The sequence below is a fragment of the Mangifera indica genome, chromosome 17 (assembly GCF_011075055.1).
Source record: "Mangifera indica cultivar Alphonso chromosome 17, CATAS_Mindica_2.1, whole genome shotgun sequence".
Classification (NCBI taxonomy): Eukaryota; Viridiplantae; Streptophyta; class Magnoliopsida; order Sapindales; family Anacardiaceae; genus Mangifera; species Mangifera indica.
Genome location: NC_058153.1, coordinates 6,928,313 through 7,000,401, shown reverse-complemented (window position 1 = coordinate 7,000,401; position 72,089 = coordinate 6,928,313). Strand labels below are relative to the sequence as shown.

Here is a 72,089-nt window from a genome sequence, read left to right as displayed (position 1 = left end):
ACCTACTTGGTTTTGCAATTTTCTAACAAATTGAACAAATGTATGGAATGCATCAGTTTTATACACAAAAAGCAAAACCTAAGTAAATGTTAAAAAATCATCAACTATCACAAAATAATAATGTTTTTCACTTAGACTTGTTGTTCCATATGATCCACACAAATCCATATATAAAAGTTGAAAGGGTTTTGACGTTGAAACACAATTTTTAGGTTTAAAACAAACTCTTATGTGTTTGCCTTTAACATATGCAGCACACACATAATCCTTTTTTAAAATCAATTTTGGCAAACCTTTTACTAAATTCCTTTTAGAAAGCTTTTGCAAAACATCAATGTTTGAATGTCTTAATCTCTTATGCCATAGTCACATGTCTTCCTCCTTGCTTGACATGAGACATAAGTCTCTAGATGCATGTTATACAAGTCTATAATGTACATATTTGAATGTCTATGCAATTTCATTTGTGCTAGCATCAATAATCTCATAACACAAAGAATGAAAACTAAATTTGAAACTCTTATCACATAATTGACTTATATTAAGTAAATTATGTTTAAAACCTTCAACAGGAAATATATCATTAATAAAAAAAAGAAGAATTACCTATAGAGCCAATGTCATTACCCTTCCTTTGGAATTGTTAACAAAATTAACATTTCCTTTATCTTTAGCCTTCGATGAGGAGAATAGACTTCTATCTCTAGTCTTGTGCCTTAAGCATCCATTATCCAAGTACCACTAGCTAGAACACCATCAAAGAAGATTGAAAGCAAGGCTACAACACAAATTAATTCATTTACTTTTTGGTACCCAAATGGTTTTGGGTTAAAAAAATGTTAGTTTTTCACATCCCTTTAGGAACCCAAATCTTTTTAATTTTAAAAGATTTACCATTCTTATTTAGGTATTATCTAACGGTATGCCCCAAAAAAAGAACAAATTTTGCATTTTATATGCAATGCATATGGTTTCTTTACAGGCATATATGTGTTTATGAAAGGGTGGTTACCCTTATTATCCTAAGTCTTCTTTATTAAGACTATTTTTTTTAGATGCAAGAATCTCATCTAATCTTTTAGTGCTTCTTTTGATTTTTTTCAAACCATTCATCAGAAATAGACATCTTTTTTTTCAAATCTTGAATCTCATTTATAACACTTTTCAATTCTTTCATGCATCTTTCTTTTTCATTGAAAACAATATCATATTTCTTTTTTAATGCATCATGATCATGCAAGAGTTTATCATGCTTCTTTTTTTATGCATACTAATTGTTTCTTTAATGTCTTGTATTTAGCTTGCATGCATTCATACTCATCCATTAAAGATTCAAATACATCTTACAATTCATTTAAGGAGTATAAGTTGAGATCATTTACCTTATCCTCTAAATCACTCTTGGCCATAAAAGATATATTGGCTCTTTCCTTTATCAACTTACTTTCATTACTTGAGTCATCACTTTTGCTCCATGTGGCAACATAAACTTTCTTCTTGAATTCATTTTCCTTCTTGTCATTGTTTTTCTTCCTTAAGGGACAATCTTGACAAATGTACTTTGGTTTCTTGCACTCATAGCATGTGATATCATTATCACTCTTTTCACCATCTTTTTTTCCTCTTTGTTTAACAAGTCCATTTCCTTTATTCCTTTTGTAATCTTGATAGGAATTTGCTAAAATTTTTTGCTAGCAGGCTTACATGGTCTTTATTTATAAAGGAGTTTCCTTCTTCTTCCTTCTCATTAACAATTTTCAAGGCAATATCCTTCTTTGCCTTGACTTCTTCTTTTTTCGGTCTCCTCTCCATCTCATAGGTCAAAAAACTTCTTATGAGCTAATTCATACCTATCTTACTAAGATCCTTAAACTTTTCAATTATCGTTGCTTTCATGGTCCATGAATTTGATAATGATCTTAAAATCTTTTTAACCTATTCAGTTGTTTCAAATCTTTTCAAAAGCCCTTTGAGATCATTTACCAAGTTGAAGAAGTGTTTATACATGTCTGTGATGTTTTCATTAAACTTTATTTCCAATAATTCGTATTCCTAAAAAAGAAGTTCGATCTTGGACTCCTTGACTTGGCTAGTTCTTTTATGTGTGGTTCAGAGCATGGTCCAAACTTCTTTAGTAGACTCAAAAACTAATACCCTATTAAATTTGGTAGCATTAAGAGCACAAGACAAAATGTTTATGGTTTTAGCATTTAAACTCATCATGTTTCATCTTCATCATTAAAGTCCATTTCATGTTTTGCTTCATTGGTTCTAGGGTCTATTGGAACTAATTTACCATGCGCAATGATTTTTCATAATTTAAAATCAATAGACCTAACAAATCTCATTCTAATTATCCATTGAGTATAATTGGTTCCACTAAACAATAATCTAGTGGTGCATTGGCCTTCAATAAAAACGAGTATAGGTGTACTAACCATTTAATAAAATCTTTTGACTCTAAAAATCATTAGATTTTAATAAAATATAGTCCAAGCTTTGATTCCAATCGTAAAACCTTTTTGAATGGCTAATATGAAGGTAAAAAGGGGTGAATAAGTTCTTTAAAAATTTTTAAAGCACAAACAATTAACACAAAATAATCAATAATGAATGACCACTCAAATATAAAGATTAAGGATAAAACGAGATTAGTTTATGGTGGTTCAGAGCTTTCTCTTGCAAGCCTTTATGTCTACTTTTCCAAGCAAACCATCTTGGAGTTCTACTAACATTTCAAAAACCTCTTTACTAGTAGTTTCATTGAGATTTCACTAAATACAATAGCTGAATCATGATTTTACCCAAAAGTGTTTGAAAATATAAGATTTGTGTGTTAAAGTCTCTCAAAGACATATTACACAAGTTTAAGTACAAGGCTTCTCTCAAATATTTGAGTTTGACTTAGTAAGAGAAGGAAATGAAAGAGCAATGAAAAAAAGTAGCTAAGGATTTTCACAATATGTTTTCTAACCCTTCTCTACTTTAAACTTAATTTATAAACTTAATGTGGCTGAAAATGCAATATTTTTTGTTGAAGATGAAAAACTAGCTATTTGTCTTCCAAAAATGGCGTTTTACTCTTGAAACAACTTCAACATAGGCATCTTGTTCAAATGGCACACTTGGGATTGAGTTTTACAACTCAAGGTCAACCTCAATCAAAGTTTCCAATGAATAGCTTTTTATGCTCACACTATAAAAGGAACAAGTGGCACATCTTTCGCATATGTGGTTTCCAGTTCAAATTTTTGTCTTGAAAATTTTCGAAGGCTAGCATGGTGTACATGTTGACATGAAGTATTAAGTGTGTACCATTTTGACTTTTCACATGGCACAAGTGACACTTCTCTAGCATAGTTAGACATGAATTTTGACTTTGACCTTGCCAACTTTCTTGAATTATGAACTTTCTTGGTTCCCTTTCATAGATGATCAAACATAGATAGCTTTCTAAAGAGGCATGGTTGGATAAGAATTTTAGTAATTTTCTAATTTTGCCTTTTCCTTAAATGATTTGACCTTGCTCGGTTCTAGGCTATCTTTATCATGCATGGCTTAGAAGTAGTTTAGCATATATGGTTTCAAGGAGGGCACAATTGGACGGGACCAAGTAATGACTCAACACAAATTCTACAAGTAATGACTTTATTTTCTTCATAAGTTGAGCATGCCTCATGAAGAGCAAGTTGTTTTTTATTTTAACTTTGCAAATTTCACACTTTATCCATTTTGTAATGCTTTAACACATTTTTTGGACATGTTAACACTTTTAACTTATGTTTTTATCATTATCAAAACATCTAGGTGTCCAATAGTATATGGTAAATGAGAGAATACAACTAGCTCCCTGTGTAACCAGGGTATCATAACTAGTTAGCCTAAGAGGCCAGCTAATATATACGTAAGGCATAATAGTTAGTTAACATATGAAATGTTAATTATTTAACAAAGGCATCAACTATGTCAAGTTTTGCTTAGGCTTTAAAAATTTGTGTGACATAGTTTATGTATTTGAGCCATGAGGATGTCGAGAGGAGACAAATAGGCATAGGAAGATGTCGAAAAGCATTTACTTTGACCATATATAGACTTAGTGATGGAATGTCAAGTTCGAGATTTATGTTGTGTGCAAGATGTTGAGAGGTCACTTACTTACCAAGTAATTTTCACTCACATGTCCCATTTTGTGGTTTTGTAAGAAGAAGTGAGTAGCAAGACATGTAGGAGAGTTAGCGGACCAGTTGCACGAAAGTAAAGAGCAAAAAAGTCCATTTTAGATTTATGATATTGATGTATTTATTTTTGTTTGAGACTTTATGAATAATTATGCATTGTTTAAGCATATTTGAGATTTTAGACATTGTTTTATGGATAATCTTTTATTAATAATGATGTTATTCAGTTCTTTTAGTTGCAACTTTATGCACTCATTTAAGTAAGTATTTAACAATATGTTCTTTTATTCCACTATATGACTTAAGAGATCAAGTTGTACATATCTTTTTGGGTCATATTCTATGTAAGGGTATGAATCTAGAGAAGGGTGTTGTATCTCTCTTTTATCATGCACACAAACTGTTTCACCTAAACATATCAAAGGGGTCAAATCGCCAACAACATGGCTCAGCCCCTTCAATTTTGGCATGACCCAGAAAGCCATAAGCCCACAAAATTGTGGATCGTGTCAAGGGCCTTAAGGTTCAACCCCATAAGTTAGCCTAACACAACTCGTAAAAAACAATTAAAATTATAAATAATCAATATATAATGGCATATTCGCCCACTATAGGTGCACATATGTAAAGCCTAAAGGGCCCTGGGTTATGCCCCGAGCCTTGTTATGTTGCGGGCTAGCACAACTTGCAAGACCTATTTTTTGGAGGCCATGGCTTAGCACAACCCATAGGCATGATGAGTCATGTCAAATATAGCATGGCACAACCTACTACCATGTCTACCTTTGCCACAACCACCATCGACGCTTTTTAGTCATCGTGTCTACTCTCATGTCTCAATTGATACTCTCTAGTCGTCATGCCTACACTCATGTTTCAATTGTTTAATATTTTCTATTTACACCTCTTCTTTCAGTTGCATCTTGGCACTTCGCATGTCTAATTTTTTATCAAAGAAATTTATTTACTAGAAAATTAATTAAGATAACTAATTTTATTGGGTCTAAACAATATTAGTTAACACTACATGGATTATACAAATATAGTCAAGATCTCAATCTAATACTCATTTTACCCTTATCTCTAAAAGTAAGAACCCGAGCCACTTAAACACTTTTTTGTCCAAATTTTCATCTAAAATTCTATTAAAACCTATGCTTTTCAGACCTATATCAATTTTTGTTAATTTGACTTATAAGTATGATTGTTATCCTAGTTTACATGATTTACAGTTAGATTTTATGCAAAATATGTAGAGATTTTTAGTATAATAAGGTAAGAGTTGTAGAAGTAACCAATTTTACCTCATTATTTTGTCAATTCCTGTTGTTTTTAATTAATCTTATATTTAAGTTTGATTTATTTACTTCAAATTTATAGTTAGATCAAACCCACAAAATTTAAAAAGATTGCCTTTTAGCCCACACACACTTACCTTGCCTATCATACCTACCCTGCTTATCGCGTCTACTTTACCTATAACACATTTACATTCAATTTTGATTGATTATTTCACAAATTATAACTCAAAATAAAATCTCTTTCATAATAATATAGATTTGAAGTAAATATTTCATTCTTAAATTTAATATTAACTACAAACAACAAGAATTAATGAAATAATGAGGTAGGATTGATTATTACTACCTTAATTCTACCTAGAAGTTCTTAAGGTTAGAGATAAGTGTAAAATAGGCCTTACATTGGGATCTTCAATATATTCATATAATCTTTAAAATGTCAGTTGATATCATTTGGCCTTTATAAAATTAGGGTATTTTAATTAATTTCCCTTATTTACTCATAAGCTAAAACTAGAGTTTGCAAGTGCACATTTTGGTTGACTTTTCCTATATTCAAATAAAAAAAAGCATTCAAATAAGTTTAGGTTATCTTGTGTCAATTTGAATATGATATGATTCAATTTTGGATTGACCCAAACATAGCCCAAACTATATTTCATATGAAAAATAAATCCTAATTCGATTTTTTATCAATTAAAAAATCAAGTAAAAAATCATCAACTTTATTAGTGCCTAGTACAAGGCCATTTCACCGATGGAAAATATTATATTCCCTTTATGAAGTCTCGTAGCTATGTGTAAACCCATTGGTACATTTTAAAGGCAATTTAGTTATTTTACATATATATGTATGTATGTGTATGGCTATAGGTTGAGTTAATGCTACATTAAGTTAAGTACTATGTATTTTAAAGGATATACAACTGTGCACAAATTATGTATGTTAGTGCATCACTTACCATATAAGTTGGATTGGATAAGTGCCACCTCAGAAATCTTAAAATGGCACATGATTATGCATGTTAAATATGCCCACCTATGCATGGTGTTACGTAAAAAGTTTTATATAAGGCACAACTTTGACTATTTTGGGATATTGTACCTCATTCTTTATTACATCCTTATCTCTAGTTAGAGAGAGTTTTAAAACATTAAGGGTCTTTGACAACTTCTAATAAGATTTTCTAGCCAAGTAAAGGGAGATTTCCAACCATTTATACATGTGAAAAGAAAAAAGAGCATTCCCTGCTTCAAATTATCAAGCAACGGTGCCTAAGTAAGTAAGATGACCTTTGTACATTTATTCTCAATGTAGACTAAAATACTACTAATCTTTGTAGTGATTCACCCATGGATATTAATGAAACATGTTTAGTTAAGGTTAATACTATGTTTTAAGTGTAAAGCAAATCGACTGCTTCATGCATGTAATTTATATATACTAGTACATATATGAATGTTGGATTCGGGACCTATTTAGGCATTGATTTGATGGTGGTTGAGAAATTTTAAATAAATGAAACATGATTAGTGTGTATTAAAATTGAAAAGCAATAATAGAGACATCTGAGTAATGTTCTTTGTATACCTATGGTTTTGTTTATAAAATTAGTGTGTTAAAGACTTATTGTAGGCACTATAGAATGTAGAAACATGTTAGGTATGTTTAAAATTAATGGTTTTTGCTTAGAGACCATTTAGGGTGCAAAATTTAGCCTATATTTTTATTCCAAACGTCATGCATAACTTACCAAGAATAGACCCTACTGTGACATGTTTGGAATAAGTTAGTTTTAGGTCATGAACAATCATGCAGTATAGGATGCACATCTATTCATGCAAAATCCAAAAATTGATTAGTGACATTCTAATGATTTGACGACAGTAAGATATTATTAATCGATGATTACCTTACTAGGATGTTAGGTACATCTGTCCGTTAAGAATGAATGACAATACATGAAATTGCCAAAAACTACCCTTAGAAAGTATGTAGGTCAAAATACTTCAGTGTTTAAGTTTAGAGTAAGCCACATGCCTATGCACTTGAATATGCATTTCTATGCGTACCTGTAAGTGTCATGACAAGATATGAATGACGAGAACGATAGTGCATAGAAGAAAAGAGAAGGCATATTCTTACATACAATCATGCATGCTCATGCATAATATGTATAAGAGGCATTTTGCAAATGACTCCCCATGCTTAGAGGAACAGACACATACCCTTAACCCGATAGTGTACACTCGTGCATAATGTTAAAACAAAACAAAGTCTAGGATAAATGTTTATTATGTTATCCCAAAAGATAATACAAACTTTTCAGGTACGTAATAGTGCCCAATATGCCTAAGAAAGAGAATATGTTAAGGCATGAGCTATATGTAAGGTGAAAGCAAAGATTAGCTTTAAATGATTATATAACTCGAGATGTATACATATTAGACATATCTTAGGGCTATTACGATGGGAGATCTTGAGTATATACTCCCTACACCATCCGTAGTAAGACATTGTACCCATAGTTAGGTACTTGCTTATAGTAAAATCTAGTTATAGTTCGACAATCCATAATAATGTAGGCAAATTGACTAAAAAGTGAATACTCACATGGCCTAAATGTCAAATCCTTGTATTAGTCCAACCCGATTGACCTAATATACATCTATAGTTTGAGTTATGAAATGATACGGTTATACTAGTTTGGGATTTATAATGATTCTTTATTGGTTGAATGAGACCTAATTAGTCTTGAGAGATATGTTATATAGTCTAAAAGTTCTTAAGTTTATAAATTTGAGTAATAGGACCCAAGTTATCACAATAAAAGTTTGGGGATAAAATTTGGATGACTAAGTTATAATAGGTTAAACGAAGAGTATTTTAGGAATTATATAAATGTTAGTAAAGTCTTTTACTTATTGAGTGACTTCCACTCCCTAATTTCCATGGTTTATAAGTATAGGTTATTGTAGTTGCTATGGTATAAGTATTGGTCAGTAAGAGTAGAGGCTACATAAGGGTATTTAAGTAATTTATGTAATAATATTTCAGTTCATGTTTTGGTATTGTGTTGTTGTATAAGCTACATACTATGTTATTTTATGGATGATAGTTTTTGTTCAGTTATGACATCCTTTATACATTTTTACAGTTTTTATTAATAAGCTTGTTTTCATATTTTCTCATGTTAGTTAAATGTGAATGAATGGCTTGAGTCTGTGACCATTAACTTTGAACACCTTAAAGGTTGCTAAAATGTGAATTTCTACTACATCATGCGAAAACACATTAGTGACAATAAAAAGTCCAATCTAACAAGATTGCAGTTTACCTAGAAACAACCGAAGTTTTAAATGATAAAGAAGAACTTTTTGGCCAATTGAAAATTCTTTTCTGGAAATTATTTTGTTATAAAATACCTTCGTTTTCTCCTTATAAATTTTCAAGCTTCCGTATGCATCATTGTGAATTTCCTCCAACTCTTACAATTGTAATATCCTATGTTGACCACTCCCATCCAAGTTCATATTACACTACTTAACAACCCAATATGTTTTATGCTCTAATTCAATTAGAAGACGGTAGAGCTTACCGAATACCAGCCTATATGGTGACATACCGATTGGTGTTTTATATGTTGTTTTATATGTCCATAACATATCATCTAAACGCAAACTCTAATATTTTCTAATTGGACCAACAGTTTTCTCAATAATGCATTTAATCTCTGGGTTTGAAACCTCAACTTATCTGTTGGTTTGCATATGGTAAGACGTAACAACCTTGTGTGCTACACTATATTTTTTTAGCAATGACTCCACTGTTTGGTTACAAAAATGCTTCCCTTGATCGCTAATTAAGGCCTTCGGAATGTTGAACCTATTAAATATGTTAGATTTAAGGAAACTTAAAGCAACTTTAGATTCATTGTTTAGGTAGCTTTTGCTTCTACCCATTTTGAGACATAATCAATAGCTAATAAAATGTAAATGTAACCAAAAGAAGTTGGAAAAAGTCCCATGAAATCAATACCCCAAACACCAAAAATTTCACAAACTAAAATTAGAGTTTGAGGTATCTCATTTTTCTGTGAAATATTACTTGTTTTTTGGCAACGTTCATAAGATTTGCAAAAAGAGTATGAGTCTTGAAATAAAGATGGCCAGAAAGACCCATAATCCAGAATTTTTTATGTTGTCCTTTTGGCTCCAAAATGGCCTGCACAAGCATATCAATGGCATAACGTAATAATATAAGCAAATTCAGTTTTTGATATACACCTTCTTATAACTTGATTAGTATAATGCTTCTACAAATATGGGTCATCCCATACATAATACTTTGCATCATTTTTTAGCTTGTCTCTTTGAGCCTTTGATAACCTAGCTGGGAACATTTTAGTAGCTAAATTATTCGCAATGTTCATGTACCAGGGCAACTTGTAGCTTGTAAAAAATAATTGTTCATCAAGGAATTGCTCTTACAAATTTTTCTCGTTTTTTACATAAACCAAACAACTCAAATGATCAGCAACATGATTCTCTACTTCACTTTTATCTTTGATCTCCAAGTCAAATACCTAAGGGTTACATGATTAAAGTAAATAACAACCTTAGTACCCAATAAATAAGAACGAAATTTTTCCAATGCAAAAATAATAGCCAAAAGTTCTTTTTCAAAGGTTGAATAATTTTCTATGAATTATTCAATGTCATTGAGGAATAATATATAGCATGTGGCACCCTTCCAGCTCGCTAGCCCAAAATAGCTCTTGTGGCATGATCACTTGCGTCGTATATTATCTCAAATGGAAGACTCTGATTAGGTGGCTGGATAATTAGAGTCGAGGTCAGCAACTACTCTAACTTGTCAAATGCATTCTTACACCCTTCATCAAATTTGAAAGTCACATCTTTTTATAGCAACTTTCACAACAGCAATGCAATATGGGAAAATCCTTAATAAACCATCGGTAAAAACCTATATGGCCAACGAAAGAACGAACTTCTCGCACACTAGCAGGGTAAGGCAAAGATTGAATAATATCAATTTTAGCTTTATCTACCTCTATACCCCTAGTTGAAACTACATGCCTCAAAACTATACCTTGTTCAACTATAAAATAACATTTTTCAAAATTTAAAATAAGGTTAGTTTCAATGTATCTTTGCAAAACAAGTGTGAGATTATGCAAACAATTATCAAATGAATCCCCATGAATGGTAAAATCATCGATGAAAATTTCTATAATAAGTTCAACATAATCTAAAAATATGCTAAGCATATATCTTTGAAAAGTGGTTGGCGTGTTACAAGGTCTAAATGGCATTCGCCGATATACAAAGGTTCTAAATGGGCATATGAAAGTCATCTTTTTTTAATCTTTCGGAGCAATTGCAATCTAAAAATAACTTGAAAAGCCGTTTAAAAAATAGCAGTAAGCTCGACTAGCTACCCTTTTTAACATCTGATCAATAAACGGTAAAGGAAAATGATCTTTATGAGTTACAACATTTAATTTTCTATAATCTATGCAAATCGGCCACCTATTTTAACTTAGACGGGTACCAATTCATTATTTTGATTTTTTACCACTGTGACATCGGTCTTCTTTGACACAACTTGAACGGGGCCAGCCCATTCACTATCTAAAATTGGATAAATCACTCCAGCTTGAAACAACTTCAGAATATCTTTTATTACTACTTTCATTATAGACAGGTTCAACCTCCTTTATGGTTACCGAATTGGTCTAGCTCCCTCTTCAAGCAAAATCTAATGCATACAGGTAAAGGGGCTGACTCCTTTAATATCAGCAATGATCCAACCTATGGCTGTTTTGTGCCTTTTCAGAACTTGCACAAATTTTTCTTCTTGCTCCTTGTTTAACTTACTTGAAATGATCGTTGGTAAGATCTCCCAATCTCTAAGGTACACGTATTTAAATGTGATTTGGAAGAGGTTCCAATTCTAGCACTAGTGCCTACAATACAGAAGGTACACGTTTTTCGTTAGGCACGGACAACTCAATATAAGACATCTTACTTGAATTTTTCAACTCCATAAACTCATTCATTTCCACCACTATATCTTGAAAATCAAAATTTAATTGTAAGTTCATCACTTTCTTTCAAAAGATACTCATGGTTGGCCACTTCCAGTTCACCTTCGTCACCAAGTTCAAAAACATCTTATGCTAGAGAGTCAATTAAATCAACTAAATAAACAGGAAAATCAACATCAGGATATTTCATCACATCATAAATGTTGAATTAAACAACATCACCATCAAACTTTATGGTAAGTGTACCTTTATAAGTATCAATTTTTGTTTTGGTTGTTTAAAAAAAATGTCTTCTTAACAAAATAGGTGTCGATTAGTCATTATTTTCCATGTCAAAAACATAAAAGTCAGTAGGAAAAATGAGTTTATCATTAACCTGGATAAGAACATCTTCAATTAACCCTTAGGATAGGCATTCGATCTGTCAGCTAGCTGAATCACTATACCAGTTGTTTCCAAAGGTCCAAGATTAAGAGCAGAATATATTGAATATGGCATGTCATTAATAGACACTCCTAAATCTAATGTGGCCCTTTTAATTCTAATACGACCTATTATATAAGAGATGTAAAACATACTTAGGCCCTTACATTTTTCTAGAAGACTTTTCCGATTATAGTTGAAACATTCTCTCCTACCCTTATTTTTTCATACCTTTTTAGCCTTTGCTTTTTTTTGTTGTACATAACTCTTTCAAAAATTTAGCATAACAAGGCATTTGTTTAATTGTATCAAAAAGTAGGACATTGACTTCGCACTTTTGGAAGGTTTCATACAAATTCGTATTGAATTTATACTTCCGATTATCTACTAAAGCTTCGAGAAAAGGAGAAATAGGTTTATATTCACTTGAAGAAGGAGATTTTCTTGTCACTACATTCTTGTCTGGAGAATTATTTTCTGTCACCACTTCATCTCTTTTTTCTTCTTGCTACGTTGGTACAAGTGGTGCCTTAATCAGTATCTCTATTTCTTTTCAATTTCTCAACACTATTGCACTAGTATTCTCTTTTGGGTTTACCATAATTTGGGATGGTAATTTACTCAAATTTTATGCCTCCAACAGACTGATTGCAATAGTTATTTGACTCATTTGATTTTCCAAACTTTGAATGCTAGTTCTCGTCTTTTGTTGAAATTTCACAGTATAGATAGCCAAAGTTTTAACGATGTCTTCAAGAGACATACTTAAACTAGAATTTTGAGTTGGTTATTGCTGACTAAGAATGTAAGGCTGTTGGTATGGCTGAAAATTGCTCAAAGGTTTATTTACATCTGTATTCCTATAATGGAAATTAGGATGGTCCTTCTAACCTAGGTTATAGGTATTCGAATAAGGATTATAATTTCACTGTAGTTGTCTTAAAAATTAACCTACTATATTGGCTTGTTTAAAGGATTCCTCTTAAAGCGTTAAGCACATATTAGTTAGATGCCCTATAACTGAACAAATTCCACAAACCTTTGTTACCTCCATTTTTCCTATGACCATTTGACTTACAAAAGAAGTTAGATCATCAAGTTGTCTTTCAAGAGAAGAGACATTTACCTTATTGACATGCCAAGATTAATAGTTTCATCTAATCTCGAATTGTTATGAATTCAACGCCATGTTTGTAACTAAATTTCAAGCTACCTTAGGTGTTTTGTTAGCCAACGCTCTACCACTAGTTACGTCAATCATATTCCTTTTAGTTGATAGAAGTCCCTTACAGAAGTATTGAATAAAGAGCTAGTCACTAATTTGGTAGTGTAGATAGCTTGCACAAAATTTTTTAAAATGCTCCCAGTAATCATATAGAGATTCTCCACTATGTTGCCTAATGTCACAAATTTCCTTCTTAATGTTAGTGACTTTTAAGGCTGGAAAAAACTTCTCCAAAAATAGCCTCTTCATCTCATGCCAAGTGGTGATGCTTCTAGTGGGCAGGTAATAAACCTAATCTTGTGCTTCATCTTTCAAAGAAAATGGAAATGCTTTTATCTTAATTTGTTCCTTTGTGACTCTATTTGGCTTCATACTTGTGCACACCACATGAAATTCCTCTAAATGTTTATGAGAATCTTCACTTGCAGAGCGACAAAAAATGGGTAAAAGATAGATTAGTTTAGATTTTAATTCAAATCTAGTATTAACATCTAAATAAGGAAAAGTAATGCAATGAGGTTGTTGGTTCAAATCTAGAGCGAATGCTCTCTTAAGGTCCGATGCTCAGTCATGTGTTCTTCTATTTCACGAGCAGATTTATGCACTTGTAGTCTCTTTTTTGCTTCTTTTCTTAACCGTTTTACAGTCTTTTCAATCTCTGGATCAAATTGTAAATCAGTTTGCTTCAAAGATTGCATAACAAACATACAAACTAAAAACTCTCCAACAACGACACCAAAATTTGACAGTGTTGTCGTCTACACCCAAATTAAAATCTTAAATTCCTGCAACAAAAATGTAGTAAAAGAAAGTAGGAATTGTTTCCTTGAAGAGTTTCAATTAGTAAGTTGTTACAAATCACGTAAAACAAGGAAACTGGGGGGTTTTGAATTAAATATGACTTGTAATTAAAACCAGTAAATAAAATTCGATGAAATAATCTAAAATAAATAATCAATTAAACAAACGTTGGTCTACGGTCACATCTACCATTGAAACTACAATTGATCATCGATACCTAGGAGTATCAAATTAATTATTCGAATATTCGTTGTGATTTTAATTACTTGTCTTTTCTTATGATTAGTTAACCAGAAATATGTATTCCAGTTATCCGTTATTGATTAACAACTCAGATACAATCTCAAATTTAATCAAACAATAGCATTAAGATTTAAAAAGACCAACGAAATAAGACAACACAAGCATACGACGTTGCATTTAATCTAATTGAATATTTTCCCTAAAAATTACAGTTCCTGACGCAATAAACAATAAATCATAGTTGCCAATTCAATTAGATGGATTAAACAATTATGAATTCAACATTTAAACTAGCAGTAGATAATATTAATCGATAAACTAATCGTACCCCTTAGTAATCAACCTATACAGTCATAATAAATAATATAGAAAAATAATCAATACTTGAATAATTAAGAAGATGCGTTAAAGAACGAAAATCTCACAATCCTTGTAATTCAATGGGTTCAGATCCCTTCAACTAAGAGAAAAGATTTTAGCCATTGTAAGCCATCTCAAATCTCCAATCATCAAGATAAGATAAAACCAAAAAAAAATTTAATCCTTTCCATAAAGATATATATATATATCCTCCCTACAATGAATTTTGTCTCTTTCGTGTATATCCCCCATCTACCAAAAGTATTCCCTTTTTTTTTAGTTAACAATCACCCCTTTTTAGGAAATAAATTTTGACTTTCCTGGAATATCTCAGCAGATTTGGAATTCAAAATTTAAATTTCAAAATATGTTCTTGTCATTGCACGTGTCCATGCTTAGTCAACATCATAGATTTTATTAACTAGTAAGTCTGCTCTACTCTTAGTCTTTTTAGCCCAAACTTAGCTCCGAAAATATTTAAAGCTTCCTAAGCACAAAAGATTAATAATTCCATTAGATTGAATTAAATTTTCACACAACACCAAGGAATTAAAAATCAACGTGACGACAATTAGCAACGTTATCAAGCACAAATATAGTAGTGGAATGTCAATATGAGATTTTATTATTACTGTAATGCCTCAATCGGTCACCTTACTTACTAAGTGTATTTACATTCACATGTTCCATTTGTATTGTTTGTACGTAGTCAAGATCAGTAGCGAGGCATGTGGAGGATTCAACGTTTCAATCAATCTCAATTGCATGAGAAAGGCTTAGATTATGTTATCAATTTATGTTGCCATATATTTATGTCTTTAGACTTTGTAGGTGGTTTGTTCATGTTCATTTATGCATATGAGGAGATATTTTGATATTATGTTTAATTCATATTTGAGTTTGGATTATTGTGTTAATAAATGATAATATTACATGGTTCGTTTTGGACATATTTTTGCACGTAATTTGAGAAATACGTATTATACTGGTTGTTAATTTTTGTTATGGTTAGAAATAAGTACCTACTTAAAAAAAAGTTTAAATCAACACGTCTATTTGGATTCATATTTTCTCTAAAGGTACGTCTATAAAGAGATATGTTATAATTAAAAAAATCAAACTTTATTCTTTCTATTAGAAAAATTGAACTCTCATATTTTTCAATTAAAGGGATTGGACTATTTGGTTCTCCTATTAAACGAACTAAACTTTTAATTTTTTTTTTTAAAGAAACAAAACTTTCAATATTTCCTATTAAAAGTACTAGACAAACACAATTAGAATTATTTATTTTATTTTATTTTAGAATCAAGGTGATTAATTTGGCATATTCAATAGGAAATAGTGAAAATTTAGTCCTTCAATAACGAAATATGAAAGTTTTGTCTCTTTAATAAAAAAATCTTAAATTCAGTCCCTTCTATAGAGAAAAATAAAATTTGATCCCTTCAATATAAAAAATGTGATAGCTTAATACCTACAAGTATTATTATCTCTTAAATTAATTTACCTACAAAAAACACAATATTCATCAACTAAAACTTCGAAATCCATATCTCAAATGTAAAACAAAATTTTAAACAATAAACATTTAAAAATCACAATCAGACTCTAAATACAACCATTTAACATTTTATACAAACCCTAATCTCATTTAAAAGAAGTTTTAATTTGAATAATAGTGATTTTTTATTTTCGGAAATTTCTTTGTCTTTCTCTTATTTACAGACTGAATATGGTTTATACTTGCCACAAAATCTCTTTTTCATATAGCAGTAAAATTATCAATTCATATTCTAATGACAATATTTATATAGTTCCTGAAGAATATTGTTGAATATAATTGTATTTGCTACAAAATCTCTTGTATATATAGTAGTAAAATTATCAAACCATATTCTAATAAGTATACCCATATAATTCCTAATGAATTAGCTAAAATCTTATAATTATGAAAATGGTTAATTTAATTAAGATTAAAGTAAATTTTACTACCCAAAACTTCTTTTCACTCTTAAATGGCATAAATAACACTCTCACCCGAAATAAAACTTTGATAATGAAAATAAAAAGAATAATATTATATATACGAATAATTGATATAAACTTGTATACAAATATGATAATATATCATCAATTTTGGGTGGGGAAGTTTCTTTAGGGGTAGAAAAATGTTTTTAGAAAAACGTTGCGTGCCAAAAAAATTAGTTATTTGTTAATTTCATTATTTTTTAATATTCATAAAATTTAACTTTGCCTTTCCTGTTCTTTCTTTCTTCTTTCTTACAACAATGGATTCTTTGTTAGCCAACTACGCCTCCTCAGATGGCGAAGAAGAACAACCACAACAACAACAAAGCACCTCCTCTTTTATAACTGCTCTTCCAAAACCTAAAACTTCCTCTCTCTTCTCTTCTCCCCCCCAACCTCAGATAAACCCTATCACTAAAATCCCAATTCAACCTAAACCCACTTCTAATTCCAATAATTCATCCATTTTCTCTTCACTTCCTCTACCCAAATCTCAAAACCCACAACCGCCTGAAAAATTCACCAAAAGGGTTGTCCGAATCATCCCCGTGATTAAATCCAACAACTTCGATGAAGACGACGAAGATGAAGAAGAGGGAAAACAACGAAAGAAGCGGAAAGAATCCCAACACTTGAATCAAGATTGTTCAGTGAAATCGTTTTTGTCGAGCATTCCGGCTCCCAAGAGCTCCGCGACATTGGGGGTTTTTCATTCTAATCAGGGTTCTGGACGAAGATCCATTGTCGAAACAGAGGCTCCTGCATCGAGCTCAAGTGGTTTTGATGCCAAGAACGAATCGAGTTATGAAATGGGTAGTGATCAACAAGCTATAGATTATGCAGTTCAATATCACAATACAGAAAATTATGCGAGTCATGAAGTTGGTAGTGATCAAAATGTTGTAGATTATGCAAATCATTATCAAAATGAAGAAAATTATGCGAGCCCTGGAGTAGATAGTGATAAGAATGTAGGGAATTACGAGAACTATGTTGGTTATGAATCGGGTGTTGACCCATATGTGCATAGTGCTGATGGTTCAAGCTATGTGAATTATGGGAATTATAATGACTATGGAGATTATTGGCAATTTGAGTCGGGGCAGGAGATCGCTGGTTTTAGAGTGTCAAGGAAGAAAGGTAAGAATGAGATTCCAACTGAAGTAGTGGAGGTAAAACAAGATGAGTTAATGAAGGATCGGCCACGTGAGGACCAGGTCAAGTTGACTGGAAAAGCATTTGGACCTTCTTATCAGGTAATCTCCATGATGTCCCTTGTTTTATGCTTAGTCGTGCAGTTAAATCATTTCCTGTTGATTGTTGTTTCTTATTATATTTGTTTGTCTTTGTTGGTGTGAACAAATGCTATTACTCTTCAATTTAACTAATTTCAATGGGAAGGGTTTGAGTTTGTTGAAATTTTTAGCAGGAAAATATTTTCTTGAATTTAGGTCAATGGCATACTCTACTCTCGTTAGATCTATTCGTGTGCAAAAGATTTTCAAGTTTTTGAATGTTAGGCTATTAAATTTTTCAATAGGAATCGTGTAATGAGAAATGAAAACAATGGAAATGGATGATTTGATTTCAAAGAAACTACTATTGGTAGACTAGAATGGCAAATTATTATTGTCTTGATTCATCTAATGAAGTAGATGGAGAGTGCAAAAACATGTAATTGAGAGCTTGTTCATCATTGGTATCGGAGAAATAAATTAGTCATTGTTTAGATTTGGGTGAAAAATAGTCAACTGTCGGTGGTTGTATGGGACTCAATAATGTTGGGTTTCCCATTTAACATGAGAACTTGGTTATGTTGATTAGCGTTCATTCTTAATCCCAAGGGTTGGGATGAGTAGTTAAGGCCTTTGGTTTCATTCAAGAGGTTAGAGACTCAACTCCCAATACACCTATCTGTGCTCAGTTCATGTATTATGGTTCTGAAACTTTATCATGGGAAATTGTTGACTTCATTACCAAGCTTTCAAAAAATTTATATGTAAATGTTGCATCTGCTTTCTTTTTTGAAAACAACTAATATTCTTAGGGTGCAAAGCACACATAAAGTTGAAATGTTTTTCTTTTCTAAAACAATAAATTTATTAATGCACAAAGCGCACATGAAGTTGAAATACTCTTTTATTGATGAAGCTTAGAAACATAGTGCCAATAGGTCAAATAAAATATAGGCCTAGCATATCCGATAACAAAAGAACTACTGCCAAAGATGTTTCAAGAACGTGTGAAAAGAATGGGTCGTGGAAGTTGGTCAATTTTGGTTATGGATCAGATAATTACTTTATTATTGTTTGACTTTTTGAAGCCAATATTTATCTTTTGTGTCCACCATTATATTGCATTCCTGAATAAACTCAATGGATGACAATAGTTTTGGTCTATGATAGAGCTAATTGGAGCTTCTTACATGTAGATAAAGTTAAGCTGATTGCTAATGTTGTAAACTTAGAAGAAAATATGTTACATAACTAAAATCAACTGTCACTACTTGTGATAGGACTTTTTCCCGTTAGGTCTTTGAATTGAAGTAGGAAAAATAGGGTTAGATTCATTTTGAGCTGCTCAAGCTCGAATTCAAGATTGGATTAAATGACTTGAGTTCAAGCTAAAATAAAGATTGGATTCATTTTCATAAAATGAATTGAGTTTAAGCTGATCCAAACATTCGAGTTTGAGTCAATTTAATCGAATCCAAAATAAAAAAAAATTTTCTAGTCAAGTTTGAGCTTTAACATTTGACTATTATAATATGACTTGGATATTGTGAGAAAAACGGATGATTCTAACTAATGAAACTGAATGGGCTCATGGTTGGATATTTTGCACTGAAACATTGAATTCAAGTTGGTATCACCGTTTTAAAAATAAAAATGGAAATAGATAGATAAAACATTCACTAGTTCAAGTGTCCGATAGTTTACGTGTCACTTGGAAATGAATCATCATTTTACAAAGTTGATTTGTGGAGTTTTTTTTCTTTTTTTAGTTGGTAAAGCGCTAAATCTGCGTTTATGTACTACTTTGAAAATTTGATGCGTGCAGGCTGTTTCAACAAAGGGGAAGCCTACAAAGCTTCATAAGAGGAAACATCAAATTAGTTCTTTGTATTTTGATATGAAGCAGAAAGAGATGGAACTAGCTGAGCGCCGAGCAAGGGGCTTACTGACTAAAGCTCAAACACAAGGAAAATATGGATGGTGAAAATTAACATGGCTTCTTTGTCTTTTGTACCAGGAAACACTGCCAAAATCAGTCTTTCTATAACACAAATATTTCTTCTAAACTACAGTTTCCACCGTATCATCATACATGTGATGTGATCAACATGTCAAATTTATAAATTCCATGGTTGCTTTTGTCACATATATGAATTAAGTCTACACAAATTATACAGAGATTTAAAATATCAGAGTCTTCCATGCTCTAACAGCGTATGTTATGCAGGTCATTCTTCAAAAACCCCTTTACCAATAACTGTGAGAACCTATTTTTTCAAATAAAGTTTACAAAATGTCTCAACCTTCACAAGAGCAACTGCAAAATATAAACAAAACTAGCATAAGCAACCCAGCTAGCGTTCTACCAATCCTTGAGCAATTCACCGGCGACATCCTTATAGCTAACTTTCTTTTTCTTAGTAGACCCTATGCCACCATCTGCAGATGGTTTCTCATCTTCAACAATTGGATGAGATGTAGTTTCAGCTCTCTTCACACCTAGGCATGGAATCATGTCCAGTAACATGGCTTGAACCGGATCGACCATAACTTCCAGTGTTTCAGGCTTTTCCCTGTCTTCCCCAGAATAAGTTCTACCCGTTTCAACATTCGAAGCTTTGACACACTCTTGAGCTTCTCTAACATCTTCCATGAACTCTTGCTCACTAGTCTTTCCTTCGTGTGATGGTTCTAAACCTTCTAAAACTTCACTCTTTCTGGTTTCCAAAGTTTCCGTGCCAGCCAATCCATGATTTTCATAATTCTCTTCATTCATTTCATGATCTTCCTCAATTTCTTTTTCAGAAGATGAGTCACTTCTGTCTGATTCATTTTCATATATTTTAGAAGGCCTCTTCCCAACACATGCCCTTATTCTTCGAGCTGGGTTGACAACCATTTTCCCTTTCTTAGTGCTCGCACCAGCAGGTCTTCCTCTTTTTCTTTTGCCATCCGTCTTTGGCAAGGACAGTATTCTAGAGCTTTCTGTTTTGCTTCCTCTCTGATTTGCTTCTCCACTAGGCAAAGATGGCATATTCTGGCTTTCCAAAGTTTCCAATTCAGAAGAGGCTTCTTTCATAACTAGGTCTCGTTGGCTTTAAGAAAAGAGACATCAATGACATAGTTGTCAAAACATATTATTATAATAAAAAAATCATTATTCTTAACTGTGTAAAATGAATGTTAATCACTTAATATTACCCTACACGTAACAAATATTGCCATCTTTGTGGCCCAGACTGGGACGACTGCTAGTGCAGGAGGGTGAAATCAAGGAGCCTAATTGATAAGATTGTCCAAATATGTTTATCTGTTCCTTAAGCAAGCAAAAAAATCTGACATCTTTTAGTTCTCTTGCTTAGAAGCTGCAACTGAACTCTTCTAGTTTTTGCTTTTGGGTCTTGATACTCAGTAGCCATAAATTCTGATCATTAAATTTTTGGAATTTTCAAGTAAACATATAAAAGTATAATTTCTAGGAATCTAGATATTGTGACAATATTTTAGTAGAGCAGTCCAGAAATGAGAAAGGTGGATAAGTGAAAGGCAAGGGACAAAAATAGAACAAAGTGAGCCTAGCTGAGACATAGTAATCTAAAAGATATATTTTCTAAACTATAACACTTCCTAAACTGATTACTAAAAATGAACGTCATGACCATCCATCAATATAACCAAGTATGGCAATAAAAATTATCGATTTTACACATATTTGCACTCACCACAATTCAGAGTATGAATCTTCCATTCCACTGGGCTTCAAGCTATAAGTGTCTTCTTCCAACTTTTGCTCTCTTTCTATGCAGTCCTCCAACCACTGTGATCCAACAACATGCAGATTCTTGTTCCATAAAAGGTGTTTTTCTGTGGTGCTAATGCTGCACAAAGAAGAAGCTAAACTAAAAAAATTGAAGTTCATCTATTATACATTCTTACAAATCCATAATAATACATCATCAGATTAATATGGTTAGAACTATATCTAAAATAATAAAGTTGTAGGAAAACCTTCAGAAAAAAGTTGCAATATTATGTCTTTAGTTTTGAAGAGATTAAATTTCCATTAGGCATGATGTTTTTGCAATTTAAAGTAAACAACGCTAGGCAGTATACATAATGGAACCCTGGCCAAGATGCACAAACAAATGATTGAACTAATTAAAGCCCCATGTTCCAAGACCAACCATTGCACTGCTCTTTATAATTGATCACTGTTTGTTAATGTTGAATCAGCATCTGAATGACACTTTTCTTACTGGCCCATCACAAAGCATATCAGGCTACAATACTGAAGGGACCGATAATTTCACTAAAATAGCTAAATAAATCAAAAACCTAGAGAGGAAGAAGGAGAAAAAACAGACAAAAAAAGCACAGGTAGAGGAATAAGAAAAACTATATGGCTAGATTTTAATGATCTCAAATCAAAATAAACATATAACTTCAATGAATTCCATCAAAGCCTACACAAAGACTAAACAAAACCAAAAGGAAACTGAAAGAAGCAAATAATATCCTAAACAACAGAAACTGAAGAAAATTCCAAAAATAAAATAAGAAATAATTAATACCATTCATAAAGTAATAAATTATACCATGAAACACATGTATTAAGACCTATGATTCCTAGGTTCCACATCTAATTGTAACATAAGTGTATTATCCTCCATGACAATTTCAATCAATATCATTATTGCTGTACTAGTATCATCATCACTTAAAATACAAATGAATGAACAAGTATTTAGTAAAGGTTTTGAATGTCCATTCTGGACATTTCAAGCGGGAATTTGTTTAAAAAGGCTTTAGTTTAGCCACAGGGTATGTATAAAACATATAAGAATATATAAAGACAATTTAATTAACAAATTCATTGGTCAGGTCACATGTCTTGTGCTACTCTAAAGCAAACAAATTATAAAGAAAATTGCTACATTTATTCCTTTTCTCAAGCTTAGAAATCCCTGGGACTTTCTTATGTTTCACTAAATTCTCAACTTACAAGTATAATGACCTTACAACATTGATAGTCAAGATACATGACCTATAATATTCCATTTGGCACCGAGAAGAATTAAATCCCTGACCTCAGGGTTGGAACCAAAAGCCTCAAACCACTCAATCAATTAAATCCCTGACCTCAGGGTTAAAACCAAAAGTCTCAAACCACTCAATCCAACAACTTGAAATTAGAATGAATCAAATGGTAAGGTAGAGCAGCTTCTGTAGTAGTTAATTAAACAACCATAATCAATTTATGGGACCAAATTCCTCAGTATGCAGAAGAACAGATAAAGAACTCTACCTTTTTATAAGAGAATCAAAGTTCACATCAGTTCCTGATGCTGACAAGATCACCAAATGGGTAGCATTCACAAGATTGTTGCAAACTTTGCCACCACCAAATGAAACTTCAAGCTTCATCCGCCTCAGGGCAAGTTCCAACAAGACTTTGCCATCAGGTTTTCTTCAAGTAAAAGTTAATAATAAGAAAAAAATTAACCAAAAAAGGTTCTCAAGACAATAGAAAATTCCAAATACTTATTGGAGTCATTAAGACCAAAGAAAGATAAATGATTTCAAATGATTATGGAAGTAAGATCTTACAAAATATCTGTTAACGAATAGAAGTAAATGCAGCAGCCACGAAAGCAAGCACATTTGTCTGGATAGTATTTTTTCCTGTAATACTCAACAGTTTTGGGGTCTTCAGATCTATGAATGCTGCTTAAGAGCTGAAAAGAATGAAAATTTTTGTCAAAAGCTTGTTGTAGTACTCTTCAGAGTTCTAGTAACAAATACTGTATACGACAACATGAGAGGATAGAGGATTGAAATCTCTTAAAAATGCTTATCTGTCTCCGTTTACTTTTTCTTTTCTTTGATTTTCACCATATGTATACCTGTTTGAGGTCAGAAAGGGCAATATCCCAGTAGAAAGAGTCAGAAAATTCATCAACTTCTTCCTGCAGCTTTGTCTTCGAAGAATCAGAGAGGTTGAGGAAGTACCTAATAAAGAAAATAAGAGTTAAAATAAATTTTACTGTTAAAAAAAATTGTTAAGAAAAGGGCATGCTAAATTAATAAATGGATTAAATGACAAAAACTAACCTTGGCTGTAAATGAAGGAGCTTCTTTTGTGAACAACAATCCAAGACCCAAGAGTTATGAATAATGTCTCTATGAAGCTTTGCTGCCTGGTATTTTATCCCTGAAATTTCAGATTTAGCTTATTTTTCATAAAAGGAACATTTTATCCATTCTCAAGCATCCATGCGTTTGAGACAGGGAAAGAGAGAGAGAGAGTCACCTCTGTTCTCAGCTGCAACACAATGGGTAACAAAGTTATTCAGGTTCATTGAAAAAGTGCCACCATTCTCCACAACCATTTTGTGCAAGGAGTCAAGAGAAAGGGTTGGAGGCACATTAACAAAGTCTTTACATGTCAAGGAGATTGTTTATACCAATAGCAAAACAGGAGAAATATTCAATAATACAGCAGCAGTAACCAAATAGCCAAAAAAAGCCAAAGCCAGTTGCACACAAACGGTGCAACCATAAGTTCATGCAGGTACCAAAGCCTGTGAACCATTTTAGATGGAATAAAAGAATGTAGATATACAGAAGGTTTTTTTTTTTTTTAAAATCAAGATCAAGTGCAAAGCAGCACTGCCAATATCTGTTGGGAATTTCTAGTGTGTAAGGAAGAGAAAAATCTACTTTCAGAAAAATATATATGTGTGTGTGTGTGTGTGTGAATTGAGATCAGGATTCATGGGGATTATAGTTGCAGTTATCTTGTGACAAATGATCAAATGACAAGACTCCTAAGAGAAAGATGTGAAGCAAGACATATTTAAGGGGAAAGAGAGAGAGTAAACAAAAGGACATGATATACAGTTCCAAAAGTACTTTGGGTAAATCAACAGGCTTGGAATTGAAGCTGCGTATCTCAACGAGGCGTGAGTACACAAGGAAAGAGACAAAACAAGTTAGGATTTACATAGACTTCAAGAAATCAGCACAATAAGCCACAGGAATTAAATAACAGAGATAAAATGCAGCTCTTAAAGGATACAAAACACCATATTTGAAAATATCAAGGTTTCCCCCTTAATGTGGGAAACATCAGTCTGAATGAAATGTGAAGGAACAACAGATACGTTCTTTTTCTCTCCCAATCTAGATGACTTGACACGTTTTGATTTATAATCTTGTGGGGCTCCATAATCTTTCCCCTTTTGTGTGGTACCATTACTTGAATGTACAAGTTCCACAAATGCTGCAAAAGTGAATTTTGAAAATTAAGGATATTACATATGAACTCATACAACATTTATAATCAACAGAAGCATTTGAACACATCAGCCTTCGCATCTTACACTGCACATCAAGACATTCATGCCAAGGCTTGTCATATCTCACTCTGTCAATACGTGGAAATCTCAAGCTGTAGGGTGCAGCAAATACCTGAGAAACAAAAGAGAGCTTAAACAAGGAGCAGGTAACAGGAAAAGAGGAAAGAATCAAGCAGCATAATCTCTGAACCACCTAATATTATGTCTTCCACAAAATAAAGCAAAGCACATAAATAGTACTTGTAAAAACATACCTCAGACCTTATAGTACGGATATCACTGGTTATAGAAAGTATAACTGATCTGTAAAAAGAGTTATAAAAAATAAAACAATAAATACATTCGAGTTGAAAAAGGACATAACATTAAACTTCACAAAATTTATTCAAATAAGACTAACTTTTCAGGGCTTTCAATCCAAACATCTGGTCTCTCTTTTGAGTTATTGGTAACTTCATAGAAACTTGGCATTGCCTTCTTTGGATATTCATACTTCCTGCAAAACAGAACAAGGGAAAACATATGTAATGTTTCTCAATAAGGCAAATAAACAACTAGGAGCTTATATCACAGGATAACTTTTCTGTCCAAAGAATGATAGCTTGGAGGCCACAAACATGGGGGATTTCCCTTAGAGGTAATTGACCGGCTATTTTGTCTCTAGATGTGATATATGACATATCGAACAATCTAAATTGATTTTGACTTTAATCTGAGAGTGTAAGACAAGTGACCAAACATAAAAATATTGCTTTTAGAGTTTATTCCACACGACTGCATAGACGAAGGCTATCAATGCAGTTCATTGAGCCTTTACACATTGAACACCAGAAGCAACCACCATCTTACAAAATATAATTACAGTACCTAAAATAAGGCTTCAATTTGGTTACGACTGTATCTAGCTCATCATCTGAAAGACCAGTACCCACTCTGCAAAATGAGATAAATCTGCAATAGGATAACTTCCTTAGTTCATTGAAATATTTGGCAAACAAATCATATAATCAGATATAGCTCATGATAAAGACATAATTAAAATCTGAAAATGTAACTGTTGAAATATTAACGCTTTTTTTCAGAAACCACTTCTGATGACATTACAAGTATGGATTACGTAGCACTAGGGTCCAATCAGGACCATCCAATTCTAATTTGATAGCATCTGTGCCAGTAAATACCATAACCAAACCTATTAACAAGATGGGTTCAGCCAATTTGGAGTAGCTTGCTCATATAATGCATCATACATCATGAGGAACTATCAGATGAACATGTTTCTCATGGATTGTTGATTGCATGTTATTCATCATACTGTTAAGCTATTCGTTAATACTATTCTCAGCCTCAAGAATAAACCTAATTCCACACACATTATGGTTGAAGGACATATTAGATGTTCATGAACATATATCTCCATTCCCACGAATACCATAACAACAGATGTATGATTAAAATTGCAAGTGTGAATGAATTGAAAAACAGAAGATATGATGGCAAGAACTGTCAATTGAGCATTCTCAGGTGTACAGACGAATATAAATAGACATCTTTATCAACATGTAATGCATACAAGTTCGTATGGAAATACACTTCCTTCAAACAAGTTATAATTGGAGAAAAAACATACCGCCTAGGATATGTATTTGGAGCTGCACGCTCAGCCAGGGCCACCAAGAATTGAGCCACCTTCACACAATAATAGTCTGTTAAATCAACATTAGTACACAATTAGCATAACAGAAAATCAAGAAGAAAGCTAGCAAACTAACCTCCCCTCCATGACGTCCAGAGCCATAGTATCCACCTATTACCAGGCATTCAAACGTATAAAGAAGCATCAACTAATACAACAATTTGTTTTTAAGAAAAGGGAAAAAGGCTTAAAATAAAACTTGTGCACCAGGGAAAGAAAAAAGAAGAAGAAGAAAGAGGGACTACCAACCTATGATTAAAACATCTAAGTCAGAACCACTTCTGATGTACTCAGGCTTCAACTTTAACCACTTTCCACTTCGATCACTTGGTTCCCATTTGGAACCAAGGTCTTTTAATACAATTCCTTCATCTCTAAACAAATAAATAGATTTTAACACAAGAAAATAGGTAAGTAAACAAATAATATAATGTTTGCAAGAGAAATTTCTACCCTCTTATTAGACCCAAGCTCCAAAGAGTTTGCTTTGCCTTAAAGGATAGAGGGGAGAGAAGCATACAAGAATGCCCCTACTCAAAATTATACCAATTGTTTATTCACAATAACATGAATGAATCATTGATATCCAGGCAAATTAAAAAATGGAAAGGAACACATTTCAGCATAAAATCATTTGAAGCAAATACAGTATCAAAGTAATAGGATGTTGTTGCAATTGGAGTTTAAGTAAGCATCCACAGAAAACTTTTTCTCAAGGCAAAAGCTTACTTCCCTTGCTTTTGCTGATTTAATTGAGTGATGAGAAAGTAAAAAGATTTCAGGAAATGTATGAGATGGCTGCTGATAGAGCCCTAAGCACTCAAGATTGTCAACCAACAAAGTGTGATATAAAACAGATGAATCAGGAAGATTCCACTAACCAATTAGAGGAACCATGTGGCTGTTTTGGATTGGTGGAGAAAGGAATAGAAAAGGGAGGGGATGGGAAGTATGTGGCAGGCAGAATTCAGATATTAGTGGTGAATTTTGGGAGAGAACTAACACTCTCGAATTTGCCAAAAACTTGGCTTATTTCTTTGCTTCCTTCTGTATTTCTCTTCAATTCTGCTTGGCAGTCAAGCTATTTGCATTTCAGCTAATATTGCATTTCTTTCATTCAATCAATATAAGAATCTGTTTGGATTCGAAATTGGCTAGGACTAACAAATTGGTATTATTATTTCCATTAACTCATGCTCATAGACTGACTTCGATTTACCCCTCGATGTCAAGGCCTGGCTCATAAAGGAAATAGGTCATCCTCCTTGCATTACTACAACCCCAATATCAGTGGCTGAAGCATCTATCTCAACAACAAATGGTTGTGTAAAATCAGGCATCGTAAGTATGGGCACCATAGTCATAGCAAATTTAAGAGTTTGGAATCCGACAGTAGCCTCATCCATTCAATTGAAAGAATTTTTCTTCAACAATTGAGTCAGTAAGGCAGCTATTTTTCCATAATTGTGAACAAATCACCTGTAGTATCCGGTGAGCCCTAAAAATCCCCAAAGCTCACTAATATCTCGAGGCTTAGGCTAATCAACCATACTCTAAATCTTTCGAAGGTCATCTATAACCCTTTGACTTGAAATGATATGTCCCAAGAATTCCAGTTGAGTGACAACAAATGAGCATTTCTTCTTATTCAGTATCAATTCATGCTGAGAGAGTAAACTAAGAGTGATCTCCAAATGTCCCAGATGATCTGTCAAATCTCTACTATAAATAAGAATATCATCAAAAAATACCAATATAAACCAACATAGATAGTCTCTAAAGACCTCATTCATTAAGGCCTAGAATGTGACCAAGGCGTTGGACAACCTAAACGGCATCACAAAGAACTCATAATGGTCGTTATGTGTCCGAAAGGCTGTCTTTTTGATATCATGTTCGACAATCCGAATTTGGTGATATACAGATTTCAAATCCAATTTACTAAATACAAAAACACCAGCAAGTTCATCTAGCAATTCATTAATAGCTAGGATAGGAAACTTACTTGGAATTGTGAGTTTGTTCAATGCACGGTAGTCCACACAAAAACGTCATCCACCATCTTTTTTTTGTACCAACAGAACTGGACTGGAGAAGGGCTAACACTCGATCTGATAATCCTTGCCTGTTGCATCTCTTTGACTTGTTTTTCCATCTCATTTTTCTAATAATGAGGGTACCTATATGGCCTAATATTTGGCGGCATAATGCCCTCGACAAAATGAATGGCGTGATCATGTACTCAAGGCAGTGGGAGACCGAAAGGTTGCACAAATAATTTTTGAAATTTCTCCAATAACTCTAATATGGTAGGGTGCTCTGCTAAAGAGTCCTGTGCTTCGATGGCTGCTAATTGAATTAAGTATGTTGTGCTACTAGATTTCAAAGATTTCCAAATCCCGTGCAGTAACGTTTCCATTATCATTATAAAGGGTGATTTTCTTTCCCTTCCACTCAAACCACATTGTTAAAGACTGTCAATCATTGTGAATAATCCCCAAAGAAGATAACTAGTCAACCCCCAAAATTACATTAACATTCCTCAGTTTAAACACAAAATAATCTTGTGTGAATTTAAACTCTTCCAACTGTAAGGGCATTGCTCAACAAATTCCACCACCCTATATGTGTTGTGCATTGTCAATGGTCACCTGAAAATTTTTCTAGAATACAAGAATGTCTACCCTGTTAACAAGTGCGTGCGACAAAAAGCTATAGGTCACAACTGAATCAACCAAGACAATCACTTCTTCACTGCAAATGGTCCCGTGGAGCTTCAATGTCTTTGACGTATTGATTCCAGTAAGTGAATGACAAGAAAGTTCAATGGCTTCGCTCTTTGACAGTTGGTGATCGTCTTCCTCGTCAGCGATAATTTCTTCCACTAGCACATCGTCTTCACAAAGCATGAGGTGGAGCTGCTTGTACTTGCATTGGTGATTAGAACTAAATTTCTCTCCACATTTAAAACAAAGGCCTTGTGTGATCCTTACCTTAATTTTTGGTTGTGGGAGTCGACAATTTCCATTAGAGAAAGAAAAGGGACGTCACACTAAAGAAGAGCCATTCAATAGAGTGTACTGTGTTTGGCGACTGACGTTGGAGGGTTGCCGATTGGTCCAAACGTGGTTGTGTTGGGAAAGTGTTGTTGTTAGTGGTTGTTTGAAGCGGTTGGGAGGGTGTGTTCGTTGTTTGTGTTAGGTGGAAGGTGGGTGAGTTCTATGATGGTTGTGTATTAAGGAAGCAGTTTGGGTGTGGTAATGGATAAATGGGTTGGCTCTGGGTCAGGTCATCTGGATGGGTGTGGGCTAGATATGCTTGGGTTGGAAAATTAATTTGATTATGGTTTGGGTTATTTGCTAGATAGGAAAATCGGCCACGGGTAGTGGGATTAAACGCTGGTTCATGGGTTGAAATTTTGGCCAAGAGATTAGGGATGTTTTGAAGGTTGTGAGTGTAGGGAAATGGTGGTTGGGTAGCATTAATTTAGTTTGTGGATTGTGTTAAATTAGGTGGATGATTTGGGATTATTTGTTGTGGTGAGAAAGGAGTTGGGTAGCTTAAAGTTTGGGTTGCTTTAGCTAGATTTGGAGTGTACAGTGACCTAATGATGGCCTAATCCCTTTGTTCTATACCCATTGCCAGTTGCATTAAAGAACGCAAATCTAGTGGCAACAAAAGTCTAATTTTCGCTTGAATTCGATTCGACAACCTCGCCAAAAATGCGCCACTCAACCAATCCATGGACACTATTGGAAGCATCGCCACCAGCTGCTCAAATCTTGCTTTGTATTCTGCCACTGTTTCCATTTGTTGATAGAGGATAATCTGCTCATAAGGCGTCCGATGTTGAGTCGACCCGAAACGAAGGAGCAACTCTTCCTTCATTTCTCTCCATTCCTGAAAGGGTTGCCAAAGCTCCCAAAACTACAGCCAACTCAATGCCTCTCCTTCAAAGCATAGAATCACCATTGGTAATCTCTCTCATTCATCAATCCCATTCATCTAAATAAATCATTCTGCCTTCGCTATCCAACCCCAAGGATTATCGCCATTAAAAATAGGCAATTCCAACCGGCGTGGATATGTGTCACGCCGCCAACCTATCTCAGGGTAGTGATACCTTGGTGGTGGTGGCTGCATTCTAGATGTTTCACTATATCTCACTCCTATTCCATTGATTATTGCTGGTGATGGAATTTGGTGGTCAATGGTTGGAAATGAAGGCTAAAAATTTTCTTCGATGACCCTTCTAGTTTCATGTGGAAACGAAGGACGTTCTTGAATTATGGAGGGTGACTACGCATTATGTTCCACCTCTTTTCCTTTTATTTCCTGCGATAAGAGTTGCCTGATTTCATGTAAGTTCCCATTGATTGAGTTGAATTAAGTAGTTGTGTTTGCTTCCGATTTAGTGAATTTGTCAGCAATAACAGCCACTCGTTAAACCGAATTGCGGTAGTTCTTCTCAATCTCCTCTACTTGTGATTCCATTCTTGTCGATGTCATACCCGTTATCATCGACTCTGATACCAAGTTTGATACATACCTATTAATGGTAGCAAGCTACCTCCAACCTGATGGTCACAACATGCTCAATAACTCCTTCAGAATGGTCCCAAGCTAGCTCTTCCATAGTCTAAGTGCACCTCAAGCACTCAACACTATTTCCACAAACAATTTACCATGAGACAGTAAGTAATTTAGGTGAAATAGTGCAAGCAAAACACAATGAGTTGATGAAAACTAAAGGCAGAATGTGTATTCCTCTATCAATCAAAAGAAATTAACATAACAGTCATAGTCCTTTCTCCTCCCTCTCAAAGGAATTTACATAAAACATCGTAATTATTTAATTAACAAATCACAATATGTTCTCAATCAATGCTAATATTCTCTCAATCAATTATATGATTTTCTGGATCATAAATCATATTTTCTGCTTCCATAATCTTCTTGCTTTCCAATTACTCTGCTTCCCAATTATATGATGGATTCTACATTAATAGTCTTCAAACTCAGATTTCCTGAGCTGCCCTTCTGCCTTTGGCTTTCATTTCCAACACTTGCAAGCTCCTTTGGGTTATTCACCATTTTATTTTTGGACCTGTGAACATATACTTTCGTGATAAGGTCTCCATCACACTCAAACTGTATTCATTTTTACAACCGGAGCAAATGTCTCAACGTAGTGAATCCCATAGGCCTTTGCATAATCCTTTGCTACTAACCTCGCCTTATACCTTTCAAGTGATCTATTAGTTGTATATTTGACTATGAAGACCTATCTACAACCAACTAAAGTCTTCCCTCTCGACAATTCTACCAAATCTTATGTTCCATTCTTCTTAAGGGCAACCATTTCAACTTTCATAGTTTCCCTCCATTTCTCATGACCAAGTGCCTCAAATAATGATTTGGGTATACACAAGCTATTTAGATGAGTGAGAAAGGCTTTATGGGTAGTAGACAATTTATTATGGCACATGAATAGGTATAAAGGGTGTTTGGTGGTGTATGTCCTAGTTCCTTTTCGAAAAGCTATAGGTATATCAAAGTCATTTTCATGAGGTATGACAATTTGTGGTGATTTAAGTTTAGAAGTTGCAAGAGGAGAGATGGGACGAGTAATTACCTCATCACCTGAACCTAGTTCAGATTCTTGAATGTGAATAGGTTGAATGATGGCTCCTTGAGTAAACCTATAGTACCATGAGCAAAAAACTGAAAAACTTCTTCACTTTGATCATAAACATAATACATTAATATAGTACAAGGTCAATGTCCTATTTAAGGAAAAAACTAATTCCTAATAATCAGACATAAATTAATTAAATCTGTCTAAATTAAAATCACTGCTGTTAGCTAAATTAGGAAGATTATAATCAGCCTAAATTATAGTTATTAGTTGTCAATTAGCTATTTACAACCATATACAATCTCCTAAACAAAGAATCCAAGATTCTCCAACACTCCCCCTCAAGCTGGAGAATAAATGTTTTCCATTCCCAGCTTGTTAGTAATATTTCGAAAGGTTGAGCTGCCCAATCCTTTTGTGAACACATCAGCCATCTGACCATTTGTAGGAACATAAGGAGTGCAGATCAGTCCACTTTCAATCTTTTCCTTGATGAAGTGTCGATCCACTTCAACATGTTTTGTTCTATCATGTTGAACCGGATTGTGGGCAATGCTTATAGCAGACTTGTTGTCACAATACAGCTTCATAGGTCCATGCCATTTAACTTGTAGATCTTCTAAGATTTTCTTTATCCACAAGAGCTCGCAAATTCCTTGAGCCATAGCACGTAGCTCAGATTCTGCACTTGATCTAGACACTACTGATTGTTTCTTACTCCTCCAAGTTACTAAATTTCCTCCAATTAGAGTACAATAACCTGTGGTTGAGCGTCGATCTGTGAGGGAGCCAGCATAGTCTGCATCTGTGTAAGCTTCTATAGTCATCTCTATTCCTTTCCTAAACATAATTCCTCTCCCAAGAGTAGCTTTTAAGTACCGAATCACCCTATATACAGCTTGAAGGTGAACATTCTTGGGGTCATGCATGAACTGACTTACCATGCTTACGGCATATGCGATATCCGGACGTGTGTGAGATAGGTAAATCAGTTTTCCTACCAACTTTTGGTACCTTCCTCTATCAACAGCTTCATCATCTTTTGCTTCACTCAACCGGTGGTTTTGTTCAATTGGCGTATCAATAGGCTTGCATCCCATCATTCCCGTCTCTCGTAGGAGATCAAGAATATACTTTTGCTGGCAAACAAAAATACCTTCTTTAGACCGAGCTACTTCGATCCCTAAAAAATATTTAAGCTTGCCAAGTTCTTTAATCTCAAATTCTTTTGCAAGTCTAGCCTTAAGCCTCTGAATTTCCTCATCATCATCACCTGTTACAATGATATCATCGACATATACAATCAAGACTGTGAGTTTCCCTGCTGTCGAGTGTTTGAAGAAAAGGGTATGATCTCCTTGACTTTGTTTGAAGCCAATTAGAAGCATTACATTAGTAAACTTTCCAAACCAAGCTCGAGGTGATTGCTTCAGCCCGTAAAGTGCCTTTCTTAACCTGCACACTTGATTATTTTTGAAATATTTCTCAAAACCTGGTGGAGGTTCCATATACACCTCTTCTTCAAGATCACCATGTAAAAATGCATTCTTGACATCAAATTGCTGCAAACACCAATTGAAATTAGCAGCCAAAGATAAAAGAATGCGGATAGTATTCATCTTAGCTACCGGAGCAAAAGTCTCTTGATAATCTACCCCATGTGTTTGAGTGTACCCCTTGGCTACTAACCTAGCCTTATACCTTTCTAAAGACCCATCTGCATTAAACTTGATTGTATACACCCATTTACATCCTACAAGTTTCTTGTCTTTTGGATGATCAACAATCTCCCATGTACAATTTTTATTAAGTGCACTCATTTCCTCATTCATGGCAAGTTTCCAATTCTTGTCCCTAAGTGCCTCATTGATAGTTTGGGGAATAGGAATGGTATCTAATTTAGTGAGGAAACAACGGTGTTTATGTGAGATTCTATCCAAAGAAACAAAGTGAGAAATAGGATGTTGTGTACAATTTCGAACTCCTTTCCTAACTGCTATAGGAACATCTAAATCATCAATCAATGGAGAGGGTAATTGTATCTGCATACCTGGTTCTGGAGTTGAATCCTGAACTTGCAATTGGGTAGAAACAGGCTCACTTCTCCTTGAGTAGACTAGGATAGGTTTTTCAGCAACTAGAGGTATATTTGGAGTTGATTTTGATGAGTCAGTAGGCTGGTCATGTGGCTGATCAAGGGAAGATTCAAGTGCAGGTTCGTTTTGATCAAGGGGCTGCTCCAATATAGTAGGCAAAGGCTGAATAGTAGGCTGCACTGTGGACTGTAAATCAGGGAAAAACAGCTCAGATTCTTTTATTTCACTCACATTCTCCCCCTGAAGATGAGAACTAGAATAGAAAGGTTGTTTTTCAACAAAGGTAACATCCATTGAAATAAAGAATTTATGAGAAGCAGGATGATAACATTTATACCCTTTTTTAGTGGAAGAATACCCAACAAAGATACATTTTAATGCTCTTGGATCAAGTTTTCCTCGGTTAGTGTCATGAATGTGAACAAAAACCACACATCCAAAAACTCTTGGGGTTAATTTAGAAGCTATTTGTGAATTTGGATAATGCTCATGAAACACACTCATAGGACTCTTGAAACTAAGGACTTTAGAGGGCATTCTATTTATCAAGTGAGCTGCAGTGAGAACTGCTTCCCCCCAATAGAATTTAGGAACATTATTTTGAAATAAGAGTGCTCGTGTGATTTCTAAAAGGTGTTTATTTTTCCGCTCCGCTACCCCATTTTGTTGTGGCGTATTAATGCAAGATGAGTAATGAACAATTCCTTCTTTTTGAAGGAAAAATGAAAGATTTTGATTAAAGTAATCTCTTGCATTATCACTCCGTAAGTTTTTAATCCTCACCCCGAATTGGTTTTTGATCATTTGGAAAAAATTTGGAAAGATTTCACTAACTTCGGATTTGTTTTTCATTAGATAGACCCAAGTTACCCTTGTGCAATCATCTATAAATGAAACAAACCACCTTGCCCCGGTAATGTTCAAAATTCTAGCAGGACCCCATATATCAGAATGGATTAAAGAAAAAGGTGACATAGATCTAGTATTACTTAAAGGATAAGAAGCACGTTTGTGTTTAACAAGTTCACACACATCACAATGTAAACTACTCACTTCAATATTTTTGAATAATAATGGAAACATAGTCTTGAGCAAACTAAATGGTGGATGACCAAGACGATAATGGTGGAGCCAAATGTCCTCTTTATTGGTAGAATAAGTAGATAGATAGGATTTTGAAAGGGAATAGTTACTGCCTTCCTTAGCATCAAGGATATAAAGTCCATTTCTTTCCTTAGCAAGCCCAATCATCTCCCCCGAGACCCGGTCCTGCAATATACAATGTGTAGGATAGAAAATCACTTGACAATTCAAATCACATGTAGTTTGTTTTATGGACAGAAGATTCACAGCTAGTTTAGGAACATGTAGAACATTTTTTAACACAATTTTAGAAGAGAGAGGAATGGTTCCTTGACCTGCAACAGTAATAAAGGTTCCATCGGCAATTTTGATTTTTTTATTGCTAGGATAAGGCTTATATGAGGTAAAAAACTGATGTGAAAAAACCATATGATCAGTAGCACCTGAATCTATGATCCAAGTACTGTTTTGGACAGGAAAAGAGGCACTAAGGGCAAAAGAATTAGAGAACTTACCTGTTTGAGCCAGAGAACATGAGCTGCCAGGATTCCCAACAGAGTTGAGCATGGATTTCAGCTTTTCTATCTCTTCCTTGAGAGTTTCCAGTCCATCTTGGTTTGGTTTTTCATTAGGAACATCCTCAGCATTCGTCATGTGGGCTTGTCCTCGGGGCTGTCCCCCACGATTACCTCCTTTTCCTCCAACATTTGAAGGTTTCCCGTGGAGTTTCCAGCAAGTATCTTTGGTGTGACGCGTCTTCTTGCAGTAAGTACACCAAACCCCTTCACGGTTGGACTGCCTCTCATTCCTATTAGTCTCAACCTTGTGTCCATCCTTTGTAGAATTCATGGCTGATCCTTCATTGACAGAATTGTCAAGCATAACTCCTCTACGACTCTCCTCAGCCCGTATTATTGAGAAAACTCCTTCAAGGGACGGAAGGACTTCTTTCCCAAGAATTTGGACTCGAACTTGATCAAAGTCAATATTGAGGCCTGTAAGAAATTCAAAGATTCTCTCCCTTTCTACAAACTTCTGCAACATAGCAGCATCTTCTCCACATTTCATTTTAAAGTTTTGATAATAATCCAATTCAAGCCAAAAACCTTTCATGGTGCTATAGTATTCAGTGACAGAAAGGTTGCCTTGCTTTGTGGTGTTGATTTTAGTTCGGATCTCATAGATCACTGCAGCATCTTGTATTTTTGAATAGGTTTGGTGAACTGTTTCCCAAACTTCTCTTGCTGTTGTGAGGAACATGCAGGTCCGACTCACTTCGGGTGTCATGGAGTTCCATAACCATGACATGATCATGGAATCTTCTTCATCCCATTTCGCAAACGTGGTGTCCTCAGCAGCAGGTCCAGTTCCCATAAGATGACTCAATTTTCCCTTTCCTTTGAGAAAGGTTTTAACAACTTGAGACCATTGAAGATAATTTTGGCCATTGAGCCGGTAGGATGGCTGAATGTTCTGCAGTTCTCCTTTTGACTCAACTAGCATTTCAACTTTGTTAGCCTCAGTAACAGTAGGTTGATTCTCAGAATACCCCTCTGACATAATGACAGACAGAGAGGAAAAAACTGAAGAAGAATTCGGCAACTAGCACCAAAGATTTAGAAAGATTTTTTTGGTGTAGAATGGCCGTAGAGAGGCTCTGATACCATGAGCAAAAAAACTGAAAAACTTCTTCACTTTGATCATAAACATAATACATTAATATAGTACAAGGTCAATGTCCTATTTAAGGAAAAAACTAATTCCTAATAATCAGACATAAATTAATTAAATCTGTCTAAATTAAAATCACTGCTGTTAGCTAAATTAGGAAGATTATAATCAGCCTAAATTATAGTTATTAGTTGTCAATTAGCTATTTACAACCATATACAATCTCCTAAACAAAGAATCCAAGATTCTCCAACAAAACCTATAGTGGACGAGCAGAATTTTGAGCCTGTGTTTCTTTTGTCATTACTCTTACATCAAAAGATGCATGCGGTTCAGACTCATTTGGAATAAAAGTAGAAGATACTGAAGTAAACAATTCAAACTCATTTACAAGTTTAGAAGTAAAAGGAACAAATATAGGTTCAAACGAAAAGGGAAAATCAAATAAAAAGAAATTATTATCCTTATATTCTACAAGTAATTTCTCCCCCTAGAAATAAAGATCATTGAAATAGTTTTCTTTCTCAACAAAAGCGACATTTGTAGAAATATAAAATTTTCTAATGAGAGGATCATAACACTTGTACCCTTTTTGGGTAGAAGAATATCCCACAAAAACACATTAAAGGGCTCATAGATCTAATTCACTCCTATATTGAGAATGAATGTAACCAAAGATTTTGAGAGTAAGATTATTTGAAGTATTGAAATTGGGAGATAATGTAGATAAGACTTGCATGGGACTTTTAAAGCCAAGCACACGTGATAGTAATCTATTTATTATGTGTAGCAATTAAGGCAACCTCTCCTCAATAACTTTTAGGAACATTTTTCTTTTTTTTAAAGAAAGGTTATTGTGACTACTAACAAATGACCATTTTTCCTTTATACAACCTCGTTTTGTTAAAAGGTGTTAACACAAGATGATTCCTAGATTATTCCCTCAATTTGAAAAAAAGAGGACAAAAATTGATTAAAGTAATCTCTTGCATTATCTAATCGAAATCTCTTTATTCTAACCCCAAATTGATTTTTGACCATGCCAAAAAAGATAGGAAAACTAAACTCACATATGATTTGTCTTTTTAGAAGATAAATCCATGTTACACGAGTACAATTATCAATAAAAGAAACAAACCAACAAGCCTCAGAAATATTTGAGACACTTAAAGGACCCCATATGTCATTATAAATTAAAGAAAAAGGAACTGTAGTTCTTTTATTGTTTATTTGAAAAAAGGCATGCTTGCGTTTTGCTAATTCACAAACAGTACAATGAAAACAATTAACACTTATTTCTTTCAACCAATAAAGGGAACATAAACTTAAAAACACTAAATGAAGGATGACCAAGACGATAATGATAAAAGCAAATCTTGTCTTTATTTGACATGGAAGACTCAGAAAATAATGATAAAGATTTTCTCATTTTGTCCACTTGATTCCTCAAGATAATAAAGTACATCTTTCTCCCTAGCACGTCCAATCCTCTTCCCCATGTATAGATCCTAAAATACAGAATGTGAAGGAAAAAATACTACAAAGCAATTCAAATCTTTTGCAAGTTCATGTATGAAGACAAGGTTTGTGAACAACTTAGGCACTTGTTTAGGTGAAATCCTGATTAACACGAACATCACCTTGGCCAACTATAGTTGTGGAAGTTTTATTGGCGATAATGATTTTTCGATTACTAAGACTCCAAGTATAGGAAATAAATTTCTTGTAGTTATAAGTCAATGTGATTAGTAACCCATGAATCAATGATCTAAGAACCCGGATGGATTTTATCTTAAACACTTAGTGCATGAGATTTGAGTCGAACCTGATAATGCCAAAGAACAAGTACCTATAGTTCCAGATTTCTCTAATGTTCTCAAAAAGTTTCTCAACTTTCTTACTTCCTCCTTGTTTAATTCAACTTGTTCTTGAGAATTGCTTTTACCATCATATTGTGTTTGAGACACGTGAGCCTATCTGTTTGATGTTCCACCTCTCATGGACCAATTTCTATTATTTTGTTGCTATTGTGGCCTTCCATGAAGCTTCTAACACTTTTTTTTAGTATGTCAAGACATTCTACAGTATGTGCACTATAAAGAATCCTTATTAGTGGCTCTGAATAGACTTCATTGACTATTTGCTACTCCAAGTTGATGATTAGATGTCATAATCTTCAGGTTTCCATTTTTTGTTACCAAAGTCGAGCTCTCAGTTATTGGAGTTCCAATCATTACTCCACGTCGACCTTCTGCCCTAATTAGAGCAATAATCTCGTTTAATGAAGGAAGTTCTCCTTTTCCCAATATCTGCACTCAAACAAGATTGAATTTCATATTTAGCCCAACAAGAAAGTCATAGATTCTATCCTTCTCAACAAATCTCTTCAAGACTAATGCATCATCATTGCACTTTATTTGCTTATTTTGATAGAGATTTATTTCCTGCCACAACCCCTTCAAATAATTTGCATACTTTGTGACAATACGAGTACCTTGTTTTGCACCTAACATCTTTGTTTTGATCTCATAAATTTGTGTAGCATCATTTACCTTTGAATAAGTCTCATGAACGCAATCCCAAACTTCCTTGGTTGTGTCAAGGAACATACAGGTATCGCTAATCTTTGGAGTAATGTTGTTCCACAACCAAAACATCACCATTAAATCCTCTTTATCCCACGACTCAAATTTAGGGTCCTTCAGATCAAGCCCAATCCCATTCAAATGACTTGGTTTACCCCTTCCTTTCATGAAAGTAAGAACCAATTGAGACCACTTCAGACAATTCTTACCATTCAGGCGATAGAGACAACCTCAATGTTTGGCAAATCACCCGTAGAATGATTGGGTGTTTGTTCTATTATGTTTGTTTCAGAGACGCTCATGACTGTAGTAGTTTCTAATATATCCTCTATGAAGACAATATAATAGAAGGAAAAAAAATTATCAATCAAAAGAAAAAAGAGTCTTAGAGAACCTAAGGTTCTACTACCATGAAAACTTTAAGAGATAATTTTTTATGATATTGTTCCTTGAAAAAAATGACAAGAGTATGCAACGTATATATACACAGCTGATTACAAACTAAGAAAATAAGAAACTAATCAACTACTCTAATACAAGAATAAATAGATTCATATAAATCAAAAATATACAGGCTACTAAATCTCCTGTAAGTCAAGAATATACAGACTACAAAATCTCTTAAATATACTCTAATCATAGAACTACCAAATCTCCCAAAAGTCAAGAATATACAGACTGCCAAAACTTTCAAATATACTCTAATCATACAACTACCAAATCTCCTATATTTACTCTAATCATACAATTGTACACTGTTCAACATAGACATAATTCTCAGCATCAATAAACTATCAATGTTAAGTGAAGTACAAAGCAGGAAAATGCAAACAATGTATTTCAAATTGACAAGGTCAACAAGTCCAATTGTAGGGAGATCCATCCTTAACACCATGAAAACATCTTTCAAAGGGCTTTGGAAATCCATCAAATTGGGTGGTGATATTGTTGAACTAGAAGTTGTCACAATAAAGAATTCGCATCAGGACGAGTCAAGTGACCGAATTTTAGACACATATTTGCAATTGTTTCGTGATCCATCCAAGTTACCACTGCCACGACGAAATAAATACACTATTCGGTTAACTGACAGAGCACAACCACCTAGTAATATCCCACCCAATCATTATACTTCAAATCACCCAACCCATGTAAACTAGGTATACACCTCCTTTTCAGACATCAACCTATCTAAATACACCCCTTCTATTTTAAATCCACACCCCAACCAATCCTACCCCCAATAATCTCAGCCCACCCCACTTACATTTGACCCAACCCAATTCTAATTCTTTAAACTCCAATGCAACATTCAACCCAACTCAGCCTAATTACTTAACCACGCACCAAACACATATTACCCCAACCTGTATATACTTTACACCCACCCATTTACCCATCAACACAATCCAACACACTACTACTTTAACCCAAACACGACCACATATATAAGCCTATCCACACCACACTTAGCCATCCTAACACACATATCAACAACCCAATCCCAAACTAACCATAATATAAGCATCTATTTGGATTAGAAATTGTCAAGGACTCTATCAACTACTCTATAAAATGTTGGCTACTTTAGCAACTTTTGATTATTCATACTCATGATTGTCACATATCCACTCATCCAATTTAGAGGAGAGGATCTTATGATTTGAATCTTGATGAATATTTGCATGTATGCCCATTAATAAAAAGTTGGCATTCCTTTATTCCTTTTAGCAAAAATAATTAGGAATCGAAGAGTTCCATCCAAAATTCAAGATTTCACCTTGAGTATAATGCCTAGTCTTAAGATATTTTTTGAAATAAAATATTGCAACAAATTGGACCTTGTGTGAGTAATCTCTACAACAAAACACAACCACCAAACTCCACAAGGATTAAAGAAAACTAAGACCTCCAAGCTTTAAATATGATTATATTTTCATTTTCAGCCACAATATTAATGCAAAAGAATGCTAACCTATTTTCAATGGTTTCTTTGAAAAATCTCTCAACATCATCCACATTTGAAGCCATGAGTGACCAACAAGGCTCCCCTGTATAATTAGCATAATCATAATTAATAATCTTCCCATTGATACATGTGTAAATTTAAGAAACTTCAAGTAAAGAAATATTATGAAATCACTGATCTAACACTTACACTAGCCAATAAAACCCAACAAAAAGTATTTAGGCTATTATGCCTCTTCAATACTAGGCACATACACCAAGTACAGCCACAGCTCAAGTACATCAAAGTGCATGACTTCTTATTTAATTAGCACAATAGGAGATTCAAGCATACAACCCTAAGCTATTATAAACTGAATACCCTATTATCTTATTACTGGACCAAATATTTTAACCCAATCTATAAAGGTAAGGCAACAGTATCCAATTTTTAGCAAATGACCCATCCAAATATCTGGAGTGTAACTAAACTCAAAATAAACACAGCAAGAATATTAGATGTTAATACAATAAGAGAATTTGGTGAGTACACAAACAAAAACCACAACCAACCATGCATTTTAGACAAAACTGAACAAATCCCCAACCAACAATTAATCCAGGTTGGTAATATTTTGCCATATATTTGGCTTCATTCAATAATCCTTTAGCTTACATAAAAATAAGTAATGATATTGGTATCAACTATTTCAAGACCAATACAATCTTGTGACTTGGGTATAAATATGATTCATACTACACATAGCCTTAAGATTGTAAGAGATTTATAAGCTTAATAGTTTGTTGAGACATCTAAACTTTCAAATGAATCGTAGCACCAAAATGATATAAAAAGTGGGTTACAAATTTCATATGTTCAACTATATGAAGATATCATTTCACTTTTCACACGAGCAATATTCTCGCAAGAAGTTATGCTAATTAAGCAAGTTGAACAAGGTACTTTTATCCTATATTATTCCTTAATAAGAGTAGATAAGCAATATAAAAAATGTGTTGCAACTTATAGCATGGGCACATCTCTCATATAAGTTCACAACAAATTATAAGAACAAAATCTTGTTGACAAAAAAATTTGATGCGCCTAGGAATTTTTACCTTTAACAAGGAGGATGAAGCAAGATGGCATATTAACTAGATGTGAATTACATAAGTCATATCATGAACAGGTATTCTCATTAGCAAGTATGGAAAAACTCTAAGATCACACTTTAGAATTTATGTAGGAGAAAGGCATGATGCGAAGACCGGGGACCCACAACTAACACAGTTATGGTTCAAACTATACTTGCTTAAGTTAAAAATTAATTTTATTAGTAATTTTGGACAAAAAGTGTGTGTTTAATTGGTCCCAAAAGTCATTATTCTAAAATCTAACCCACTATGACAACATTTAAACATAGATAAATGGTCCTTTTAAAGAATGAATGACACAATACATTAGTAAAGTTAAAGAATTTTTAAAAATTTTGATTATGCTCTTAATAAAAAAAAGTGTCATTGACATCCTTGTTTAATATAAAAGAAATCACATTTCTTAACCAGCAATTATGTGGATTATACTTAATTTTTGATTATCCAATAATTCTGTGATATAATATTGCACAATTACAAAATTTTTTAAAGCCCTGTATTTAAGCGCATATTTACCAAATCTTCAGCTACTTTTCTTCATGGCTAATTATGATGTCAACAAATTAACGATTATCCTAGAAGTCACTGGAATATCAAACTAGCCTAATACTTTTTTCATCTAAATGAAAAAGTCAAGAGCAACGAAAAAGATCTCTCTCACAAGTTGAATTTTCAGTCACAACCAAATAGCTCATAAATCAAGCAAATTTAAACACAATCTGAATAAAATAGATCTAGTAATTATAAACTATGAATTCTTAAGATCAGTTTTTACAAGACTCTGCAGCAAAGCTAATGCTTAATTTCAAAATGTAATGGGTATTGGATTCCACTATAATCACAATCAGAGATATGATTATTCCCATATCATAATTAAATGACTATATACCTCTTACAATGAAAGATAGTTACTCTTGCATGAGAAAATTTTAAAGAGACTTATGAATATTTGTTCCTGTAATACTTTTTACCTGCAGGGCAGTGAACATTAAGACCACCAATAGGTACTAAAATCTCTAAACAACCCTTCAAAGGCTTCACAACTTTCCTAAGAAGCTCATGTCGTTCCTTCAAGCTTTGGTGAATGACACTAGTATCTCCAACATAAAGAACATCAAAAGCAACATCTATCAATTTCATATTAAGGAAAATAAAATATATCAAAAGCATTACATATTTAATTTAAGGATACATAAAAATGCCACTCAAATGCCCTTAAAAACAAATCAAGCAATCTCCATTTTAACTTGGACAAAACGAGGATACAGCACAACTGCATCACAAAAGAACATATATTAATAAAGTTTGTGTTTCTTTATTTTATTATGACATAAATATGTATATAATTTCGTAAACCTGTCGATCACTGTCAAGTCCATCTCTTGCTGCATTGGCTGAAACAAAAGAAGATGATCATGAATGTAAGCAATTAACTAAAGACCCCAACCACCCTTGTAGGGCAGTCTCTTTTCAAATGAAAAGGGAGGAAAATAGCTGTTTAATTGATTTTTGTGTATGAACCTATTTCCTGATTTGAACCAAACTCAGCAAACCGACTCAAAGAAGTATCCCAGACCAGCATTTCACCATCTAGTATACACCTATGGAAATTTTCAAGGAGAAAAGTTAATAATAACTCAACACTTCAAAACTTTCAAGAGAGTTTTCATCAACTATTCTAAGCTTTGTCAGTTATTTTTAATACTAAACTAATAAAAGTATACAAAATAGTCTATATGGCCAAACAAAATTCGGTGCAAAAGGACAATTCCAGATATGTCTACTCAAGATTCAATATTAAAACAGATTGGAAAGGATGCACCCCAATTTGTAATAGTTCTGTTCAAAGAGCATTGCAGTCTACCACAGAATCTGAAAGTCACTTGAGGAATTCTAATAACAAAAGTTAAATATCATAGGTATGGAGCCTAATGATATAAAATCAATAAGGATTATTACATGGATCAGACACAAAAACAAATTACAACATAGAATAAAGATTTTCCAGGATTCAGTCAAATGAACAAATGGTCAAACAAGTATGATACTATGATAAGGATCTACAAATACTTTTTAGCTTAAGGTTATAAGAGCTCGACAATAACATTTAAGATCTAGCAACAAAAGCAGAAGCTAAAAATATCAAATAAGATGCACTGTGAAACTTGAGATAAATTTTACCTATCAACCAAAATATTTTGCACAATAATGTTAGACATTGCATGTCCATATTCAGAGTGATCAAGAAAGTTCCTGCACGTACGTAATTCCGTAAATTATTCTGACCAAAATGTACAGAGTTCATTAATTTTGAGGATAGTATAGGAAGAACTACTAAGACAGAAATGTTCCAAGTTCAACATTATTAATTAGAGCAACACTATGTGTACCTACTTTGGGTATATAAATGTGTACACACTTATATGTGACATCACATAATTGGGTGCTACTTTATTCTTAATTCAAAATCACCCAATCATGTGATGACATATATAAGTATATACACATTTGTGTACCTAAAGTAGGTACACGTAGTTTTATTGTATTAATTATTATCATTATTTTTTTAAGAAACTACATTTTCTTTAGAAAACTTGTTATTTAAACAGTGGTCCAGTTCAGACTTAGAATGTAAAAAAATAATAACAGTTCCATGCCATTACGGAATCGTATTTACCAACTGAAATGAAGAGGTAATTATTGCCCTAATTAAAGATAAAAATTCAGAATGTAAACTAAAGCAACAATATGGAAATGAGACATTAATGACAGATGTTAATCCACCTTGAGAAGTAGTGTATCTCTGATCCATTTTTATGAATTTGAATACGGTCACCATCAAATTTGCACTCAACAATCACTTCCTTTCCGTGAAGCTAAAAAAAAGGGCATAAATAGAAAATTTAAAAACAACAAAAAAGCACAAGCAAAACCAATTAATAGAATTATTAGAAACATTGAAGACCAGATTCTGCAAGAAGAACTTTAGCATGAACTTGTAGACATTATCAAGTACGTAAAAGAGCATATTCTAATCAGACCTTTTTCCATGCAGCATGTGCATCACTAACTCTCAGAGCTAGCTGAGGGCGTACAGCTTTCCCAACTTCAATGTCCTAGAATTATAATAAAGAAGAGTTACTTAAAGTCAGAAATATAAGTTTAATAGAAATGCAAAGATCCTAAGAGATATAAACTTTTCTCAGCCAAAAAGCTTAAATAGAAACTGATGCTACTCCATCTTTAAACAATTAACAAACATTAGCTCCTTAAGTGATTTCAAAAAACATTTTAAGACACCTCAAGAACAGATACCTTTGACTCGTGATTACAGTATAAGGTTCATCTTGCTAAATGAATTACACTTCATTTTTAACACTTAAGCTGGAGAATTAAAGAAAGGAAAACTGAAAAAAGGTAAGAGGAACCATCCTTCATCCCAGTTGTTCTATTGAAAGGTGGGAAAGAGGAAAAAGTGAAAAGGGAAAAGTAAGAAGAATTATGGTGTTTTAACAATTTGGTATTTACAAATAGAATATGTAAGAGAAACTAAAATCTTAAACAATTATACACAGGAAATTACATGCATGAACCCATATTTGTAACGTTTTAGCGAAGGGTTGAATAAAGCATGTCTCCCCCCTGGCATGGCCTCATTATTTCAGCCCCTCTCTTATTTACAAACAGATTGATTGGATTTTGTGAGCTTTAAGAGATGCTCATCCTTCTTCCTCCCCCTCTATTAATTATTTCCATCAAATGGCAAAAATGATCCTTTAGGTGTTTTTTCTCAGAGATTTCCTACAATCTTTTTTCTTTTCCCTTTACCTACAAAACCAATACTCAGCCTAAAGTGAAGAGGCAAGATTCTTTGATTATTACGAATTGTAATCTTATACTCTTGTTTTGAATTTGTATAAAGCGATTGCCAAAGTGCTATCTCTTAGATTGAAGAACTTTTGGATAATACACCGCTTAGCTTTTATCATCAGTGAAAAAGCTTTTGACGCTTAATTAGCTAATGAATCTGCAGAGGAAAGTAAAAGGAAAGAGAAGATTTAGTTCTAAAGCTTGACTCTGATGAACCCTGAAACCATTTAGACTGGAGGCACTTGGGCTTCATCTTGCAAGCAAAAGACTTTGGTAGCAGAAGAAGAAAATAAATTTGTATCTACCTAACATGTAAGAACTCCCCAGCCTTCACTGAGGGGCATCCAAGATGTAAGGCTGGTACTTAGACAGTTTGGGAACAAGGAGAACCTTATCTTCCTTTTTCATTCATATTGACTCTTTTGGTTGAATGGCCCCAGGATTGTCCTTTGTAATCAATGGAACGATGTAATTCAATATATTAATGGGCTTCAAGTACATGGAAAAGATTCAAATGTGGTGATATTGATTCATATTTAGGCCAATGTATAAAGAAATTCTTGTATTACTCCCCATTTAAATCTCTACAAAAATGATGAAAAGTTTTCATTTCTAAAGAATTACAATACCTTTTCTTTCTCTTTTACATAGAATGTGAATCTATCTTAGCACAAATTTGAATCGTTCTTCCCATTTGCATGCTTCGGCCTTTTGAAGAGGATTATTGGTCCTCCATGTTTGCAATTTCCCAAGAAATATTAAAAAAAAATGATAGACAAAAAGCAAGTATTTGCCATCCCTTATTCTAAAGCATTGCAAGCTTAAAAAGAACTACATAGAAAGATTTGAGTGTCTGAAACAAACCTGCCTTTTATGTCGTTGACTTCGATCCTTTAGCTTATCACAAACTAATTTTAAGTCACATGTGACATTGAACAAGTCTTCAGCATCCGGATGAAATTCATGAAAAATGCTCTTTTCACTAATTCCCAACTTCAGATCTACAAAAAAGAAATTCCACATCTTTGAAGGTAGCATAATAGGATCAGAAAAGGTTTAAAAAAGCATGCATGTGGATGGGCAGAAATAAGCACCTTTTAAAATTATCATGATAATCCACTTCATTTCCATTGCATTTGTCTTCTTAATCAGAGTAGATAGAACTGAAATCTTCTCTGCCCTTTGGCCATAGTTGTTAAAGATGAAAATAAAAAAAAAGGGATCAAAAAGCTTGAAAGCACACTTCCTAAAAGCTTAACATTTGGTGTCGCAGGCATAAACTAAAAGCAAAAGAATGCATTCCAAAACAAACTTTAAACATCATTATGAAGCTAGCTTTTGAGCAATCTCTAACGAAAATATGCCTAAGACTTCCTCATTCAAAGCAAATACAAACTTTTAGAAGAGGTAGCTACAAGACATTATCACACTATGCCAAGATCGACCTGATACATTGACACTTAAGTCAACAAAACAATCAGTTAAATATGGCTAAGAGGAAGGGAAAAGAGAAAAAAAAAAAAATGGACCTGTATAAAAATTGGTGATTGAATGCCTCAGCAAATTTAAAGACATTTAATACCTGCCAATGGCATAGATTACCTATATTTTATCAATTTATCCAAGGAAACACCTCAACTTAAGTACTGAGGTTGGTTACAATTGAGGGAAGTTCAAGAATGTACAGCACTACAACCATTAAAAATATAGAGCATCATTTACCACTATCACAGAAGTATGCCTGCATTCAAAAATATTAATAATTGATATCTCTTATTATTGGATTAGTACAGCAAAGTGATATACCTATTTTCACTTGAAGCCAAGCGATCAAGCAAATCATTTAATTCCTTAATTGTCAGTCCACCAGATATCATTCCTTGCCTACGATGGAGAACCTGCTTTACAAAATGTAATTAGTTAAAAATCGATATACCCAAATTGGAATATATATTCTAAAGTAAGACATTTTACTGTTGACTTCTCATTAATGTCAAAGATAAAGCTCAAATTGACAATGATCTGTTAAACGTTCAATCAAACACTAACTACCCGTAATATGATAATATCACCTAAACCCGAAAGTGACTGCTGCCAAGGGTGATAATATCAATGAATATGCAAAAGAAAGAATTTTCCAGTGAAAGCACTTTGCATTTCATGTGCTTGTGTGATCATAGAAAGCTTCTAGACCGACATTTATAAAGCACATGACCAAAAAAACTACCAAATTGTTTTCTGAGCCCAATTCCACGCTTCGAAACAGCGATAAAAGCGCTTTCAAAATACTTAATATCAATTATAGCAGCCAAAAATCATCAGTTGACATAAATTAATCGGTATAAGTTTGAATGTGCACTATTATTCACATAATCATAAAGAAAAAAAATGATGCAGAAACAGACCTCGGCGGCAACCAAGGGGAAATTGCCGGCATTGGCGGCTCCGGCTCCTTTGCGCCAATTGATAAGGCGAATTGCGTCTTGAGAGTCTCTGGACATGCCGAGGGCGTCGATGAGACTCGTGGCAAGCACTGACTCCTTGAGGCCATAACTGCCTCGTTCTCGGTCCAATGAGGGGAGGATGAGGCGCAAAGCGCTGAAGTAATCGGAGGAGTCGCAGAAGGTGTCGAGGAACTTGCGAAACTTGGAGCGTTTTTTGAGCGACGGTTTAGTTTTCTGTATCCAGTTGAAGAGACTCACCAAAACGCTCACTTTTGTTTGCTCGGTCTTGCTCATTTTGAAGCCAGAAGAGGGAGATGGAGAAGAGGGAGTGTCTTGCCGTTTAGTCAATACCAATTCATATCTATGTTTTGTTTCGGTGGCATTCCGTTGTCTCCGAGACGAAGGCGTGTGTTGCAAGCTCAAAATCAATAATTTAATGATTATTAATAAATGTAATTAGTTATCGCGAAGGCTTCTCACTAAGTATCAAACAATATCATGTTAAAAAGACTTATCCCCTCTCAGATCCAGTGGAAAACCAAACACATATTTATTAATTTTTTAAAATTTAAATATTTATTATTTTATTAAAATTTTTTAAAATATTAAAAAAATAAAAGTTATTATATTTCTCTCTCTAAATTTAAAAATCTAACAATCTCCCTTAACTCAAAACAATTCTGTACAATTATCAATAACAACCAATTATATTTGTTTCTTTTAAATATAAATTTTAATCAAGTAAATTTAAAAAAATAAAATATAATTCCAAATATATTAATCAAATAATTTACACTCTATTATAGAGATAAAAAAATTAATTATTAATTTTATTATTAATTTAATTAAGATCGTAATAGACACTCTAACCACTCTTCATCATCATTACTTTATCATTTTCATTATATATAAATATATAATAAAATTATAATTTAAAATAAATTTAAGTTACATACGAACTTAAGAAACTTTTTAAATTCAAACCAACGTGTAGAAATATAAGAATATGAGTTTTCAATATGTTTTGGATATTCTTAATCAAGTATATTATCTAACTCATCATACTTTAATTCTTCTTATTCCTCTTTCTCCACAATCCAAAACTTTATTTTATCAATTAGTTTATACTTCATGAGATCTTATGACTTCTTAGAAGATATAACTCTATAAATTGATATAAAAATATCATTTTTATTAGTAAACCTAATAAAAATATATACATATATAAAAACATGCAAAAATCTCATAAGAAAAGAAATTTAATTTTTCATACCTATCTTGCAAATGCAAAAGCAAATTATAATGAACATAGAATATATTCTTAAATCTTTGGTGCACTAGTCTATTTCTTTTTTCATATGCATACATTCAAATACACTCCAAATTTGTTTACATCTAAAGAATAAGCTGTTTGGCTAAGATTTTTATCCCTAACTTTTGTAAATTTGGAGTATCATAACACAATAATCTCCACTACTCATCTTTCATTAAAAAATAAAATAATAAAAAAAATAATTGAAGATTAAGAATAACTTGAAAGATCAAACAACTAATCATTTTGTAAAAGAAATTAAAAATAAGATTAAAAATTTAAGCATATTGTTAGGTAATAGATAAATTTTAGTTCTTATTAGGTTGAGTATTCTTGCAACTAATATAAGCTATTAAATAAGAAAAGTTTTCCGAACACTCTTGATATAACTTTGTTTTATCTAACAACTTTGTCAACTCACGTATAACCTCTGGTTTTTTGCAAAAATTATCTTGACCATATTAAAAAGCTAGGTTTAACAAATACATTGCAACATAAAGATTTTGACGCAATATTCTATATCATCTATCATTTATAGTGTTGGTGTGCGGTTTGTACAAATGCTTCATATTTTTAAACAATTTCTTAATACCCAAGTATGTCTCATGCATCCTTTTGTAAACGTAACACAAAGCAAGTTTTTCATCAAAATCACAAATGTGTAAAAGGCGCATCAATGGAATCATAATCCTTGCTATGATCAAGCAATTATTTCAAAAATTTTCATCATGAATAATTTGTTTAACTTTTTTACCCTTTTGCATCTTCAAAAATTTGTTGTAATCCATATTAATAATTAGAGCTTGAAAATCATCTTTATAATCATGTAAATTTCAAATAAATAAAGTTAGCGGCAAAGTGAGTGGCTCTAGAACAAATAATTTATGTCCAATCAAGTCTTTTTCTTAACCAATTCAAAGTTTATTTATGATTATAAATAAATATTGTACATTCAAAGCAAGATTAACCAAACTTTGCACCTAAGGCATTTCTCCTATGTCCTTTATTATTAAATTAATGCAATGAGCTACGTATGGTGACTGAGTAACGTGAGGAAATCTTTCAATAAGTTTATTTCCTGCAACTTTGTAGTTCGCTTCATTATCAATCACCATATGAACTACATTTCAAGGACTAACCCATTTAACAAAATCTGCAAACAAATTACAAAGTATTTACATTTGTGAAGAAAGCTAAAACATCAATTTATTTGACAAATGTAATCCCTTAAGAACAATACACTAAGAAATTGATTAAAAGACCTTTATCTAGTATCTGTCCACCTATTGCCCACTATGGAATAACCTGTTTCAACTCTAATGCTTCGAAAAGAGTCAATAATCAACTTTACATATTGCTTAATAATTTTCAACAAATTCACACTTAAAGCATGATAAGAAGGACTTCCATAACCCATGTTTATTATCTTACTTATTGCAGTTTGATAAAAAGGAGAATTCATTACATTTATAGGAATGCATACATTGTAAAATCATAAGGTAATTATCATGTCAATATCATGTCATCTTTCTTGACTTTGCGTGCAAGTCTTGATATCAAGGCATTTTGAAATATGCTTCAATTGTAACTAGGGCTGAATTCAAACTGAGTTTATTTAAGCTCGAACTCAAGCTTGGCTCAAATAATCTCCATATAAAAGAACTCAAGCTCGAGCTCAAGCTTTACATGTCAATATAAACGAGCTTGACCTCAAGCTTGAGTAGATCATACGACTTGCGATCCAAGCTACTTGTGTCATAATAATAATTTTAAACTGAATAGTGCATTTCACTTTAAAATTTTTAATTAGAAGGAAAAGTTTTCTTTTGCCTCTTCAACCTTCACCCATATTGTTCAAAGAAAAAAATACTTTCCTACCTCTAATTAACGCATATTGGTCACTTTCCCTTATTCAATTAATGCACATTGAGCAAAAGAAAAAAGATTTTCCCTCCTTCAATTAATGTACACGTTTCAGCTCTTCAATCTTCTGGCCTTCTCTTCTCTATTTCAGTTTCTTCTTTAATCTTTTGGCCTTCTTTTCTTCATTTTCAAGCACATTGGTCAAAGGGAAAAAAGACTTTCCCTTTAATTAATGCATGCTTTCAGCTTCTTCTTTAGTCTTCTGGTTTTTTGGTCTTCTTTCGAGTTCACTCCATCTCCATCCTCGTGCATTTACTCAGTATTCCAGACTCAGACGTTTGATGACATCAGTTTCAATCGACAATGGTATTCAACAGTTTGACTTGTTCCAGTCACATAACATCTTTTTCTCTTTAGTTCATACTCACACATTTTCATTCATTTATGTGTCGTTGTTCTGTATCAATATAAAGCTTTGATAATGGCAATTTCAGTTAGCGGCGAGCTCGTGAGCAGCTACCAGTAGCTCACTCACTTGAAAGTTTGAGTTCAAACAACCTATTTCTTAGCTCACCAAGCTCTAGCTCAGGCTCGGGCTCAGCTATTTATTAATTGAGCTGAGTTTGAACTCGATTGAGTTCAAGCTCAGCTTGACTCAAATTCAACCTTAGTTCCAACATTTTTTTTTCTTTTTCCTTTAAAGGAACTTATAGATTGATAAGGACAAATTTCTTAAATGTCATCATTATCATTATATAATCCTTTTTTCTTTTTGACTTTTTAAATACTCTTTTGTAATGACTATTTTATTTTGAATTGAACATGTTGGAAATAATTAAATATGTCAAGATCAAATTCTGTGAAATCTGTAAATACAAATTTGCGTACCCGTTTCAATTTTTTGATGAAGCATCTTCGAATACCGCACGAGGTATTGACGTTAGTCTATTTTCATGACGTCATTTACCTACGTACTGATTTCCAATTGGGAGATAGAATCTATGCATTGATTTGTAGGAGAAGAAATGAGAGAGAATTGTGCTTCCTTTTAATAATAATGTTATATTTATTGAAGAGACAGTTTGGACAATTTATATATGTCCAACTACCTTCTAACTCCTTCTCATAACTGCTCATGACAGTTATATTAAACCGAATCGGGTCAACCTGTCATAGGTGCACCCATATCTAATATCTCCCACTCACACATGATGGAAGATCCGAATCAAATACTTAGTCACAAAAATCCCATATAGCAGTACGTTTCATACTTGCAAATGTGTCGTGCAGCCTCGCGAGCAACCTACACTTGGAAGCTAAATACTATGGTTAACTAGATCACAGAAACTATGTATTAGACACAACGCCATCAATGCAATCAAAATACACATCAATTGTCGCAATTACGCATTGAAATTTTAAAATATCTCACATAAGACACAGAATCGAAAATTCATTATATTCCCAATCATCTTCCATGACACAAATGCTTGACATTTTAAACTTTAATCTACTTGTGCCAATATTAATTCTGGATAAGAATTTCATTAAATTCTACTAATCTCAGAATTCACACACTTAACTAATATATATGATACAACGAATGCATCATTTATTTTGATTAGGACCATTTCATCAACTTGTATTGATCTTTGAGTCACTTTATCCATGATAAAGTCTCTATTACATTTGCGTTAGGTCAAATACCTCGCATTACGTTAGTTTTGGGAATAATGATAAACAAATGGATATTCTCTCGTACATTACTAAGCGTCGCTCTATAGCAAGTTGTAATGAATCCACTCAGTCCCAAAAAGTTTCAAATTCTTGTCCCGAATAAGATCAGTGATTACGGAGCTCATATTCATGCATGGATATTCTCTCTTTTTCAATTAAGAGAATTCAACAGAGTATTAATAGTTTCGACATGCAATGCAATGGTCTCTAGTCAACAAACTTGCATGAAGTAGAAACATGTATTTCAAAACACCAATATGTGTTTTCGGGAGTCGGAATAAGATATTACATGTCATTATGCGTCGTAAGACCCATGGAACACATCTCATATATAGATCCGAGTACTACATAACTTCCAAGGATTCGAAAATAGAATTCACGGGCCAAGACGTGTTGGAAATGGGTTTTCACGTGCTACCACTCGCCAAAATAATCCCATACAATCTTTCAAGTGCCAAATTGACGTCACACACGCCTCTACACGTCGTATATATATCTGCACTCACCTTCACGCGCCAAGAATGAGTCAAACGCACCGTTACGTGCTGAAATAAGGTTGTCACGCGTGCACACGCGCCGTCACATGCCAAAAACTAGTTGTCATGTGCCTACACGCGTCAATCAATGGTAGTGGTGAGTCAACGGGTTGACTCTATGGGCATTGATCGGTTCAGGGTGAGTCAACAAGTTGACCCATTGACCAACAGGTCTAGACTAACCTGTTGACCATTAGGTCGAGTAATCGGGTTTTTCCAAACTAATTTTGACCCGATTCTGCGTATAAACCCTAAATTTTTTGTCTTTCTAATTAGCCTTCTTCCAGTGATTTTCTAACGACTACACCATAGGGCTTTTATAGCCCAGGCGACGTTAAGGCATATCGTTCCAAGTTTCGATGCCATCAGCATCAGAATCGATCGAAATGGCGACGAAGAAAAAGACGCCTATAGATACCCCAAATGGCAAAACAACATTTCTCACTCCAAAATCATCATTTATAACATAGAGCCAATGAACCAAAAGTCTAAAACATGCAATATATCAAGGATAATACCTCTTACCTTGTTTCAAGTCAATCTTTGTAAGTTAGTTCCCTCTTCCTTATCTTGCTTCCTTTATCAGCAAAACCACTTTAAATCAACACCAAAACACACTAAGATATTCATATAACATGCATCAAATATATATAAACATAGGTAAAAGGAAAGGAAGAAGATCCTTTGGTTACCAAGGCTTCCAAAGTGCTTCCTTTTTTTCTCTTCTTATTTTATCTTCCAAAACTCTTTCAATTCCTTCATTTTCCTTCATAAAACAAAAGAAAACAACATGAAGAAGGCTAGCTACTGGAATGGACTGGAGAAGATGATGGAAAAGGCTTAAAGTTTCCTTTTTTTGTCTTTTCTTTTTTTATATGCATATTTATCTCTTTATCTTTATCTTTTTTATAATTCTTTATATATATATATAAAATTGGAAATATCTCAAAACAAGGTCAAAAGATGTAAATACCCTTGAAACATACCTGAGGGTATTACAGACATCCCTATAATGACTAAGTGGTTTTACAACAAAAACGATAGATGTTGTAAATCAAGCGGCTAAGCCCTAAACTCAAACCATTTTTGTCATAGAAAGAGAAATTGTGATTGTTTCAAGCCACTTTTGTAATCATACTTTGAATTCCATTAAAATTTATAATGTCCTCTAAATATGTTCTTCTATAAATTACCTTCATAAGAGAACTCCTTCAATGTATGATTTCCCTGCTTAATTAAAGAGGATCTAATTATTTTCTACTCAAAGAAGTAATCTTTGTGCTTGCTTCTTGATTAAAGATGTTATACGTCAATAAATCTATGTTTTGGTCTTTGATCCTTATAAGGAGTCGTTATGTAGCTCATAAAGGCATCCATATGACAAAAAATGGCTTGAGTTTAGGGTTTAGTTTCCTCATGCAAGGCATCCATACCCTCTTTCTAAGAGAAAGTTGACTTATAAATCAAAGTATTTCTACAAATTAGCATTGTAGAGATATCCTTATGGTTGGGGTTTGGATACCTTACATTAGGCCGTTGATCTCTACACTAAAGCCACTATTTTCATTGAAGGAGAACTATGCACTATTCCAAGTAAAACTTTTATGAGCTACATAAAGGATCCCTATAAGGATCGAAGACCAAATACAAATTTTTAAATTTTTTTATGTGCAGGATCGTTAATCAAAAGGCAAACAAAGCCCATACTTCTTTATGTAGAAAATAAGTAGATGCTTTTTTAAAACAACCATTAAGATGTGCATGGTGTCGATGCCAACTTAATCTTAGTACTATTTTCTAATTTTTTGCATAAATTATTTATTTATATTATATTTTGATAAATTAAAAAAAGTGAAATTATAACAAATGCCCAAAACTAAGTAGTGTTAAGCAAAATTGCCCAAAACTCTAAGGATTAAGCAAAAATGCCTTCAATTTGTGAAATAACCAAACTGCTCTTTTACGTAAACCCCACATTTCCCACGGATTTACTGTTGAAATTCAGAGAAAATTTAGATCTCCCACAGGCGCAATGGGTTTTCGTCTTTTCCGTCAACTTTTCATGTTTTTTGACAACCAAAAATGACAAATAAGGATGGTATATCATCCCACTTCTTGTTTGAATCAATTTATTGTTAGGAGTATTGAGATTTAAGGGAGATTTTGAGGTTTAAATTTTTAGGGTTCTGATTTTGAATAATGCATAAAATGTTTTGATTTTTAGCTGTGTTTGTTTGAATTTCTTGAGGGGTTTTGTGTTATTGGATGTGTAGATTTGATTTGTATTGAAATTGGAGGTTGAAATGACGATTTTTTATCGAAAAATAGGTTAGATTTGTCGACACTACTGCAATCTCCACAGGCGCCTGTGGAGTGAGAGGAAATTTAGCGTTTTCAAAATTTTAGGGGGAGGGGGAAGAGGGGGAGATCCACGGGGGTCCGTGGGAAATTTCACACTGAACCATAGGGCAGTCCATGAAAACTGTGGGTTGGGTGAAATTTGACTTTTTTTAAAACTATAGGGCCTGTAAGTTATTAGAAAATTGATAAGGGGCAAAGGAAAAATAATAGACTTGTTAAGAGTGGAAAATATATAAGGGGGTAAATTGATATTTTTTATACCTAGGGTTTTTCAACGTATAGTTTTTGAATTTCATATTCGTTTTTCCTGTTTTAAAGTTTTTTTATATGTAGTTTTCAAATTTGACATTCATCTCTTTATTTTTGTGCTTTTTTAGACACGTTTTATGATGTAATTATGAAATTTTAGATCGATTTTTTGGTTTTCTCGTTCCTAAGCTATTTGAATGTGTAGTTTTTGAAATTCAGATCTAGTTTTTTAGATTTTCAAACAATTTTTTTATTGTTAACATTTTAAGGTATTTCAACGTATAAAGTTCAAATTTCAGTTTCAATTTTTTTATTTTTATCATTTTAGGATATATTGACTCGTACTTTTTAGATTTTTGAGTGATTTTTCGATTGTTGACATTCTAGGGTATTTTAACGTATAGAATTTGAATTTTAGTTTTGATTTTTTGATTTTTGTGATTTTAGGATATATCGACTCATACTTTTCAGATTTTTAATCGTATTTTAATGTATACAATTCAAATTTTAATTCCCTTTTTTCCAATTTCTACTATTTTAGGGTTTTTAGATGTATAGTCTTCAAAATTTCTAACAATTTTTCGATTCTTATTATTCTAGTATATTTCGACTCGTTCTTTTTATATTTTTCAGTGATTTTTGATTTTTCACATTCTAGGTTATTTCTACATATAGATTTCAAATTTTATTTCTGTTTTTCAATATTTGTCAGTTTATGATATGTCACATATATTTTTTATTCAACCCCCTATAATTATCTAACATTTTATTTAACATCCTTGTATGTTGTCTCGTATCAAAATACATCTATCTATTCCTAACATTTCATTTAAAATGTTCTTACAATATTTAATATCATAATACCCTCATATTTTTATAACATTTTTTTAGCCCTCTATAATTATTTAACACTTCATTTAACACCCTTGTATATTGTCTTGATTCAAAATATATCTATTTATTCTTAACATGTTATTTAAATCTTATATATTGTATAATATCAAAATGCCCCTCATATTTTTTTAATATTTTATTTAACCCTTAAATTATTATCAAATATCCAAATACCCCCTTTACATGACATAAAAACTAAATTTAACAAATAAAATTAAGTTTTGAGTTAAGATTCATATAAATAATTTTTTTTTTACGAATTAATTTTTTCGATTTGAATTCAGAAATACGAACTTCTTCCTCCTGAACGAATTTGCAGTAATTGATTTTAAGTAAAAATGAGAGTGAGAGTGAGTGTTTAAGTGATATGAGAAGTGCATGTAATGAAAGTGAGAGTGAGAGGGTTTATATAGATGTAGTGAAGGGTAATTTTGGTATTTTAAAAAAATTTAGAGCATTTTTGCTTAAGAATAAGAAAAATGGATATTTTTGTTTAATAAAAAGGTAAAATGGTCACTTAATTTAATTTCCCTTAAAAAAAAAAGAAACAACCAAGTTGTAGTGTTAATGGACAACGATTGCTAGTCCTCATCATAGAAAATGCATTTAGTTACATTGCCAATCCCATCTAATGGCAGATGCCTCTTATCTACCCAACAGAAGGATTTGCTATGGCAAACACAAAATAGATTAAGATGATGAGTACTACTAAACATTGCAAGTTTGCAATCACACCGTTCCCTTCAGCAACATTGGATCATAAGACAAGTCCACTAGCACCAAGCTTTTTTTTTATTTGGGCCAAAACTCTATTTCCCACCCAAGGTTGGCTGAAATAACAATTTATGTCATTTAAGTTTTAAAAATCCAAATTCCCGCCCATTACCCACTTTCATTAATAAATTCTGTTAAGTGAAAAGATTAAAAAGCTATTTTGTATATATATTTTTTATTTTTCCTTTTCAAAATGACATATATTTGAAAATTAACTATAATTTTTAAAAATTTTAATTATTTTAATGAAAATTTTCAGGTGGTTTTGAAAAATTTTTAAAAGTTCGAACATGCTTTTGAAATTTTTACAATTTTAATATACTCTTCAATAATTTCAATAATAACAATCACAAAAAACTATTTAAAAAAGCATGGGATATTTCTATAAATCTAAATGATACATTTTTAATCCAATAAATATGTTAATAATTTGACTTTTATATTAAGTATTAATAACAATTTCATAATTTTAATAAAATGTTAAAACAATCAATTAGGAAAAGTCAAAATCAATGATTGGATGAAATTTTTGTTTTTTAAAAATTAATGGACAAAAATTTTCGTTTCATCAAACTTCGGGTGGTAACTAGTCATTTGGCCTTCAATAAAAACTTATTAATGAGAAACAGTTTTTTTAGTCCTTTTACATTCACTAAATTTCTATAGGTCAACAGCAATTTTAAATGAACCTAAACTTTGTAACTCCTTAACATGAGTGATTAAAATTGGAACTACATCCCAAATTGAGCCTAAAACTGATTGTGACAATTTTTTTTAATGCAATTTCTGGAGTGATTAGCATCCAAAAACACAAAGATGAGAAAATCAGAATTAGTTTCGTTATTCATTTCCATTTAGCTACCTTAAACAAGACCAGCGCATAATATCTGCACAATACAACATAAACCAAAACCTCCAACTAAGTTTTTTCAGTAACTTTACACACTTCATTCCAAGAGTGATTCTCTGACCTTTAATCAGAAGGAAATTAGTCCAAACAAGGAGGGTGATGATTCTTTGACTGTCCACTCAAAGCCGATAACTACCATAGCCACCAACACCAGAAGAACCATAGCCACCATAAAGTTGTGACGATAATGACGATGACGAGTACAATGAACTCCCCAATTGAGAATATGAAGATCTATAACCAGTGTCTATCTTTCCATAGCTGCTTGTAACTGGTTCTTTGTGATTGTTCATAAATTCCTGCATAGGCAACCAGGCATGCATTAGCAGTCCTCCATGCTCAACACTTCAGGAAAAAAAATTCTAGAGTTGTGTATAAGTTTTTAAGTGAAGTTTGAAAACCCTATGGTCGCAATAAGATAATCATCGTAATGTAATGAAAGGATTTAAGTAGGAATGGGAAGAAATTGAGCTTTATTACAGATAAGAAAGTTTTTGAATATTGACAAGATCACAGCTCTCTTCACACTTCAATAAAAGTTACAATTCTCAAGAAAATTTTTCAAAACTCTTCACAGCATTCCTTATTTTAATTGAAAAGTTTCAGCTTACAGATGTTTTAAACTATATTTTTAACTCAACCAAAATTAAATATTCCTGGAACAAGAGGTCATCAAGGCTGAAAGAAGAATTCCTTGAAATCATAGGAGACAAACTGAGCAAGTATATCTCCATGAGGTGTAAAAATTCAACAAAATCTCTTCTCACATTCTTTACTAGAAACAGAGAGAATTAAAAGAAAAACAAAATATGAAAGCATTGGACAGGTTACCCACAATTATTAGGGATAAACTAAAGTAGGATCATAAAACATCTACTGCTTTATTAAAGATGTAATTATTGTTTCGTTTCAAGATGAACATAAGTGAGAGGAGATAGTGGCCAGTGTTCAGTGCTGGTAATATCCCATCAATTCCCTGTGGCACCTAAAGGGCAAAAATCAGCCACAGTGCCTTGAGGTTTAATAACTCAGTCACACCTGACCAGTTTACCTACATTCCTCTGTGTCAAGAACTGTCAGTTGATTTAAAATTTAACCAATGTTGATTTATACAATTACTCATATACATTTTACTATTAAAAAAAATAAAAACATTCCTTCAATAAATGAAATTAGAAAGCTTGAAAATGTTAAGCCCAGAAATTTTGCAAATAAATCTTCTTTTTTTCTTTGGTACCATGAAATCTCTCCATATTCATCAAGTTCTAAACTTACTACTAGGAACCCTATGCAGCCTTGATCCAGGAACTTCTAGAATATAATATCCCAACTGGTCCCAAAGGGGTTTGAACCCTTGTCCTCCCCGTTAAAACCAAGGTGTTTCATCACTAAACCAGCCCTAAAATTTATTCATTTACTCTGTCAGATGGCTTTTTTACCAATCATCACAATGCTCTATGTCTCTACTAGAAGCTGGAACTCTTTAAGAGTTCCAACATGAATATGAATACTTCTCCCATAAAAAATAAGAGCTGTTCGTACTGATTTATTTAAAATAAAATTTCAAAAAAGAGTTAAAAAAAAAAAAAGAAAATTTAAACCCACTTCGAATTCACAAACCCTGGATTACCCAGTTACAAATGTCATTCTCCGCATAAACTTATCTCAACAAAACCCACTCCATTTCCACAAAACAGAGATTACACAGATCCATGAACAGTCCTGATTCTAAAAGTTACTAGAAACCCACCAAGGTTTTTCTGGTCTAGAGCACCACCAACAAAGCAAGGTTTCCAGCGGAAAAAGCTGTTTGAATAATTAGTAAAGGTGAGACTGTTAGGACCCCAAGCGTAAGGTATCAGACTTAGATCTCACATTGGAAAGTATAGGCTTTTAAGGTGGGGTTTATATACCATTTAGTTTTTCAATCTCAATAATTAACTTTTGATGTGTGATTCTCTTAAGGTTCATATCAAAGACTAAGCTAGGAGTTGTAATGAATTTTGTCACTAGTCTTTGTGACTAGTTTTTTTGATAGTGGAAGCAAGAAAGGATTCCTTAATGTAAGGCATTCTGATGTTGAGAGATGCGAGGATGATGTAGTGAGACAAAGAATCATTAAGTATTTTGAAAATATTCTAATTTGTCAAATGCAACTACAAACTAACAATAATAGCCTTGACTTCCAGAAATAAATGGACAATTGTTAGTGGTGTAAAATCCTAAATGTTTTTTAAACTAGCCTAGTATGGTTACTGGTTGGTGAATTGCTTTCACCACTTTAAATAATAAATCAACAAAAATAAATATTTCCAAGCGCCCACAAATATTACCAAAAATATTAAAAAATGCATCTGCACAAAAATATTTCCAAGCACCCACAAATATCAAGGCATCTGCACAATGATGCAAGTTTGAATATGTTTGATAATCCAATATAAACTTAATTCTCTTTCAATCCAAGTTAAGAAAGCCTCTGTTAAACATAATTAATAAATAAGGGATCTGACCTGAATCAGTTGTTGAGCCATCTGGACCTGTGATGAGGAGCCTTTAATTTCTACAGTGATTTCATCAGGTAATCCCCTGCTCTCTTGGACAGTTATGATGGCCCCACTAGTTCGACGGATGTGTTCAATACTATTGCCTCCAATACCAATGATGTCCTCAGCATAAGATATTGGTATTTGCATAGTTTGTGCAACCTTTTTATTGAAAACAAGGAAATGGTGATAAAAACACAGAAAAAGTAAAAAGAAAGTGAAATATGCAACAGATATAATGATACAATAAAAAGTGTGCAAAAAGAAAAGGCAAAAAATATTTTTATTGTTGCCATTTTGCCAGAAAACAAAGATAAGTTGCATATGACCAAACAGAAGATACAAACGCATGGATAACATCTTTAAGGAGACTCCAAGAAACCCATTCAAGAGAAAAAAAAAAGACATATCTATTCTCTAAATCTGTTAAATATCAAAGGCCCAGACTCAGAACTCAAAAAGAAAAAACCCCTCCCCAATTATGTTACTGAAGATACTCAGTTTTGATGAAAAAGAAAAAAGGAAAAAGAAATTATCAAAGTTGAAAGAACAAAGTTTCTCTTCATGAAGCCTGATTTACATTAGTTTCTCTCCATGCTCAAACTCCATAACGGAAGAAAGAACAAGTATAAAATCGTTGGACAATCAGATAGATGTCTATCTATTTTTATAAAAGGTTGTATAACTCCATCGCTTTTTTGGATTAAATCTATTGTTTGTCTTTTCCCCAAATTCTATAATACATTTATTTCCTCATCAACATGTTCATTATAACCTAGTATATGAGGCTTAATAATCAAGTTGCTAAGAATCTAATGTTACAAATTTTGGCAGGAATCAACTCTAACTAAAATTTGGACTCTACTAGGATCTCAAGTGCAAGGGATGGGACTAAGATCTCACTTAGGAAAGTATGAGCTTTTGGTGTAGAGTTTATATGATTTTCAGTTCTCCAATCTCAACAGATAGATCTTGGGGTGTGGTTCTCCCAAGATTGTATTAGACTCTCTCAATATGTTTTTAAAAATTTTTGTTGTTCAAGGTCTGCAATGCACATCTGAAAGCATAGATTATACAAGAATAGTTGGATCCTATCTGTTCCAATTATGACACAACCAATAAATTCTTTTTTTTTCTTCATAACATACAAGCTCTTTTCATCAGGAAAAAGAAATATTAAAGTCAGATAACAGACCAGGAAAATTTGAGACAACCCACCTGTGTAACAATAGGACCACTAACTCCTGATGAACATATTGCTGAAATTGCAGGGTCTTGTCCATAGAGTGAAATTCCAGAGTATCTAAAACGTGACTCCAATTGTGGTTCACGTTCCAAGTACAAAGATTCCCTCCTTGTTGAGGGAGTATACTCAGAGCTAATTCTACTTTGAGCCGTATGCAGTGATGACTTGTCAGCCCAAGTCTCCACTTGACGCTCTTGAGAGAGAGCTGTGTTGTACTAAAATTATAGAGAACAACAATTACAACATCAAATTGGAAGAGAAATATATCAATGCTTATTATAGACTGCACTTACTGTCTTTTCAAAAAGAGGAAGAACACTATGATCAACCAAGAACTTCCTCAGATGTCCAACCACTGCTTCTAGAGCTTTGAGAACTTTTGCAGCTTCTCCTTGCATCTCCACAACCCTCTCATCTCTGGCAGCATAAAATGGCACTTCTTCTGGAAGCACAGAAATTTTCTTTTAAACAATCAACTCAGGAAAACTAAAAAAAGATAGAAAAAGAATTTAGAAAGAATGGTAGAAGCTGTCCATAGCATATCTATACAAGTATGGGCCAGGACAGGCCAAACACAAACACTGAACCACAGAAATGAGGACACAGTAAAAGATACCAGAAATCAACAAAAAACACAAAGAATATATGTCTTTAATCAATTCACTGTCACCTCACAATTGCAGATGATAAAGAATAAAGGCATATCTTGATATTTAGATTACAAAGAAGCTCAAAACTTAGCTTTTTCATGTAAGAATTCAATTGCATCTTCTTCTGTCCCTTAAAAACTTCTTTTATTTCTACCTATACAGACAATCCAAAAGATTGCTGTAACAACAAAAACTGCTAGCAACACTATTACACCCCCAAAAGCAATGTTTTCAGACTCAGACTGAGTCTTGACCAGGTCAAGGGTTTGGTCCAGGTTTTTCAATTCCAACCAGTTGGACCAGGATATGAGAACCGTTGATAACTATAAATATTTACAATATAAAATCAAATAGACGTTTCTGACCTGGTGGTATTATGCATTTTGCAAAAACGAAAAAACAAAGGCTTTGTTGGTGTTAGCATTACATCATGCTAACATCAAATCCATGAGACTGGGATTGAACCAATGGTTGAACTGTGACCCAACATGGCTCAACTGCGATTCAAAGTGGTCCAATTGTGAATCCTATAACAAAACTTGCTCGGGTCTGACTAGGCATTAGCTCCTAGTTGAACTAGTTGAATTGGCCGGAAATAAGATCATGACATGTAATGAATGGAATAATAACATATGGATAAAAATCTACATCAAGCTACCAAAAGTTAAGATACTTTTTTCCTATTTGAATAAAGGGCAAAACAATTACTTGCTAGCTTTCAAGAAGATTGCGAAACTAATGTATCTATGCGATAGCAACAATAATGAGATAATCTTGGCCAATACGATCAATGATTGTATCCTACATTATGATTAAAGCGTATATTGTATGCAAACATATTTTCCATCCTAATTAACTAAGTAAATATTGTTATCTTATGCCTAGATAATATCAATATTCATAAGTATTTTGATTAGAGGTCATTCCTTTTTTACTCTAGATATATTACTTAACTTACCCTAAGGAACACTTCACTTTCTTCATTCTCTCAAGGTATTTGCCCTCTAGTGCTAGACCTTTAGCAACCAGATCCAAATAAGCAACCAGATCCAAATATGCAAATAAAACATTATTAAATTTCAGTGAAGTTCTCACTACTGAAAATGTTAAGCTGATAGGTGACAAAACAAGAGTACTTATGCTCTAAGACACCCACAACCACAAGCATAACCAACAACTTATGATAATAATTCTGTATTAGAATGATTTGAACACAAGACCATTAACTTGAATGTCATACCATGTTATCTCCTAGAACTTTTTATTTTATCAGATAAAAAATTAACTTCACCTAAAGCTTATGTTGGTAGATAGATGTCCAACAAGTTCTAGCAATAGACACATGACTAAAAAGTTCTAGCAATAGGGACATGTTTTATTTAAGATGATAATACAATGGATTGCTATGTACACATTTGAGTCAACTTGATGCCTCCCAACACCCTTTTGAAGGTGGAATAAATAACAATTTATTCTAGATACACTTCCCTTCAGGCTCCATTTTGATGCTTGAAAGACCAAATGAGTTTTGGAAGATTAGAACAAGAATGCAAGAAAAATTAAATTCTGAATATATCAACCCTTGACTATTGTCCAGTTAGCTCTTACCTATAACTCCCCATCTACTTCAAATGGATGACAATCCAAATAAACATTATCAGGTTTCACTTGCCTATAAACCTAATTTCAAAACTCCATAGCAAACTCAAGAATTGTGATAGCTCGAGCCACTAAGTAGCTTTTTTTATGGCACCCCCGGTATAAGATTAATGGTTGGACAGCCTAGCAAAGACCTGCAATGCTTTCTATAGTCAAAGTTGGACCCTAATAGCAGGGCATGATTCAAGGTAGACCAACCAACCAACCAATATTTGGCACAGATAAGGTTGCACTATTACTCAGCCTCTTCTTGTCAAACAACTAGTATTTTTCTTCTTCAGTTATGAAAGAGTTCGATAATTATGAGTTAGCAACAGGGGTGTTGGCCTCTTTTATCAACCAAAGCAGTAAAAAAATAAACTGCACCTCATATATGCCCCAAACTACTAAAAGATATGATATCTTCATCTACAAAAGTAACATAATGTTACAAGCCTGTCAAAGCATGCTACATCACAAGTCAATGCCACCTAATTAATTACAATATGCCCCAAAGTAAAAAGGGCAGACAATAGCATGAACAGTCTCACTCAAAATGTTTCTTGCATCAAAAAGAAAAAGAGTTATGGTTATGACAAAAAATTTCCTCAAAGCTCATATTGTTTATTATTCTATATTTGTGTGTTAATTACAGAACTAGATTCAGTTGTCTGTATTTCTTAGAGAAGCTGGAATTTCTTACGTGGTCTTGGGTTCTCATATTTCTTTATTTTTAAGACCTATTTTGCTTTAGGCAGGGGGAAAATAGCTTTGGTTCACTGGAGATTTTGTGTATTGGCTGGTTTTTTTTTTTTTTAAATGGTTAGAGAGAAATAAAAGAATATTTGAAGAGGCTATTTAGAATAGGGATGGACACACTTCAGTTTGGTTCAGTTCTGGGGGGAACCGTACCAAACAGTTTTGTAACCAGTTTGGCTTGCTTCTACCCAAACAAAACATATCATGCTGTAAGTAAACCATAAATTTCTGATCACGAATTTTGTTGATTGATTTGATATCAAAAAGTAAGTTCCAATCAATTCCACAACATGCATATTATTGAACAGAAAGAATTTGATCTCTGAACCTAACCACCAAGTACAGGTCAGGTTCCTTCAAGTCTATAGACATGAATCAATTTTGTTTGGATTGAACCAAGCCATGCTAACTACAAAAGGATTTGGTTAAGTTCTCCCAAAACCAGTCCATCCATCTCAAGGTTTAAGTGTTATGCTCTTTTTGATTGCTTTAACCTGATTTTTTCTTCATAGGCACATTGCTGGTTCACCTTTATATTTATAGAGTCATGTTCTTATCAAATAAATATATAAAAAATTAAACTTTCGGTATCAAGTACAGACAGACACTTTAAAATAAAAAAACAAGTTTCTCCAAAATTAGTACACGAAGTAGGCATGCAAACAAAAATGAATATAGTATCTACAGCAATAGCATAACTAAAGCATACCTCCTGAAAGTACACGCACAGAAGCACCAGTGCTTTCTTGAATAGACTTAATCAATGAACCCTGCTTTCCTATTAAACTAATTGCTTGTGTAGATGCCACCAACAACCGCACTGAGCAAAATCCAGCTCCAGCTGCTTTGGCATCACCATCATTTTCAGGCAACCCTGAAACTCGTTTGAAAACTCTAATTGTCGCATCCATTGCAGGAGAAACAGGTGCCTCCAGCTCTTCCTTTCCTGATACCAACACCTATAAGAAAATTTAATTAACTAAAATTTGCAAAATCAACTTATCAATTAAGAACATTTGAGCTAGAACATAGCGCAGCAACAAACCATTACGCTGCACAAAATTTAAAGTCTCTTTCCTCAAAAATCCCAAGTAGTAACTTAGAACCCATAATTGCACAAGCATCACTAACAATTTTCATATATAAAAAGTAATTTAATGTTACACAAGATTAAACATTAACAACTCCAAGCAGAAGAGAATTAAATAGTTAATTTCAAAACCATTACACTCTGACATAATGAATTGTAAATGAAAACGATTTATAGGGTAGAGAGGAAAGTGAGAGTTACAATGCGGTCAGGATTGCCAACGGGGCCATCAAGTACTTTAATGCGAGCTCGACTCTCCTCACACATCTTCTTAATGAGCTCGCCCTTGCGTCCAATAATGCTTCCAACTTTTAAAACAGGTACTATAAGCCGAAACACGCAGTGCCCTGGCCATCCGGGCCAGCGCTTCTCCGCAGGTGGGGTAGTGGTGGTGGGTTCGATGGCCTCGGCTGAGTCGGGGTCAGAGCTTTCTGGGTTTCGGTTTTGTGGGGATTCAACAGAGTCTGCTGTAGGGTTTATAGTTGGTTGTGTTACAAGCCCTGCGGCATTTGTGGAGCCGTTTTCGCAGGGCGGTTGCTCGTCCGCGGTGGCGGTCGCCATGAGAGAAGAGTTTTAGGGTAAGGGCAAGGTTTTACAGTGGAGAGCGTGGTGGGATTTCCAGAGTCGGGAAAGATAGATTAATTGATTCTAAAAGTAGAACAAAATCGAAAATTGTGCTTGAACTTCAAGGAGAATTGCAACATAAAATACCCAATTCAATAATTTTGATTATGTATCCACAGAACAATAAATTTTTACGAAATTGGGAAAGGGCCCAATCCTATCATTTTCTCATGTTCTCGGGTCATGACATGCCGACCCGACACCATTGCAACATGGTTTCAACTAGAGTTAAATTCGAATCGAACTAAGTTCGAGCTCAGCTCGGTTTACATATAATTGAGCTCAAGTTCAAGTTTGAGCTTGTGAAAGTCAAACTAAAACTCGGTTCGAATTCAGTTTGATTCATTTTTTGTTATTAAAACGATGTCGTTTTAATACATATTAATCAAAACAACGTCGTTTTGTATTAAAATTTTTAATTAAAAAATTTGATGAAAACTCGAGCTTGAGTTCGTATAAGGCTGACTCATTTCGGATTCGTTCAAACAGAGCTCGAACTCAAACTCAAACGGACTCGGTTTGAGTCCAGCCCTAGTTTCAACAGACTGGGTTAATAAGAAGGGAAATTATTAATTTTGGCCTAATTACCCATACATTAAGCAAAAAATACCAATTTTCCTATTCATAAGCAAAAATGCCCAATTTTTCTACTCCTAAGCAAAAATGCCCTAAACTTTTTTTAAAATACCAAAATTACCCTTTACCACATCTATATAAACTCTCTCTCTCACTCTTATTATACATACTTCTCATCTCACTCTCACTCTCACTCTCATTTTTACTCAATATCAATTAGTATGAGTTTGTTTGGACGGAAAAAGTTCATATTTTTGAATTCAAATCGAAAAAAGACTCTTTGTGGAAAAAAAAGTATTTATACAAATTTTAACCTAAAAACTTAATTTTATTTGTTAAATTCAATTTATATGTCATGTAAAGGGGGTGCTTAATATTAGATAATAATATAGGGGTTAAATGCAATGTTAGATAAATATATGGGGTATTTTGATATTATACAATATATAAAAGATTTAAATAACATGTTAAGAATAGATAGGTATATTTTAATACAAGACAACATACATGGGTGTTAAATATAGTGTTAGATAATTATGGGGGGTCAAATGAAATGTTATAAAAATATGAGGGGTTTTTTGATATTAAACATTGTAAGAGCATTATAAATGAAATTTTAGGAATAGATAGATATATTTTGATATGAGACAACATACAAGGGTGGTAAATGTAATGTTAGGTAATTATAGGGGGTAAAAAATAATATTAAAATAATATAGGAGGTATTTTGAAATTACATAATACATGAAGGATTTAAATATAGATTAAAAATAGATAGATTTTTTTGATACAAGAGATCATAAAATGATATTAAATGAAAGGTTAGATAATTATAGGGGATTAAATGAAATGTTAAGAAAAACATGGGGGTATTTTGATATTTTATAATATATGAAGGATTTAGAAACATGTTAAGAATGAATAGATGTATTTTGATAATAGGAAACATACGAGGGTATTAGATGAAATATTAGATAAGTACGAGGGTTAAATGAAATATTAAAAAATATAGGGGGTATTTTGATATTAAACATAGTAAAAAAGTTTTAAATGAAATATTAAGAATAGATAGATAGATACATTTTGATACAAGGTAAAAGAAAATGTTGTTAAACAAATTATTAGATAATTATAGGGGATTAAATAAAATATTAGAAAAACATAGAGAGTATTTTGATATTAAACATTGTAAAAACGTTTTAAATGGAATGTTAAGAACAAATAGATGCATTTTGATACAAAATAACATACGAGGGTGTTACATAAATTGTTAAATAATTATAAAGGGTTAAATTAAATATTAAAAAAATATGAGGGATTTTTTGATGTAATAACTTTAGTGTGAATAATTTCTTTATTTCATATTTGTTGGAATGAGTTGTTTGAGTATTTCTTTATTTTGTCTCATGTTTGATAGTAACATCACTCAAATCACATATCATTATTTCCGTGACAAGATTATTTAAAAAATGAAATCAAAAGGATATTCATATATAATGATAGATAAAATACATTGTACGCATACGTATATACGATAAATATATACATAAGAACATATGAAGAACGATAAATAAACAATGAGCTAACTAAATATGCACCCGTGATCTACTCGATATAGTGGAAATACAACTGCGACGCTAAATGTCAATGCATGGAGGTAGACGACTCTCGGGAAAAATTCACACTTCGTGACAATGCCAAACACTCAAAAAATATAACATAAACACGTCACAGTCACCGGAGCCTCCCCTCTACTGAGGGACATCCGTCGCTCGATGTAACACGAGGGGATCATGTCATGGAGTCTACCCAGAAGTGGTCCAGAAACTCGTTGCCTCTAATAATGCAGGTATGAATGTCATGTACGATCACATCCGTCGCTCGAGAGACCCCATATTCCCTGAGTATGATACATCCAAATCGTACACCGTAATCAACCACTCATGAAAACCTATAACTCCGGCCACCCAATGTGTGCAGTCGAAGTTTATAGGAATTTAAACATATAAACAGTGACAAATTAAAGTTGATTATAAACTAATTCAACATAAAATGTAATGAAAATATTATTATACTATACCTTATCGACCATTTCTCATGGTTTGTAAAACAACCTCGGGGTATAAGCTGCCTCAACCATCCTCGTGAAGAGTCCCAAAAACTAAAACCCCTTATCTAGTGTGGTCTGCCAACTCTTCCAAGTCATCTTAATATGTCCTATGAAGAATGTGTGGGTTGTCATCCAGCGCTGTGAAACAGTCGAATGGTGATTGTCCTGATGCCGACATAATATAGCCAAAAGGAATCACATGTTGAAATGGTATCAACAATTTCAAATGTGTTAGTTATTAACGAATATATCAAACTTTTAACCAAATTATATAGTATAAACAACTTACATGGTCGGTCAGCCACTCGCGCAACTCTACCACAAGGCACCAAAAACTGTCTTTCAACTTCGACCCAATGAAGTAAACATCATGCGAGTCGAAAGTTGCAACACTGGTGTACCATGTAAGGAAAGATTCCTCACGCTTTGAGGTAGAGGATGGAATGGTCATGAGTTGTTGTTTCGCCCTCCCTTTGATTGGATTTGTATACGGGGTGCGAACGAGCAGACTCTTCCGAATGATCCGACCATGTGTCATACAAATCAGCTGCAAGTACATACAACTATTAATTCATTATTTTATCTTACGTAACAATTATGCATTAATCGATTAATGTTACCTTCTCTATGTATGCGGGAAGAGGTTTAGCTGGAGAATCTTGAATCATGGTCAAGTCCACCGTGCGTGCCCCCTCGACGTACTACAAAATTGTAATTTTGAAAATCTCAGTGAACAATATATAATGAATTTTATATACTAATTATAATTGATATACCTCAATATGGATGGCCTCGAAAACGTCCTC

At 33.3% G+C, this 72,089-nt stretch overlaps 3 protein-coding genes across 5 annotated transcripts; 1 reads left to right on the top strand and 2 right to left on the bottom strand.

Moving 5' to 3' along the window:
- The first annotated feature begins 16,845 nt into the window (after positions 1-16,845).
- Positions 16,846-20,012, top strand: LOC123201019 (proline-rich protein PRCC-like). Its single transcript, XM_044616465.1, has 2 exons — positions 16,846-17,889; positions 19,694-20,012. The coding sequence occupies exons 1-2, from the start codon at positions 16,894-16,896 to the stop codon at positions 19,850-19,852; spliced, it is 1,155 nt and encodes a 384-aa protein (XP_044472400.1). The 5' UTR covers positions 16,846-16,893; the 3' UTR covers positions 19,853-20,012.
- LOC123201018 (DNA ligase 4) lies at positions 19,969-49,856 on the bottom strand. 3 transcript variants are annotated; one of them, XM_044616462.1, is made up of 27 exons: positions 49,373-49,856; positions 48,774-48,865; positions 48,062-48,147; positions 47,832-47,968; positions 46,139-46,213; positions 45,882-45,973; positions 45,279-45,350; positions 44,619-44,698; positions 44,454-44,491; positions 44,364-44,370; positions 44,069-44,224; positions 41,971-42,046; positions 27,172-27,296; positions 26,999-27,033; positions 26,857-26,915; positions 26,094-26,177; positions 25,627-25,722; positions 25,481-25,529; positions 25,251-25,338; positions 24,947-25,150; positions 24,179-24,304; positions 23,980-24,079; positions 23,772-23,877; positions 23,476-23,603; positions 23,174-23,335; positions 21,591-21,746; positions 19,969-20,963 (listed from the first exon to the last, which is right to left on the bottom strand). In XM_044616462.1, the coding sequence occupies exons 1-27, from the start codon at positions 49,703-49,705 to the stop codon at positions 20,231-20,233; spliced, it is 3,495 nt and encodes a 1,164-aa protein (XP_044472397.1). In that variant the 5' UTR covers positions 49,706-49,856; the 3' UTR covers positions 19,969-20,230. The 3 variants fall into 3 exon arrangements, with proteins under 3 accessions (XP_044472397.1, XP_044472399.1, XP_044472398.1); XM_044616464.1 differs by having other exon boundaries at positions 48,062-48,142; positions 49,373-49,509; XM_044616463.1 differs by lacking the exons at positions 48,774-48,865; positions 49,373-49,856 and adding an exon at positions 48,497-48,549 and having other exon boundaries at positions 48,062-48,142.
- A 10,098-nt stretch (positions 49,857-59,954) lies between these two features.
- Positions 59,955-68,706, bottom strand: LOC123200824 (RNA-binding KH domain-containing protein PEPPER). Its single transcript, XM_044616221.1, has 6 exons — positions 68,175-68,706; positions 67,593-67,842; positions 64,130-64,278; positions 63,809-64,051; positions 62,558-62,752; positions 59,955-60,346 (listed from the first exon to the last, which is right to left on the bottom strand). Exons 1-6 carry the CDS (start codon positions 68,532-68,534, stop codon positions 60,167-60,169), a joined length of 1,377 nt encoding a protein of 458 aa, XP_044472156.1. The 5' UTR covers positions 68,535-68,706; the 3' UTR covers positions 59,955-60,166.
- Positions 68,707-72,089: the final 3,383 nt, after the last annotated feature.

Excerpts from the sequence above, each read along its gene's own strand:
- LOC123200824 (XM_044616221.1), bottom strand. The coding sequence starts at position 68,534 with ATGGCGACCGCCACCGCGGACGAGCAACCGCCCTGCGAAAACGGCTCC. Across the intron at positions 67,843-68,174 it reads TTGGCAATCCTGACCGCATT|GTGTTGGTATCAGGAAAGGA; the intron begins GTAACTCTCACT and ends ATTTTCTTATAG. Across the intron at positions 64,279-67,592 it reads TGTGCGTGTACTTTCAGGAG|AAGAAGTGCCATTTTATGCT; the intron begins GTATGCTTTAGT and ends CTGTGCTTCCAG.
- LOC123201019 (XM_044616465.1), top strand. The coding sequence starts at position 16,894 with ATGGATTCTTTGTTAGCCAACTACGCCTCCTCAGATGGCGAAGAAGAA. Across the intron at positions 17,890-19,693 it reads CATTTGGACCTTCTTATCAG|GCTGTTTCAACAAAGGGGAA; the intron begins GTAATCTCCATG and ends TGATGCGTGCAG.
- LOC123201018 (XM_044616462.1), bottom strand. The coding sequence starts at position 49,705 with ATGAGCAAGACCGAGCAAACAAAAGTGAGCGTTTTGGTGAGTCTCTTC. Across the intron at positions 21,747-23,173 it reads TTTGATTCTCTTATAAAAAG|CATTAGCACCACAGAAAAAC; the intron begins GTAGAGTTCTTT and ends TTCTTTGTGCAG. Across the intron at positions 20,964-21,590 it reads GATTCATACTCTGAATTGTG|CCAACGAGACCTAGTTATGA; the intron begins GTGAGTGCAAAT and ends CTTTTCTTAAAG.